Here is a 72,089-nt window from a genome sequence, read left to right as displayed (position 1 = left end):
ATATAGATAGATAGATAGATAGATAGATAGATAGATAGATAGATAGATAGATAGATAGATAGATAGATAGATAGCAAATATCTACTTTTAAATCCAGCAATTGAAATCCTAAATCTGTAAGCACCGCAAAATCGGAGGCCAGGCATTTACCTTACCTATTGTGTGGGAACAGAAGTTACCAATTCCACGAATCAGACCAACTTTCACTGAAAAAAAGAAGGTTCTGGAACTGCACAAAAACAGCTTTAGCATTAAAACAACAGAAGAGAAGAAAGGATGTACTGTATTTTATAATTTAATAATTCAAGCATCTCAAGCCCAGATATTTAAATATTTAGAAGCATAGCAGAATACAAGCCCTTTTTGTTCTTGTTACATTTTAGAATAATAATAGATAGAACATAAAAATGATGAATAACAATGCAGATAGATCTTTTGATTTGTTTATTATTATTAGTATTATTTTTTTTATTTATTTTTTTTTAAAATTTTTAATTTTTTGTATTTTATTTGGACGCAAGCGGGCTGTTTAATATCAGCTTCAAAGCATTGAATGAATGTGTTTTTACGTTACAATGACACGAGGGCTTATTTCTACGACCCTGTGGTAGTGAATCTGCAAAATCCCCTTTGTGAGTGGCCCTGAATTTTTGTTCTAGTGCCAACATTTTAGTGCCAACATTTACCGCACAATTTAGATCTACCCCCAAGTTAGAATAAAGGTATTGGCCATTGTGGCATGGCAGAGGAAAAGCCCTGCACATATGAGAGGGTGCAGGGCAAAACCCTGCTGATTTAAATGTGTTGTGTTTTATTGTTTATGATTTAAAATGTATCGTTTGTTTATTTTAGAACGGGGTACTCCCCAGCCCTGTGCATATTTTGTATTTGTTTTGTTTTTTTGTTATGAGTTATTTATTTATAAATGTGATGGATGTGATCAATGCGAAAAAGCTGTGTGTTGTAAACACTATGAAAATGCATTCCTATCTTCGTTGTTCATGAACGTCATATTCATCCCGTGCAAAGCAGACTTTCACTTAGAAAACTAACATTGAGAAAATCTCCTGTTGTAATTAGAGTTCGTAATCCGACCTCCAGCTGCAACCGAATTTCCTGTCAGATCAGATACTCGTGGATAAAACCTTACTTTTTGACGTGGCCACAGAATCAGCTTTATTTCAGCAGTTTACGTTAAGACTCACAAGGCTTTCGGAGATGATGAAGCCTTTAATATGCATATGGTCGAGTCATTTGGATTGCATCAGATAACTTTGAAGAAACTCAACAAAAAACACAGGTGTAACAAAATTCAAAATGCATTTTTTAGCATATTTGTGACTATTAAAATAAACAATTGTGACCTTGGCCTTCAATGCTGCTCCCATTCAGCCTTTTAGACTCTAAATCAGTTAGAGGATATCTTGATACTCATCAGATAGGATTATCCTGGATTAAACTAATCAGTAAATGTTTCTCTGCTCATTATTTTGCAGAGAAGATTTTCAGGCAATTCTCCACCGCCAAGATTATTAATCCCTTAAAGAGCGTAACATCATAAAATCACTTTGTGCTCTAATTTCCTATCCCCTGTCACATGCAGTTTGCTTTGCTAATAGATGGACCACGTGCCCTGATTATGTACTACATTCTGGCAGTGGCGAATCAGAGCAACACACATCTTGTGATCTGAAGCACATTTAGATAAATAAAGTTGACCTAAAGTTTTGTTTAACATTGTAGGGTCATATACTATATCTGATATATAAATGCTCAAATCGCAAAATGGTTATTTTTGTCGTTCATTGACTGAATCCTGACTATGAGTGTAACATACATATTAAATAGACTCAGTTTTCTTTTTTAATAATGTGTGAAGGGTTGGCAATACATTATACAACTGTGATTAAATAAATCATATCTTGAGAGCTACTCATCCATCCTTGGTATGGACATTTCTTATGAAGAAGGGTATCAGAGCAGCACTGCAATTGACAATAGTAATGTGTTGTACAAATTGTTGTATACTATAGTAATGCAGTTTTTCACTGTAAGTACTATAATGCAGTTATAGTATTTAGCAGCATTTACTATGGTTACTATATTTAATAATTATCCAGCAGCATTGCATTTTTTTAAAAAATTTTGCAATAAAATAGTGACTAGTTAAGGCTGGGATTTTGTCACAGACATTTGTACTAAAAATCACAGAAGAAGTGGGAAATGCTGTGTGAAGTCAGAGGGATGAAAATTCAACTATGTTTTTTTTTTTTTTAATACAATATACCTTCATAAAAATAAAAATAGTCTGACTATATAGGTAGGAAAAAAGGAATCAAAATATTTCTCTCTCAGCTATGCTGAGATACTTCGCTTGATTTTGGTCGAAGACGACCGACAGACATTGAAAAATGCAGCAGCAGGTCGACAAAATCGGGCAGTAGAGTTGCACTGCATGTATGTTTCAATTTTTTCAGCGCTGTCAATTGATTTAAAGTGTGAGCAGCTACATTGCAAAGTAAGGCAACCGAGCTAGATCATCATCATCAGTTAAACAGTTATTTTTTGGTTAAAGTGGAATTTCAAGTAGTGTTGGTAAAGTTCAATGTTCTCTACAAAAATCACGCACGCCAACAAAAATCACGGAATCCACGACACCCGTAATCAGCGTGACTTAATCCCAGTCTTAACTACAGTAAATAATGACAACTAATATAACCTCATTGAAATTAATTATTGTACTTACAGCTACTACAACAAGTAATATTCTGAAGTATTTACTGCTAAATAACTTATAAATGAACATGTTTCATCTCAGTGGATCTATACCGTACATCTTCAGAAAATGTCATTTGTATTGTTTTAAAATGTATTGCATTATTTCTCTAAAAATGTTTTTCGTCTCCTTGCTCTGCAATGTAAGTTGTATAACTTCCAGCTACAGTTGTATAACTTTCAGCTACAGTTAACACAGGCAGCTCTCCAGATAAGGTTTAGGGTCTGGGAGTAACTTACCCTCTATTTTTAACACTGAGAGTGTAAAATGTATTTTCCAATTTAGAACTACTGTACAACCACACGTTCTACAAGGTTCTTTATCGGCTCAGTGCATTTTTTTTCGAGGTATCACACTGATTCTTCAAATTAATTACATTACTTATGTTTTAACATTAAATTCTTAAACTCTGTGAACATGTTAAAACTTCAATATTAAGCCAAATAAGGGAATGCATTAAGAAGTGCCTAAATACAATTCTACGTTTTAAATAACTCGTGCTACACACACCCATTTATATCCCGTGCAGCCATCTCTACACACCAGCATTAACACAGAAATGCACACGGGGGCGGGGCACATTGCCACAGGCCTATAAATAGAAAAAAAACAGTTTAAACTAAAACAATTGTCTTGCATCTTCCTCTTCATTGAAATACTGTTGAAAAAGAAAGGCGCAGGATCCACAGAGGCTTCCTCCCTTAGCACCTGTCTCTGGATCCGTACCCCCATTATGAGGGCTAAGAAGAGATTGTAGTTGTGCAGAAGACTGTTGTCATTAAAGGTGTCTTGCCTGCATTTTACAAAAGGATTCAAATCCTTGCTCGGTCATTTTTTCCCAGAGCTTCTGCAATACAGATACCACAATCTCTTTGACTACATGAGTAAAAAAGTCTCACCTTTTGACACACTATTTTGGTAAAAGTTGACTAAAATGCAGTTTCATTCTCAATAGGTTTATAATGCAGTGGGGGTCATTATTGGCAGACAGAAAAAAAAAAAAGATTCTCAAGAAGGTGTAAAAACTTACATGGAATGCAGTTAAAGCTTAACATGTTTTATCTGTAACTACCAAAAACAGAAAGGATTCCAGATTTGTACTTTTATTTGCCTTTAGAAAGACCTAGATAATATAATATTGACCCAGTTCTTTACTAGTGAAGTATGTATTGTCTCATGAAAATCAGCAAAAGTAATTTTCTAGCAACTTTTAAGTGGTTTATGTCAATTTCCATTTTGATCCTCATATAATCCTAATGAAACAGTATTACATGACTGTCATGTCAGTTCACAGGGGAAACACTGTGACATATTTTTTTCTAATAATAAAAAATGGTAAGCACAGCATATGTCTTTTCTGTAAAAAAAAAAAAAAGTAGAAATCTCATCTAATTTTATATTGCCATTTGTAACAGAAAACTAAAGCCTCTGAAAACACACATAATTTATGTTTTAATTCTGATGATGGATTATAATTATACCAAGAAAGTATTAATCAATTACTGAAGATAAACAATGCACTTTCAGATTACGTTTAGGGCTCCTAGCTTGCCTGGCATATATCCTGGTCCAAGATTACATGGCGCCCGTTGGTTATTATTATTTTTATTATTATACATATTTTTCCTCTGCGCATGGATTAAATTAATTAGTGTAGTTAGCAGGGGTGGAAAGTACCGAAGTAGAAATACTTTGTTACACTACTTAAGTATTTGTTTTTCGGGATCTGTACTTTTACTCAAATACATTTGTTTAGAAAATATTGTACTTTTTACTCCGCTACATTTCCAAGAAGCATCTCGTTACTCGTTCTTTCAGCACACTGACGCTTGCACTGGCCAGGATTCTGATTGGGTAAAGCATAGTCACATGCGCAGTGTCTGCTCGCTTTGATGATGACATAGTATGTTGATGCCCAACCAGAAACCGTTTTGATTTTTAAAATGACCAATCAACAAACACAACGTTTAGCTGCGGAGGATGCATTAGTAAGAGTAACAGGAATCTACACGCAGTTTCAAAACAGGATTTCACATTTTTAAACATTTGATCCTTGAATTGTTTCATGAGTTGTGTTTTATTTATGGATAAAGGTTGTGACTAAAACTGAAATTCCTGATTTGAGATTTTAATTAAGCATTTGAGCCTGGAGGAGCGGGCTTAATAATGTGGTAATGCCCGCTTCGTGCTTACATGCCGAGCCGAAGGCGAGAAGGCGCCTGAGTGCTCAAATACTATTAGAATATGGATACGTTAAACAAAATTTTTAAAAAAAGTTTTATCCTGATTTTATGAAGAACTAGTTTTTGTTGATCGGTTTACCTCAGTATTCCATGAGTAATGTGGTTTTCTCAAAAAACATCCATGGTCTGTTCAGGCTCTTTGGTTTAAATCAAGCGGTGGACCCTGTAGGCTACTTCCAGTTGCGGCGTAAATAACAATTTAATACAGTACCGTATTTCATTAAAATGTTCTACTTACATGCAGCTGTTCGTACCCTGTTTTGTGAAGTGTTTGTTATAGATAACTTTTTTTTTTTTTTTTTAATAGGATTTGAGTGCATATTTGTACAGCAGGCTAAATATCAGTATTTACTGTTAGGCTACTTTTTTAATGTGTTATTGGTAATCGTGCAGTTGTGTTCATAAAGTTTATTCAAAGTGCTGTCAGAGAATAGGTACCGTGTCTGTGCTTATACACATACACATACACTGCTTGAATAATTAGGATATAATTTACAATAATAATAATAATAATAACAGGGTTTGCGCCCGTCCTCCGCCTGTGTGTGGATTACCTCGCCGTGTGATGCGCCTGCCTGCGGGAACCAAGATCGCTACATTGGTGTCAGAGTGGACGCAGGTACCCCGGTACGCACTCGTTGGACTGTAGCCTGGTTCCCAAGTCTGGGGCGGACTTGAGGCTGGCAGGGAAGAGTGTAGTGTGCACGGGGGGATGGCAGCAGTAGGGCTGGTAGGTGACGTAGTCACACACAAAGACATAAGCCCGATATACGCTCCTTGCAAAGGAGCCGGCTCTTTTGTACAGCGGTATCAGCGCTATGCTACAGTGCGAGAGGTCCCGGGTGTTCGCGCCCGCCCTCCGCCCGTGTGTGGATTGCCTCGCCTTGTGTGATGCGCCTGCCTGCGGGAACCAAGATTGCTACAATATGAACTTAGACTTGTCAAGAGACTCCAGAGATTGGTTATGCCACCATGATACAAGTCGCTTGCACAGTTTGCATTCAACTTTTTTTTTTTTTTTGGTCGACTGGGCATTGAACAAAAAAATCCCAAACAGCAGAGGGGTTTCGAAACAATTATTTCAATACAGCTTACGCTATACACTTTGCTGTCGAGATAGCGAATGAAGAAATTAAAGGGTTGCTTCTGGATAACACGAGCTGGAGGGGGAAGGGACGGACGGTGCTCAGTTTTCAAAATGTAAATTATTAGTGTTATCGTATATTTTGTATGTTTCAAACATATTCTACCATAGCACTTATCTTACACTGTCTTGAGATATTCAGTACATATTTTACTGAAGCACTACAACCATACCGCCCCAGTGCTTTGGATACTATACCCTGCTCCATACATGGCAGAGGCGCCATATAGAGTTGCTACGTATAACGATTTGGTAGTGGATTTTAATACAACAACTTTTGTTTACGTAATATGCATTACACAAATCAAAAGATCGAATTTTGCATGTGAGTGACATTTGATGTGTGATTTATAGTATTCATATATTGTCAAACAGTTTCTGTTAACAGGAAAAAAAGAAAACAAGAAAACACAGTGTGTCAATGGAGTCTGACAAACCTTCAAAGGTTTAAAACAACCTTCGAATCCCTGGCTAGCGAACGAACCGTCGAACACAACCCTAATAATAATAATAATAATGATAATAATATGTTAGCTAACTTGAAATTATTGTACAAAAACTACTGATTGCCAGTAATGAAGCTATTCTATTAAAAACACTTTATATAGATGGTGTACAGAGACTAATAATAACCAGTGATTAAATTACTGTATAAACATACTGTACATGTATGCACACACATATGTTGTACCTATATGCATACACATACACAGAAACATAATGAATCCCAGTGATATATATATATATATATATATATATATATATATATATATATATATATATATATACTATAAGTTATATTCTTTTATTGTGATTGGTATGTGATTCCATCATGAGTTTTATTGAAATGGAGCTACAGTAATGGATATTTGTCTCCTTGGGCGCAATACTTTGTTTACAAAGGGAGGCCTGCTGGGAGACAATAGGCTCAACCACGTGACATCCTTGACAATCAAACAGTACATACATGTCATCTACTGTAGACAGTAATTATTTAAAAAGCCTATGCATCAAAAACATCAAAGCTGATTAACCTAATTTACTTAATGCTTCTCACACTGCAAATAAAAACGCATTTCCTGATGAACATTTCAGCCCATATTTGGTCCATAGACATACCAATATATGTATGAGACTTGTTGGGTTATCTCCAAATGTTTTTCATACAAACCTTAAGAAAAAAATGAAAGTCCTAAACTCAGAATGGAGTGTGTGTGTGGAGGTGTTAGTAAAGTATATTACATACAGAGCTTTGTTCAACAATAAAAGTGATTGATTATACAGTTTCAGTGAACGGTAATCACACAGTTTCAACGTGTGTTGATTTAGCTAGTCTCGTAAGGGTATAACTACAAAAACTTTTATAGAGAAGCTGTCAAGAAGCTATAAATCCTATTAAAATGAAAGGTAACCAAATTCAAAATCTTCAACACCCCAAATAAACATGCCCTTCCATTAAATATGCCATCACTGGGGGAGGGGGTGTAGGGGTATTCTAATAGGCAAGATACAAGTGCTATCATTAACAGAAAAGGAATTGGGAACCTTTGGGAAAGTATAGTTATGCATGTGTCATCGTCATTCTTGTTAGGCAACAGTGTTTGGCTTTTCACCCCTGCACTCCTGCTGTTGTATCAGAATAAAAACTAGCATGAGTTAAGACTGTGGTATTGTTGTTTGCCTTGCTCAGTGGCTCACTAGGGCTGACCGGCTGGCTCAGCTAGAGGATATCCGGAAAGTCTCGAACACAAGGCCCAGTTGGCTTGGATATATCCTGCAGTGAACAACTACAAACCTGCTGTAAGATTGTCCACTTCAATTAGCGCCACAATGCCACTATTATTTTTCTGCAGCATGCTTGTCTGAATGACTTAGGTTATTATATTGTGATTGCTCGTCCAAAGTGTGCTAATTAAAAATAAATCATCAAGTCAATTTGGGAAACTCTCATTAAGGAGTATGAAGTATCACAAGGAAAGTTGTGCGAGCCAGACTCTCAAACCGTCTTGAACAAAAGTTTAAAGCCACAAACTAGTCAGAACATGCCCTTTGTATGGGAAGTGGAGCTGTTTACTCAGTCGCTCACTAGTGTGAAGAGCGTTTACTGCAATCCAGACACTTATCTTTAGAAACTCTTCATCCAGTGCTTTATGCCTACAATACAATACCAATTGTAATAAGAAAAGCTCTATCTGAATGAAGTCTAATACTACTAAAGCTAAAAACTGCAATTCATTAAATCAGAGTGCTGGATCAAAAAGTTTGGGGGTTTTTATACTGTACATGGTACATGTAGAATACATTCACAAAGCTTTAACTCACTGAATATCAAAATTTAATTTCATTTATAAAACAGACGTTGACAGAAGCTTCTTTAAATGATTCATGAGTTAAATCCTTGTAAATAGAACCCAGCTTGAATTCTGCATTTCTATTACACAAAGGTAGATTTTGTTGAATGCTTGATGTACTGTGCTACAGTTACACCGATGGCTTTGTGAGTATATAGGGCCCTATTTAGCAAATATGTGCGCAGATGGTTCCACTCAGGCAAAAATGACAGCACTGGCGAACCACTGCGATAGCGCACAAAAACATGATTTAGAAGTTGGGTCTCATGCGTGAGCTAACACATATCAAATAGAAAATCATGCGCCCAGATATTAAAAGCACAGTGGGTGGAGTAAGGTTACAACCAATAAGGATTTAACATTCCCTTTAAGAGCACCTGTGTGTCTGTGATAGAGAACAGAGGGTATTTTGAAACCAAAAAAAAGAAGAAAGTGCAAAAAAATTGTCCAGCAGCCCAAGGGAGGAGGATGACTAAGCTCCTCAAGTAAGGCTACGAAACAAACAAAGTAATCTATATGGCTTTGTCTCACCTGCCTCGGACGTGCAACCTCCACCACTGGGGCTTCAAGTTCAGCATCTGCTTCCCTCAAACCCTGTAATAGTTCCTCTGTCAGTTTACATTATATCCATTACGGAGAGCTATGTTATGTAAAACACAACCAGCCAGGATGATATTACTAACCTTCTGAGGAGTGTACTGTACTGTCCCCCAGAGACATCCAAACATCGGAATCGCATTTTGAGGATTCCAAATGTTCACTCAATTACAGTACGAGCACATTTAAAGGTACGATTATACCTCTGTTCTGCAGGGGTCGTGGGGTTGAGCAGCAGTGTCAGTAGCCACCGCTTCAGTGGATACCTGTTGTCCCCTATCAACCAGCCTCTCAGATTGTCATCCCGCTGAAACGCAGCTGCAACCTGCAAATTAGCGAGGATAAACAAGTCATGAGCGGAGCCAGTATAGTTTGCATACACATTTGTGATGTAGTTGTTGGCATCACACATTTCTTGCATCTTGACAGAATAGGTCCCCTTACGATTTATGTAGAGGTGCCTGTTCTGTGTTGGTACGTGTAGCTGCACATGTGTGCAATCAATGGCTCCCAGGACACCAGGAAACCCATAACTCCCAAAAAAACCCTGCTTTGTATTTTGTTGCAGCCTGTGATAGACATGGAAAAGGATGAACTCTCCTGCCCGCTTTACTAAAGCTGCAGTTACATCTCACTGCACATGATACAGCCGACTGGCTCATGCCTGCAGTATTACCCACAATATGTTGGAACGAGCCAGTGGCATAAAATGCACAAAATGGGCATGATTTTGGTGCACTAACTGTCCACAAAAGTGTTTTGCGATTGCCTTAGGGGTTTGCGAACGTTGCTAAATAGGGCCCATTGTTCCTTAAAAAAAAAAAACTAAAATTCCTGACATTCTGGAAAAACTTAGAAATGTCTTATTCAAGAATCCCTGGATGCCAACAGTAAGGATTCTAATTTAAATTAATTAGGGAAGGGCTGATGACAAAGGGACATGAATTTGTTGAATTAGAGTGTGCAGTCACAGCAACAGACAAGTTGTTTACACGACTGTCTTGCAACCTCTTGCTCCTGCTGTTGATATCTAGCATGTCTTGAGGAGGGTGGCCATCTTTAATACTGAAGATATTGAAGATATTTAAAGAGTAGCCTTTCTGAGTGGTTCTTATTGCAATGACTGTTTTTGATAAATCTGTGAGAATATGCGTATTCATGAAATGTCATTTGAAACAACTTACTCTTTAAGAATGATATAAGAGCTAACATACAACATGCTGTCCTGCTCCATTGACAGGAGTCAACATTGAGGACTACTATTTTTTTTAAATAGTGTTCTTGGATCTAAACATGATCTTGGTTTTTAAGGGATTCATTACAGTCATCACCCATTTATCTGCCTGTCATTAATCAGCCTGGGAAACCTGTGAAGGGAGGAGTAGGATAAACAAGTGCAGACTTTATATCACCTACTGTACATTTTCCTTATATTTAATTTATTTTCATTTTCTTGTTTTTTTTTCAACTTAGTGTTTATTTGTTTTGTTTTAAAGACAAGACATGAATACAAGATCCTTGTGTAGGCCTATTGCTGTATATTGTGCTACTTTTACAAGTTCAAGAGACTAACTGAGCTTTCTAAGGCCTCACGTTAAAATCTAAAAAATGCCTAAAATGCAGGATCATATAGGGTAACAACAATCAATAAAATAAAAATAGTAGTAAAAGTACAAAATAAGATCTTGTGCACAGCCTCAATATTATTATAGCCTAAACATTGATACTATCTTACTGGATTGAGTCACTGTGATACTTGCAGTCGCACGTATCTTTCTTTCCCAGCAAGGTCTGCATGTCACGAACCACACTGCTTGTTAGGCTGCTTTCGTTGCGGCGAGTTTTCCCGGTTGCCTGCCATCCTATCCGGTACAGTTCTCTCTCTAACCGTTCAGGTTCAGAAAGTTTTGCTGATATGCCCAGATGTTGTAGACCTTCACGTGCTTCCCAGGCAGAGTGGAATATTTTCATGGCGCCGTCCAGGAACTTCAATCTGGCAGGGTAGTAAGACTGGAACTTGATGTTACGCTGTCTGAGTTGTTTCTTGATATCTGCATACTCTTTCCTTCTGCGTTGCAATCCTGTAGAGTAGTCCTGGTCCACTGAGATTCGTTTCCCTTCGTACCTTTTCGCCCCATGCCTTGAAAAGTATTTGTTGTTTTGTTTGAAAATTTTAAAATTTCAAAACAATTGCCCTTGGCGGTGCATTTGGGTCGGCTGGCCATGACAATAGTGATCTGTGCGCTCTCTCGATGTTTAATTCAAGATCAGGTGGCAGTTTTAGGAGCTCTTTAAGAAAGGTTTCAGTAAATTGAATCATGTTCTCCCTTTCTGTTCCTGGGGTTCTTTACTTAAGGATGAGGGCGGATTGACTTTAGCTACAACGGGAGCTACGCTAGCAAGCAGCGATTAAGATGGCGACGACACCGGAAGACCACCATTTTCTTGTTTTAGTTATCATATCCTAGTGTCTTTTTAAAACTCAGAAGTTTAAAGCACTCCTGTGGCCTCAGATAGAGCTCTCTGAAATAAAATCCCATTTTAATTTATGTAATGATATTACAGTGATATAGTGATATTATTTGGATTAATATGAAGTAGTAATATATAGAGGATTTATTTGTTATTTATGATAAATATTCAGACCTTTAAGTGTAATTCTGGTTGGAGCCAAGCCTAAGCTCTGCTAAAAAACTTTATGACTAATAATGTTTTTTCACTTTTTTTTTTTTTTTTGGTATGGAGATTTATTTTCACTTCAGATTGTGTTCATCGTTAAAATGTTGAATAATACCTGTCTCTACACAAGGATTTACATGATATTGAAGGGGGGGGGGGGGGGGGGGATATTGAGATTAATGCTGATCGCCGAGATATCTCTGGAAACAAATATTTCTTCATGTGATTATGGGACCTGAAACATGTTGCGGCCCTCCTAGCTGCAATGTAGCCTCCTCATCACGGAGTCCTGTGACAGATGTCTTGGGTTAGCATTGGATAATTAAATGTCATCTCCGAAGCCACTCCCCATCTCTGTGACACTGGCCACGCTCCTTGGTACAATCTGTCTTCAATCTGTTCTTTTTGCTGAAAGCCTCCACTGTCACTTGTTGTACAAAATGCTCAGTTGAGGAGCCAAGCTGTACCCCATTTCCCAAGGCCAGCCCTCATGCTACCAGGGCAGCATGTCTACAGAAGGACTAGGAATATTTTTCTCTTGAACCCATTACATCAATGTATACAAAGCTAATATTTGTCACACTGGGGTTTAGTTCTGTTAATCTGTCTCTTTTTCCTGTCCAATGTACAAGTTAAAAATGGCATGTTATTATGTCCCACCCAGCTGAAAGTGTACTCCGCAAGCTGACTAAACAGCATTGGAGGTAATGCCTCAGAGCATCATCTTATGTACTTGTGCTTGCATGCTCCACCAACTGGGTGGCAGGATTAGCACAAATGGGGCTAAGAACAGATTGGAAAGAGGGAAAAAGGAAAAATAAGAAGAAAATCGGTTTAAAAAATGTGAACATTAATTCTCATTTTGCCAATGAATCCACCCCCCCCCCCTCCTTTCCATTCAGAACGGTACTGTAATAGTCAAGAGTGAGATTATCCACATGTATTAGGCTATAACTGTAGCATTACCTCATTAATAAAATCACTTAAAACCGTTAATGGAAGAGGGATCCAAACAGAAAGAGAAACAATTAGCGTAACAGTGATCCAGCCTCTAAGCTCACAAAAATACCAAGTAAATTATACAACAGTAGTAACATTTTCCATTAACATCTTATTGTCTGTTTTCTACTGATGCAACGTTTAGAACATATGAATAACACAAATATATGTATTTATTTGCAAGCCCAAACAAAGCATGTGAGTCTTGATAGAGCCAGACCCATTGGAACACTCAAACACAGTGCATTGGATAGTTATATATACATACAGTAGTCTCCACGTATAGGAACACTTCCTAAGAGAACACTTTGCCTAAGGAAACACCCTTGTGGTATAATGGATTTTCCCATTGTAAATGCTCTGGCTAAAGGAACAGGAACTTCACTTAAAAGAACACCTTCTTGGCACCGATAGGGATTCGTTCACAACAGATACAGTACTGTTTGGTAAAAATGTGACTTGTCATCACGAGTGTGTCTTGAGGGACACTGATTGGTTTATTAAATCTTTCCAGAGCCACCATCATATCATTGAATTGTTTTTACATTCTGATTTCCACAAGTGGAAACAAACAACAAAATGTGCCGCTGTTTCTCTTGCTACACAAGGTTGGACATTGTTCCAGCTCTTGAAAAAAACCTGAATCAGATACAAGTCGCTGAGCAATTTGATGTTTCCTGTCATAAACTAAACAGCTAAGAAAAACATTATATCAATTTCAAATGGTTATTTCTTGATTGCATAAATTGACTAATTATTAAAATGCAATTGAACTTCGATAAATTGATAATTGCCTATCATTTAAATACTTACTTATTCCATATAAATAAAAGGATTCTGGAACTAAATCAAGCAGACCCATGTTTTGCAGCTTCATCAGTGTTTTTAAAACCCTTATGGTGGACAGATCCACTTTGAGGTTCCTCAAACTACAAAATATACAGCAATAATAAAATAACAAATGGCTCCTGCTTTTACTGTTAACAAGTCTAAGATAAACCTAAATCATGGTTTCAGTGTGATTTTTGTGTCCTCCTTAGCAGACGACAAAAGCTACATTTGCAAGGATTCAATGGCATCTGATTGCTTTTGCCATCACTTAGTTTTGCTGCTTATCTGTAGACTTAAGTCCAAGTTAACTCGGATTTATCTCTCATGGAAAAGCATTAGGAACCAGGATAGCCGCTGTTTTGAATGAGTTAATCTAGTGGCATGTTAATAATAAGTCTTGTACTAGATTGCTTTATTTAAAAGCAGCATAAACAGTCATTTGGCTTAGGGACGAGTGCTCTTTGTCAATAAATCAGCTAAGTTTATTTGTGTAATACATTAAGTGATTTGCTTTTTCATTACAGATTTTTTTTTTTGTTAGCTCATTTATATTAAGGGAAAACACTAAAATTAACAATCTATCACTGATTAAAGAGACGCCAATGGGACATTACAAGATTAATAATTCTGAGTCACAGTCACGAAACCTTGACTAGAGTCAGGTCACTCAATGGGTAGTATGACCCGAATTCTGTCTTTAACTGGTTTTCCAATCCCATGCTCCACAGTGATTTCATACCAAAATCCAGACTAATAAAACACTCCACAATTATCAACACATTACCTGGAACCTAATGCAGAGCTGACACAAATGATATTTTTCCATGAAGCACACAAGTTCAAACACTGTGTTTACTGTGTTTTGAATCAGCTTTGCCTTCACTTCTGCCCTAATCTGATTGAAACAGATTTACAAACAAAATCTTTTTTGTTATTATGTTGATATTAAAAGGTCACATAACTATGACTGGCTTTATAAAACTTAATCTAAGTTGGCAAGATTGATTGTTTGTGCGAAACAAAAATACAAAATATATATACCAATAATATGTTTCTGTAATAACTTGACATTTTGACTGCCGTAATTTGACATTTATTGATAGCCCTGTGCTGTAGTTTGACCGGTAGAAATGACTTTGCGAGTCAACAGGATTCACGACTCCTGAGCATCTCTTGCCCTGTCAATCAATTCAAATCCTGAGAAATGTTAATCCTAGTAAATGTATTGCTTCTACCAGTATTGTGATTGGTTTTCGTACAGTATATTATGAGTTCACTCATTGAAGTAAATCCCAGCTTTCACATCAACAGAAACACTAAATAATCCATACAATTGTAAACAAAACAAATAACTAAGCTAAATCAATGTAACAAATAAATAACCACTTTAAAACAAAATATGCAGAGAGCTATATTTTTCTGTGCTTGCCTGCAGGTTAGTGATGCGCACTATGTTGGTACAGGTATTTTTATGGTAGGGAAAACTCCAGATGAATGTATTACATTGTTGGCATTTAGACACTACTGTTTATATCATTAAAGTAGATCAAAAGTTTCACCAAGTTAGTGTTTATTTATTTTATTTAAAATAGCATCATCATGCAGATTGGTACTATGATGACTTCTGTTACTTTCTCTGACCTTCCTGTATTCAGTGGTCCAAGTATTAACAACACTAACTCACTAAAGACCGGTCATCTGTTGTTTTTTTTCAGGAACATCCTGTAAAGAAGGGAATTCTGTCTGTGATCTTGATGGATTTTCCTGGTTCATGACTGATACTTGTCCAAAGGAGTAGTGTGCTTTTAGTCCGGTCCTACATTAATTCTGATACTTTCTGTGTGTGTTTTTGGATTCATTGCTATTCATCTCGCAAAGATATTAATCTCGACTGTGTTTAGAATTGGAACAAGATATTTACGCTGAAAATTAGGACTAGCAGTTGTTGTTCCGCCTGTGTAGCCCTCTTCACTCGTCTAAAAGTAATTTAAAGACATAAAATATAAATACTAAATACTTTTAGTCGAAACATTTGTGTGACAGAGAGAAAATTAACCTTGGTTATAAATTTCCCTCCCGACCTTTTGAGGGCGCTGTGGAAAAGAAACAGCGTGCCCCGGACTGAAAGGTCTGACCATTTATTCCAAGGAAAGTTGGAAGTCGGCCATCTGGAAAGGGGGGCGGAGCCACGGTACACTAAGTCATTTTACCAGACGGGAAGTGATGTGGCAATCGTGGATTGGAGAAAGCGATTGCACTCATTAACCAAGGGGGCGTGACTGACGGTACTTAAGGGGAAGTGGACGAGCGTTCTGTTCCTTTGTTATGGTTACAGACGTACCCAAAGGACCGTGAATTTTACCGTGAGTGTTTGTTTTTGTCGTATCTAATTATTGCTTGTTTGTTATTCTTAGACAGTTAAACCTGTACCAGGAGCTGTCGCTAAAGACCAACACAGACCTGGACAACACTGCACTATTGTTCACCTAATAAATTGTATTTCACCACTTGCGCATTAGTACTCACTTTGGACTTGTGACCATGTTGTGTTTTGTGTGTGTTTATACTGTGTTTATTATTTCTGGACTGAACCCCCTGGGTTATAATATGTAGTACACATTATTGTGTACTACCATTCATTATTATTTACAGTTGTCAAGTGACTTTGGATTATAAATAAACACCACTGCACCTGGATTATCGTTGTCTGTCTTTCATTGATCACCGCATCACTCCTGCACCTGCGCACTGCAAACCACTTTGCCACAGTTTGTCATTGAATTTCAGTATATTTTAGTACTTTTAAATTCAGCATTAGTTATGCATGATAGTCTAAAAGCTACTATGCTTCATAGATATTGGACAGAAATAATGTTGTATAGGTATTGGGAGCAGTGTTTGTGCTACATAGAGCACAAACTTTTTACCTCTTATCACAGCACATAAGAATAAACTTTGGGCACTTTTTTAGTTTATTAACTGTTAGCAAACAGTCACTGTTTAACCCATGAGGATGTTTATAAAACTTTTCAAAAAAGTCCTTTAAAAACAGTTCTTAAATAGATTTACTAAGCATTCCTACAGATTAGCCAGAGTAATCAGTACACATTAAATTAAGTTAAATTACCCCATTAATAATATTATTTTGCCCTCTTTCAAACATTATATAATGAATCCTATAGGTATTACCATATCCTTTTTATAAAAAAAAGGTAAATGGAAATTGGATTGAAGCTAGACAATACCATAGATGTTAAATGAAATTTTGTGACACGATGGCTGAATTGTTTTTTAGGAAGAATTTAAAGTCACCTACAAAAGGTGGACAGGTTGAATTATAGGCTAGGCTTTCCACTTGCCTTATTGTTAAAAACACCCCTTTATTTATATATAGTTATATATCCTAGTTTAAGGGACATGCAACATTAAAATAAATGTAATTTAACAGTAAAAAGAAAATATTTAATTGCTGCAAGAGTGATGATAGCATAATTGTTTGACATTACAAAATTAAATAAGCCTTGCCTTATCATTACTGCACAGGGCTCTACTTTCCTTAATCAGGCTCTACATTTGCTTAGCAAAGTGATGTACTGTAGTTTGGAAGAGTACAATTTACTCAGTCATTCTGTCGTTAGATTTGAATCAATGCAAGATAGTGCTTGAACAGTGTACTGAATCCGTCTGAGTTTGTGATTGATACTCCTTGGTGTCTGCTTCAAACTGACTTTTGCAAACCAATATGCAAATGTGATAATAGCTGTCCTGAAGTGGCCTAAAGGCAGTTATCGTCGGATCTGTAGTGGACAAAATATTAAAACTAATCCACTGGCATGCCCTGCTGCAAAGATAAGCTACATTAATGAAGGTACCCTATAAGATGTTGCTCTGTACATTGTGTTTAGTTTCAGGTGTTGTTCATTTTGATTTCTAGCCACTTAAATGATCCCTGTCAAATCTGACATATTCAATGCTCAAAGATTTTGGGTGATTTGATGTAATAAAAGAAAGCAGGACTGAATCTGCATCATGTGATCTGGGGAGAAAAATGATCATGGTCATGTTATTTCAGAAGGATTATTAGGAAATAATTTGCAGGACTTAAAGGGATAAACTAGATATAAGTATATTACAATAATTAATAAAAGACTCCACTTTCATCAGCTAAAATGGAACTGTTCTGTAGATTAATACAACAATGTACATGTGGAACTACGGTGCTATACAGTACTGTACTTGGTTGATAAAATTACATTAGATCACAGAACAAAACAGAAAACTACAGTTTATTTTCACTTGTATGTTAGCTAGCTACTGTGGTCAAGGTTGGATCAAAGACACTTATATATGGTAAGGTTATTAAAGGTGAATTAGAGGGCAATCCGTGTTGGGCAAATAAAAATGGAAATTTGTGTTCAATAAGATTTTCATGGAATTTGACTTGCTTTCAGTGAAAAGCTATTGCGGTAATAATGAACAATAACTAATTGATCTTAAGAAGGTTTCATGTCTTTTTTTTATCCCAGGAAAGCAAGCTTCTATTAATAATAATTGGTTCTGGTGTTCATGTGGTTAGGTGTATTTACTATAACCTGTAGAAGATTAAAGAGTTACAGCTCAGAGCTTAGTCTGATCACTCATAAAAGCAGCCTTTAAAGGCAAATTAAATATAAAATAAACAACTCTGAGTATAAAAATAAACCAGAACTTTAATCTGATACAGCACGCCATACCTGCCTATGGCTACCGTATGCATGGGCTGTACAGAGGCTGGACAGCTGTGCCAGTGTAGTATACATTGATTCTCCAAATACAGCTCTAAATGGCAGGTGTCTTTCGTTTCCTGTTCGAACCATGTTTCAGATGATGTTTTGGAGGTTTGTACACCACCCAGTTTAATGAAACATTTGACAACCATCAATTAGAAGTAGCTCAATAGTCAACATCCCTTGATAGACCATCAGAAATCTCATAAAGAGGCTGGACAGCGCATAAAAAGTACTGAAAGTTATTTAAAGTGATCCAGGAAGATAGGAAACAGCACATAACTTATATGGATGTGGTACTGGCTCTTTAATGTGAAGAAGCACTTAAGGTTCACAAAGCACTAGCCAGAAGAGTGTTGGAAAGCTATTTGTAGAAAGCAGGTTGGAACTCATCCCTGCAACAAATCTTCACTTAGTTAAGATTACCTGGTTAGAGTCCTATTTCCCAGCACACTACCATGGTGTAAGTGACATCAAACTAGGTCCTGTGGATGTTACAGACCCTACTGCAAAAAACAAGGTTATTAACCCTAAATCGACATTTTTTTTTATTATTTTACTGTAACATATTTAATAAATTGGCTACTCTGGTAAGGTGTAGCTTGGAGTCTTGGGGTGTATTATAGTAAAAAAACTGCAATGACGATAGACTTACATTTAAGCCATGCCTAACAACTTAGTTGGATTAGTGTTCCTTATATTAAAAGTGCTCATTAATGACCTGCCGTAATTGTTTATAAATGTTATTTGTATGTAAATCTCCTGGCCGCTTAGAATCCACTCAGTGTGCTTTTATTGTTATTATCATTGTTATTAAAAAAAAAATTGCTTGTGGAGAAAAAGATTACCAAGGCATTAACTATGTTGTCTGACCCATTAACTGATAAAAACTTATTAAGTGCTTAGATGAAATTACAGATATTGGGAAAAGCATTAAGCTACATGCAAATATCTCATATTGCCCAGGTATATAAGAATCATAAGATTGGTGTAATTTTCCTTTCTCATTATAAAGATGATTTTTGGTCACTATAGCGTGGCATTGAATGGATCACATCTCAGTCAAGCAATGAAAACAGCTATTATCTTGGCTCATCTTTTTTTTTTCGTCCAGGAACCAAGAGCTATAGTTTAAAAAATGGTACTGTAACGCAGAATGATTTAAAAATAAAATAACTCCAAAACATTTTGTCATTAGCTCTTTCATTGTAACTAAAGTGACTTTCACTGCTTTTTTAGAGAAACGTGAATTAAATTCAAGTAAATTCCTTCCTCAGTCGCGTCGCTTTTGGATTGCTTTTTCTTTTTTTTATTGACATCACTAAGTCAAGCGAGATGTAATCTTCAAACTGCCACTTAACAAATTAATTGCTCCAGACAATATGCACTGCAGGTTGCCAATACATGAGGCTGCAGCCTTTTGTGTGGCGGCTGTTAATGGGCATCTGTAATGACTGGTAGTTATACAATAGGCCTACTCATCTGTGCTACTATTTGGGAAGCTGTACCGCCCACTGAAAAAGGCTGCCACAGTTTGGGCCGCCTGCTCCCAGCTGCTGGGTCCTGTCATTGATAACAGATAGACCTTATGTATAAGACAAAATAGTTTGGCCTTCTTGGTCCTCATGGCCTAGTTAGAGACACATACTAACAGCATATGGTCCTTTCAGGCATCTATTGTGTTTGGCAACATGTTGCTTTTCTGTTGAATATAAATTATAATTCAATATCCTGAGCCTCACCAGTTCCCTATGTTCAAATTCCCTAGACACCTCGATCTGGGTCACTGATTCGCTAATATATATTTTTTGAATGCATGTGAGAGCGTGTGTGTGAGGCAGACCAAGAAAACAGACTGGCCTATATTTCAAGCCTAATGATTGTTAATTGAGGTAATGAATAGGAAGCTTGAGGGGCTGAATGCCGTAGCCTGGTAAAATATAACAAAACTATTAATTACTGGAAGGAGAGGTGAAGTGCTTCTGACACGAGTCAGCAAGAGACAGACCAGCTGGTGCCATATTGTCAAAAGGGACAATGAAAATGTAATTGGCTCCTGTCTTTCTTTAAGAAAAAAAAAATTAAAAAATAAAAGGTTACGCTTTTGAATCACCAAAGGGCCTTGTGGAAGAAAGCCGTCCCTTTAGTGTTTTGACCACTTTGTAAACTGTTTGGTAAACATAGATTGTGCTGTGCTTCCAAATATGAGGTGTCTTAAGCAACTGTTGTTTATTTCTTTGGCCTTTTTTCCAATTTAAGTATTGTTTTACATGATATAACAGAACTAATGGAAAGCAATATAAAACAATATGAAATGTACATCGACTCAGTGACCCATATTGAAAGAATGAAATTAAGTGACGGGAGTATAGATTCTTGGGCTACAGAGGCAGAAGTTATGGCAGCTGTAGTCCTCCTAAACAGGCCCATACACGTATACATAGACTTAAAGAATAAGGACTGTTTTAAATACGAAGGCACAATGGAATATATAAAAAATAAGAACGAAAATCTGGATACTGTGGCATAATTAAGAAAGATAATCAAAATAAATCTAAAACAGTAAAAATAAACCAGGTTAAAGTAAATAATAAAATGCAAAATAGAGAATTAAACATGACTAAGACAGAGAATTCAAAACAGAAAGATAGGAGACCCAAAAATAAACATGGTACCAAATACACAAAAGAGAAGACAGAAGACATAGTATTTAATTTATCAAGTAAAACTTTAACCACATCCCAAAAAGCGGTACTGAGTAAAGGACTTAAGTTTATACCGACTAAAAGATACATCGATAAAGATAAACTGGCCACTGAATTAAAGGAGTGGGAGAGACGCATGAGATTAGCAGAATATTTTTTCAATGAAAATATCTCAGATTCAGAGGGTAATTATGAGCATGGGATTAAGGTTAATAGTACAAGCACATGGACTCCTCCGGATGGAAGAGATAAATGGTTAGATATGTATATTAAACAAGAAATAATAGTAGGACTAAAGTAGTTAAACAAGAAATAATAGTAGGACTAAAGAAAAGATGTAAACTTAATTTAACCAATATTGAAAAACAAGCTATGACTGAGTTGTTAAATGATGATGATATAATGATAAGACCAGCAGATAAAGGCTCAGGAATAGTGATAATGAACACAGATGACTATATGAAATCTGTAGAATGTGAATTAAATAATACAGATACATATGAAGAAGTTAAAAGCAATAAGATCAATAAATCGGTAAAAGAGGTTAAGGAAATTGCGGAGAGACTATACAATAAAGGAATTATATCAAAAGAATTAAAAAAATACATGCAGCCACATAATGCAAGAACAGGCCTAGCAAGAGGAAATCCTAAAATGCACAAAGAAAATCACCCTATGCGAATGATAGTCAGTACAATTGATAATCCAACACATATAATAGCTGAAATAGCAGAAAAACAACTTAGGTCGCACGTTGAGAAATTACCAAGCTATGTTAAGGATACAACACAATTTTTAAAAAGACTTCAATCAATAAAACACAACCTTCCAGAGAATACAATTTTATTTTGCATGGATGTAAAATCCTTGTACCCAAGTGTCCCTCGTAGAGAAACTTTAGAAGCTTGTCAAAAAGCACTAGATAATAGACTAGATAAATCAATACCAACAGCAGAGGTACTGAACATGATCTACATAGTTTTAGAAAACAGTTATTTTACATTTGTTGATAAGAATTACAAACAAAACGATGGTACAGCAATAGGATCTAAATTAGGAATGCATTTTGCCAGTACATACATGGGGAAATGGGAAGAACAATTACTTAGAAAATTGGAAAGAGAACCTTTAGAATACATTCGGTTTGTAGATGATATTTTTGGGGTTTGGACACATGGAGAAGAGTCGCTTTTCCAGTTTCATAAAATGGCAAATGAAATACACAGTAATATTAAGGTGGACCTTCGATGGACAAGGAAAGAAATAGAATTTTTAGATACCATAGTAAAACTTGAAGAAGGTTCAATTGAGACTGACCTCTTCTGTAAACCTACTGACATGCACCAGTATTTACACATGTCCTCTGCACATCCGATACACACTAAAAGGGCAATCCCAAGGGGTCTAGGAATAAGAATACGAAGAATATGCTCTAAAGAAAGTGACTATGTAAAACAAAGAAATGTATTAAAAACAAATCTTAAAAAAAGAGGATACAAAGAAAGAATTATAGAGATGGAGTTAAGAAAAGTGGATAAACTAAAAAGAGATGATTGACTAGATTATAAAAATAGAGATAAAAAGGTCAAAAGAGTCCCATTAGTAATGACTTACTCTAAACTTTTGCCCAATATTTCTAAGATAGTTTGGAAACACTTGCGGATTCTACATAATTCAGAAAAATTAAAAAAAGTATTTCTTAAGGTCCCATTTGTAGCATTCAAAAGAGAAGCAAATTTAGGTGATATTTTAGTTCACAGTAAACATAAAAGAATAATTGACAAAATAGGTTCTACGAACATGTGCACCACTAAATGTAAAGTGTGTAAATACATAGACAAAAGTAAAAATATAATTAAACATAAGAACACCACATATCCACTAAAAACTAATACCTACTGTAAAAATAGCAATGTCGTTTATGGAATAGCCTGTGAAAAATGTGATGAAATCAAATATGTTGGAGAGACTGGAACTACTTTATATAAAAGAATTCAGAACCACCTTTCATTAATTAGAAATAAAAAAATGAGTGAACCAATAGTACAGCACTTCACCAGTCAGGGACATGACATAAATGACGTAAAGTTTGTAGTATTAGAACAGCTCAAATTAGACAATGCGACATATAGAAGAATAAAAGAAAGTAAATGGATAAATAGACTGAACACGATTATGCCAGTGGGACTCAACAGAAAAGAATGAACTAATTAACTTCAATAAATATATAACATTTAAATAAATAAACAAAATTCATTCAAAAGTTGTGCATGCTGATGCGCTGGGGAGGCCAAATCTAGACTGATCCTCAGAGCCAGCATTGCATGATATAATAAAAATATAAGTTTATATAAAGTAGTGTTAATTAGAATAAAGATAGAAGTAAAAATGATGTCACAATATATAGAACACCATTACATCATGTAAGAATAAATCATGGATTTGAATGTAAACAATAACAAATAGTTGTCATGCTGTCAAAAACCTATAAATACCTCCAATGTTTTGATTCAAACACAGGCTCCCTTGAGAAAGATATGTACAACATATCGAAACGTTGGGCAGCTGGCTCTTTGAGCTAAATATATATATATATATATATATATATATATATATATATATATATATATATATATATATATATATATATATATATATATCTTGCGTAAGTATTCACCCCCCTTGCACTTTTCCACATTTTATAGTGTTACAACCTGGAATTAAAATGGATTTAATTGGGATTTTTACCATTTGATTTACACAACATACTTAACACTTTGAAGGTGCAAAATATTTTTTATTGTGACACAAAAGTTAATTAAACAAAAAAAGACATTTGTTGGTTGCATAAGTATTCACCCCCCTGAGTCAATACTTGGTAGAAGCACCTTTGGCAGCAATTACAGCTGTGAGTCTTTTTGGGTAAGTCTCTACCAGCTTTGCACATCTGGATCCTGCAATTTTTGCCCATTCTTTTTGGCAAAATTGCTCAAGCTCTGTCAAGTTGGATGGGGACCGTTGGTGAACAGCAATTTTCAAGTCTTGGCACAGATTCTCAATCGGCTTGAGGTCTGGGCTTTGACTGGGCCATTCTAAGACATTCAGGTTCTTGTTTTTAAACCACTCCAGTGTAGCTTTGGCTGTGTGTTTAGGGTCATTGTCCTGCTGGAAGGTGAACCTCCACCCCAGTCCCAGGTCTCTTGCAGACTGAAACATGTTTTCCTCTAGAATGTCCCTGTATTTGGCTCCATCCATCTTGCCATACCGTGGGGATGGTGTTCTCAGGGTGATGAGCAGTGTTGGCTTTGCGCCACACATAGCGTTTAGCGTTTCAGCTGTGCACTAGGTGTGGCTCTTACAAATATAAAGACATCTATCTTATGTAACAGACATATATGATTGAGCAGTGGTTTTCAAACTTTTTAGGCCCCATACCCCCTTCCAAATAATGTAGTCAAACACTTAATCCCATCTGATTTAGGGTCATAATTAGGATTATACGTAATTCGGGATTTCACGAAAATCGGGAAATTGAGGGGTCACCGCGAAATTCAACATCTTTTAGGGGCCAATGCATACCAGAGTAGCAGGCAAAGAAAAATAAAAGAAACCTAATTAATGAACTACTGCACACCGCAAGCGAAGCAAACTACATATCTTAATTCTGTAGATAGGGGGGTGAACCGTCCATAGACAAATAACACACACATATATATGTACAGTACTGTACAAAAGTTTTAGGCAGGTGTGAAAAAATGCTGTAAAGTAAGAATGCTTTCAAAAATAGACATGTTAATAGATTATATTTATCAATTAACTAAATGCAAAGTGAGTGAACAGAAGAAAAATCTAAATCAAATCCATATTTGGTGTGACCACCCTTTGCCTTCAAAACAGCATCAATTCTTCTAGGTACACTTGCACACAGTCAGGGATTTTGTAGGCATATAGTCAGGTGTATGATTAAATAATTATACCAAACAGGTGCTAATGATCATCAATTCAATATGTAGGTTGAAACACAATCATTAACTGAAACAGAAACAGCTGTGTAGGAGGAATAAAACTGGGTGAGGAACAGCCAAACTCAGCTAACAAGGTGAGTTGCTGAAGACAGTTTACTGTCAAAAGTCATACACCATGGCAAGACTGAGCACAGCAACAAGACACAAGGTATTTATACTGCATCAGCAAGGTCTCTCCCAGGCAGAAATTTCAAGGCAGACAGGGGTTTCCAGATGTGCTGTCCAAGCTCTTTTGAAGAAGCACAAAGAAACGGGCAACGTTGAGGACCGTAGACGCAGTGGTCGGCCAAGGAAACTTACTGCAGCAGATGAGAGACACATCATGCTTACTTCCCTTCGCAATCGGAAGATGTCCAGCAGTGCCATCAGCTCAGAATTGGCAGAAAACAGTGGGACCCTGGTACACCCATCTACTGTCCGGAGAAGTCTGGTCAGAAGTGGCCTTCATGGAAGACTTGCGGCCAAAAAGCCATACCTCCGACGTGGAAACAAGGCCAAGCAACTCAACTATGCACGAAAACACAGGAACTGGGGTGCAGAAAAATGGCAGCAGGTGCTCTGGACTGATGAGTCAAAATGTGAAATATTTGGCTGTAGCAAAAGGCAGTTTGTTCGCCGAAGGGCTGGACAGCGGTACACGAATGAGTGTCTGCAGGCAACAGTGAAGCATGGTGGAGGTTCCTTGCAAGTTTGGGGCTGCATTTCTGCAAATGGAGTTGGGGATTTGGTCGGAATTAATGGTCTCCTCAATGCTGAGAAGTACAGGCAGATACTTATCCATCATGCAATACCATCAGGGAGGCATCTGATTGGCCCCAAATTTATTCTGCAGCATGACAACGACCCCAAACATACAGCGAAAGTCATTAAGAACTATCTTCAGCGTAAAGAAGAACAAGGAGTCCTGGAAGTGATGGTATGGCCCCCACAGAGCCCTGATCTCAACATCATCGAGTCTGTCTGGGATTACATGAAGAGAGAGAGAAGCAACTGAGGCTGCCTAAATCCACAGAACAACTGTGGTTATTTCTCCAAGATGTTTGGGCCAACCTACCTGCCGAGTTCCTTCAAAAACTGTGTGCAAGTGTACCTAGAAGAATTGATGCTGTTTTAAAGGCAAAGGGTGGTCACACCAAATATTGATTTGATGTAGATTTTTCTTCTGTTCACTCACTTTGCATTTTGTTAATCGATAAATATAAACTATTAACATGTCTATTTTTGAAAGCATTCTTACTTTACAGCATTTTTTCACACCTGCCTAAAACTTTTGCACAGTACTGTGTATATATATAGATAGATAGATAGATAGATAGATAGATATATATATATATATATATATATATATATATATATATATATATATATATATATATATATATATACTCCAAAGTGTTAAATTTCTTGTTTTCTGACAATGTTTTAATCAGCCTATCTATCAGCGCGTCTGTACTGGCTTTTCTGTGACCCATACTGTAGGAGGTGGTAGTACAATCAGTGTCGCATTGTTATTTTGGTCAATTAGGTTGTTAAAATCTAGTTTTCAGCATTGGAGGTAAAATACCAAAAATGGACAACAAAGCCAAAAAAGCAAAGTATATTTCGGCTGAGGATCGTGTCAAGACATTTCCCAAAAGAAACTTTACATGCAGATGGAGGTAAATTGTTTTGCATATCTTGTAATGTGACTTTAGAGAAAATACGATTGATCGCTGTTTAGCTTCAGAATCACACATCAAACGAGAGGCTGCTAAACTGAACATAAAACAAATAGCTTTCAGAAAACAAACCTTTACGTCAGAGCAGACAAAAAGTATTCCTGTCGGTTATAGCCAAGTTAAATCAGTACTGCGGGTACGATCCAGCAGAGCCACCTCGCTTCAAACAGCCTGCTGCTTACTTTTTTTTTTTTTTTTTTTTTTTTAACAAATTTATAATTTTAGGCACGTTTTCTTTCTTTTGACTCTGTACAATGTATGGGCAAGTCTTCACACCACAGACAGAATGTCGGCAGCAACAGCACGCTTGCCTTCAACAGATGACTCTGTTTTAGTAAGGAAGGAAGTATCACTATTTTTAGGCTTTCATATGCTCTGAAATATTATCTACTTAGGTTTATTTAATGTTTAAACGGGTCAGCGAAATCCTCACTGCATTCCATAACCTACCCGGGAAAAAATATATAAATTATTAACGATTTAAGTAGACCCGTAGTCATAATATACATTTGAAAACAGGAAAAAAAAATTTAAAAAAATAACTAGATTACCTATTTACTAAGTTACCTTATTAACAACGGTGCAAATGCAACAACTAAAAATATTATGTCCAAAAACAGGTTATGCTTTTGAACAACAAAACTAAGGTTCCAAACAAAATAATAAAAAAGCAATTGTCAACAAAAGTCATGAACTGAACTCGAATTTTACTGTTGAACACTTGAGCAGGGACAATGGAAGATGGTGTATCTTGTGCGGTGTCAAATCTAGCCAGAATAAGCACATTGTTTTGAAGTGAAAATGACTTTTAGTAAAATGCTTAGTTTGTTCGTGTTAATCAGCTGCAAGACAATTAAAGCCTGTGTTCACATCACTTGCTGTATGATGTGAACACACTTTTACCGATCCTAGGATTTTGGGATTGATTTTTTTTTTAATCTCAGTATTCAATTTTTCTAATAACAATATAATGGCTTTTGATTTTATTAATTGCCGGTCTGGAGGCGTAGGGTAATGCACTCACATGACAAAGGAGTTCTTCAACGATAATGAAAGAACACACAAGGATTGCAACTATGATAACAGTCGTGTCGCTCCAGCGTCAGTGCAGAACAAGCGAGTGATTTCACTGAGTAGTGCGGACCAGCTGCCTGCTCAACTCAATAATATGGTTACTTAAAAACGTAAAGGTAGACAAAACACTAAACTGATTAAACGACTAACTGAACATTTAAACTCCAGAACATAAGAAAGTTTACAAACGAGAGGAGGCCATTCAGCCCATCTTGCTCGTTTGGTTGTTAGTAGCTTATTGATCCCAGAATCTCATCAAAGCAGCTTCTTGAAGGATCCCAGGGTGTCAGCTTCAACAACATTACTGGGGAGTTGGTTCCAGTCACCACTGCCAGCTGTATTCATAGAGTTAACCTTTCCCAACAGAAAGTAAACGTACAAAAGTACGGCTGTGGTTTTATTTTAAAAGAGATTCAACATTGTTGATTTGTTTTCTAAGTCATAAAGTACTACAACATGGTAAAAAAAACAAAAACAAAAAAACGTGTTGTCCGCCATTACAGGATTTTTCTCACATACCCCTTGACGAGAGCTCGCGTAACCAGTTTGAAAACCACTGTGATAGAGAACTTGATCAGCTCATGAACTCATAGTCAAAACATGTTAACACAGACTTTTTTTTTATTTATTTAGTCGTCGCCAATTATTTTTACCCCGGTTTTCACCCCAATTTAGCATGCCCAATTATTATCTGTATCCCCGGCTCACCGCCCGCAACCCCCCCGCTGACTCAGGAAACGGAGGCTGGAACACGCGTCCTCCGAAACGTGCTCCTTCCAAGCCGTCATTTTTCGCACTGCAGATCCACAGCAATGCTACCAGACCTATAGTGCCGGAGGACAACACAGATCTGGCGGCTCCGCTGCAGAGCCACAGGCGCCCTATCGGCCACAGGGGTCGCTGATGCGCAGTGAGCCGTGGATTCCCCTGCCAACCTAAGCCCTCCCTACCCGGGCAGCGCTCAGCCAATTGTGCGCCGCCCCCTAGGAACTCTCGGTCACGGTCAGCTGTGACATAGCCTGGATTCGAACCTGCGATCTCCAGGCTATAGGGCACATCCTGCGCGGATCGCCTTTACTGGATGCGCCACTCGGGAGCCCCGTTGTTAACACAGACTTTAAAAAAAAAGTTTGAGAAGCTGGGTCATGTTGGCTTGAGTGGTAACGTCACACCCGGAAGAAACGCACTGTACTGAGGTTGAAATGTGAATGCGCATGCTTGCACCGGTTTATTTAAACAGAAAATAAAAGGTTCAACAAAGAAAACACGGCACTTCGGGCCAAAATAAATAGACAAACAAAACGAAAAGACACTAACATGGAATGAACCACAGATAATGTTAAGAGTTTAAAATAATACTGCATGCAGTATGCAAGAGATTGTTAGATTTAACATCTCCATCAAGGCAATCTTTGTAAAGCGCCCCTAATGTGGCTTGTTTTCTGTGACAGTACTGACCCCTGCCATCATAAAATGCATAATGCAACTCTTTTACAGATGAGCTAAAATACTAGATGGTTGTTTTCTGGAATCTGTGAAAATATTATTATTATTTATTTATTTAGCAGACGCCTTTATCCAAGGCGATTTACAGAGACTAGGGTGTGTGAACTACGCATCAGCTGCAGAGTCACTTACAACAACGTCTCACCCGAAAGACTGAGCACAAGGAGGTTAAGTGACTTGCTCAGGGTCACACAACGAGTCAATGAGTGAGCCGGGATTTCAACTTTAACCACCGAACCACACAGCCTCCTATATTCAACTTAAATACCAAATTCAAACCCCCTTTCTTTTTGTTATTATACATCTGTAAATGATGTATGGTGGAGACTGTTTATATTTAGTTAACTGTAAATGCTGTTGGTTTATTTTGTTTTAGTACCAGTATAATGTTATTTTCATTCAAAATCTGGTACGTCTTTTACATCGTTTTTAATATGAAATCCATTTGGTCTTGTAATTTTTTTTGTACTTGTGCAACTTTGCACAGACTTCTCATTTTGTTTTGTTCGTCGTGAATTATTTTTTCTTTTAAAAGATAAATTGGTTGTCTGTTTCCAGTTTAACTGCAAAAAAAATGATGTATAATTAATGGTTAATATACCTCTTTTTACCAATAAAAACACCCATCAGATCGCAATTGATTGCACATAACCCCAAATCTGACAGCGTACCTCTTTCAATCTGATAGCGTATCACTTTCTGACATCAAGTTTTGGTACACGTACCACATTTTGACAAGGTAGCACTTTCTAACACTACACCGGTATGTGAGCCCCTTAACGTGGTTATGCTTGTATTGTATACCTTTACATTGGTCATATACATCGGATGATTAAATAATAAAGTTTTGTATTGGGCGCATAGCTAGAGAATGCTCTTTTTGATCACAATTCTATTTAGTGATGTTCACTGTATTTGGCTTCTCTCTAATTTCCAATACATGGTTACCTATCAATTACTGCATTTTTATTGCAGTAGTTCATTTATGCAAGTATTGAGATGAGTATTGCATTGGTAATATACTTCGAAGGCAGTAACTAGTAATGTAATATCCATTATAAAAATGCAGCCACCTACATACTACAGTTTTATAGCACAACAGTAAAAAAAATAAATAAATAAATAAATACTGGGCTTACTAATGCTGCAGTATGTTCTTTTTATTGTTTTGTTTTTAAATCTTTGCTTATAGGTTTTTCAAAAATACCCCAAATAATTGGTTTAGGGGTATACTACATTTGAACTACATTAAATACTTTTTAGTGACATTAAAAAAAAGAAAAAAAAAACGTTTCACGTTCTAAGTTTACAGTACTGTCTAATATGAAAGGAAAGTAGCGTGTTTTAAATATAAACAATCCTTTACAGCAGTTAGAGCAGAAACGCTGAAGTTATGCTAGCATTGAAGTGTGTGAGTGCTGCTCTTGGTCATTGTTGCCAAGTCTCGCGAAAGAAAAAAGCGGCACTGCCTTTCAAAACAAGCCTAAAACAAGCACACCACGTGTTAGGTGTTTATGCAAATTCCAACCGCGACTCTAAAAAAAAAACAGCCCAATTCCGCTTATTATAAGCGGACTTGGCAACTGTGCTCTTGGTGGACAGCGTATTGAGTGTGTTCACGTTTTACCAACGTCATACACAGAGGTGACGCAATCACTCAGAGACAACACAGACTGGCTGTGCTCAGGTTAAGTGTCCAAAGAAAAAGCCCTTAATTTTAAACAGACGATACATTGAAGATAAATAGAATTCGCCGAAACTGATAAACATGTATTTGTAAAAGTGAGTACCAAAATGTTATATTTATTCATGTATACTCAGAAACATGGTTTCGTCTTAACTTTTAGTATCCGAGTAAGTTTCTTGAGTTTCGTATGTATTAATATATCTATTTTAGGAGGATATTTTTTGTATTGCGGCATATGCATGTATCTGGAAGTGTTTTTGGAAGAATGACAATATATTACCTATCGGCTCTTTTTTTTGTAAAGTTATGTGACTGTAATAGGAGATACCGGTGTCCTGTGAAATAGTTTACTGTCCGATGCGCATGCTCAATGGAGAGCGGACGCTATTTCATCTCTTCATGGTTAAGCCACATAAAATACTTCTTGTAGTGAAATAGTTTTCGGAGGAAACAGGCACTTAACTTTATTCCGCGCAATTAAGATTGTTTTATACATTCTGACACATCTCACAGTATTATCGTTTGTTTTATTTGTCTGAAGGAAAATAATATTATTAAAAAATAAATAAACAGACTTTTTAGTGGAGTTTTTCCTTTCTTGATTATATTTAGAAAAACACACCCGATTTAACCCAATATTTCAACAAAAAATTATACCCGATTTAAAAAAAAAAAAAAAAAAAAAATCAACCGAATTTGGAAACAATTTACCCCCAAAATCTGAACCCCTAGCCATAATTAGAATGTATTCGTGAAACACCATTCCGAATCCAGGATAATTTCAACACAAGACAAATAATGCACAAACCCAGTAGTTCGCAAACTGGGGGGCGCAGACTGTATCCAGGGGGAGGCCTTAGAAGGTTCAGGATTTTTATTTTATTTTATCACAGCGCACATCTTAAAGTATACCGTATAACAGGTGGATAACTTATTTTGGCTTTATTGGCGGTTTTGATTGGATCGCCAATAATACTTCCACCAATCAGAGGGTTGCATACAGTGCTTGTAGCGATCCCGCCCTCTGCCACACTGGTATACAGAACAGGTTAAAGAAGCGAATGGCAGTGATGTAGCCAATTTGCTTGAAAACATTAAAAGTAGACCGGACATCTCCATCATTATTCAACAACTCAAAGGACGAAATGGTTAATGTAGCCTTTGGAAAAGAAGGTACAATAAAATTAGTTAAAATTTTAAAGTTTAAACCCGGGGGAATTTTATAAAGTGGTACATCGTTACAAGGTGGTACACGAACCAAAACTTGACCCGTGTAATGTTAGAAAGTGGTACACTGAGATTTTGGTACAGGTGCAATCAATTGCGATGTGATGTGTCTTCCTATTGACAAACATTTACCATTAATTATACTTTTCTTTTTTTTGTGCAAACCATTAATTATACTTTTTTTTGCGAAAAACTGGGAACAGACAATCCATTTCTCTAAAAAGAAATTCACGACGAATAAGACAAAATGAGAAGTCCATCGCAAAGTTGCAGGAGTAAAAAAAAAAAAGACCCAATGTATTGCATATGATAAATATTTTCATAATATTTTCTTAATGCTGGAAAAATATGATAAATTCAATTGTATGAAAAAAAGATGAAAAAGGCCAAAAACAGCATTAAGTACCAGATTTGAATGAGCACTTACGTGCTTTCTATGCGGAAGTTGTTTAGAAGTTTTTTAGGCATGCGCGAGCAAGCGCAGTGCCTGCGTACCACTTTTTATCCACGTACCTGAAAATAACTCTACACTGGTTCACTGTTTACAAATCATGCACAAAACGTGCCTTCTCTGACCAAATATCCCATTTCATTTTGAATTTACAGACTTTCCTTGATGAAAACTAATCCACATCTGGGAGGTTACTAGATGTCCTCTGCTTTTGACCAACTCTGAGGACACCTGATTTTTAGTCCCGTGCGAATCATGCTTTAAATATGGCACACTTTTTGTACACAGTTTTATGACATTAAAAGAACAAGTGTGTATCTGCTATCCCTTTTCAGTTCTGGGGAGCTAAACTGCTGCCCTTTGTGGCCTGACGTCCACTTTGAGGACTCATAACTCAGTAATCATTTACCCTGTGAAACTGATATTGCATATACAGTCTTTGTTGTTGTTAGATAATCTGGAGAAACTACAGAGAATGTGATCATTACAGTGGTTCAGGAGTTCTCGCTAACACAATACAGTGGTTCCGTGTGTGTAACGAGTATCAAAAAGAGATCATGAATACATTGAAAGATCAGACCGCTCAAACTTGGCCCCTTTTAGGTGCTCATTTTCATCTGTCATGGGCACCCCCAACAAAGGCTCATAACTTAAAAAATAATGAAAGTTGAGAGCTTCTGTAATATTTTGGGATTTTTCCTATAACACTTCCGGGTACTTCCATATGCGATATCAAAAGGTGAGGTAGTGAAGATCTCAGTATTTTATCATAAATTCAGTAGACATCATTAGGGTCAACTGTGGAAGTACATGTGTTGGGGAAAATTTAGATAACATTATAAATAGTTAAAAATGTGACTAAAGTGTGTGTGTATGTGTGTGAGCTGGCTCTTTGAGTTAAATATATATATATACACACCTATATAATAATTATTATTTTTTTTCCCCAGGTGAAGCTATAACTAGAATGGCTTCTGCTTAAATTCAGGAGATAAAAAAAAAATATGCACTTCACACTCAGGAATCATGAGGATACCAAAATTAGCCAGTGTTTTTCTACTGCTGGTATGTCTCGTTGTTTATTTGACATATGTCAAGAAGCACATTGACAGTATGACTCCTTCAGACTCTAAAGACCCAAATCAGTCTAGAAATGGAAAGGATGAGTTGTGCCATTCAGAGGAAAGTAATTTCCTATATGGGATCATGTTTGATGCTGGAAGCACTGGAACAAGGGTGCATATCTTCAAGTTCAAGAAAACACCCAATGGTATGTCTAAATCTAACAGAAAGCCATGTAGGTTTTAGAATTAATGTAAAATGTAATGTAATGTAGGCCGAAGTATAAACAGATAAGTCTAAAGCATTGTTCTGGTACATATTTCAATTTTTAAAAGCAGGTTCTCTGTCAGAGCATATTGTTTACATATTGTCTTAATTTTGATATAACAAACTGAAATATTTGTATTTGTTGTGGTATTTTATAGAGAATGGGAATCTGTATTATTGCTTGCGCTATTTAATACTGTGATACTTGAAATGTATTTGCCTACGATTGTAAGTCGCCCTGGATAAGGGCATCTGCTAAGAAATAAATAAATAAAATAAATAAATATTTACAGTCGATATAGCTGTAACAGCCCTGGCGAGCACAAAGTGAAGAAACTAAAAGCTATTTCTGAAATGGTAGGATAAGTCTGATGGTTTTTAACTGGCTTTCGCACATTCTTTTTTCTTTAAAAAATAAATCCTGGTACTGAAGTACAATGCACATAGAACAAATCTTATTGCCAGCATACAACCCTATTAAGAAATGGGAACATTAGAATATGTATTATTTCATTCATGACTTAACTTTGTAAAACATTCCAAATACATTAAAACATTTTTTTGTCTTATCTTTCATTATTGTTTTTTTCTTCCAGGGGCTCCTAAATTAGCACATGAAACATTTAAAGCTATAAAACCAGGACTGTCACCTTATGCTGATGATCCTGAAAAGGTAATACTGTACTACACAAAGTGTGCATGTTAAATGTTAGTAGACTTTTAATATTCTCTCCTGAGGATGCACATACCCAGTTATTTAGTGCATATACCACACAGCAACGGAGAATATTGGTATTGTAGTTGTCTGTTTGTCTTCACATGTGCCACACTTACATTTTTTATTTCATTTGATTGTATTTCAGAATACATCACCTAATCTGGAACTCTTTTCCACATCACATAAATTAACCACAAATGAAGGAAACACCTCCCCAGAATTTGGTCATTTCGACCTACATTAAAAATAATACTCTGCAATGTGGATCAATTCTTAAAATTTGATGTCCATTTTCTCAATTTGATCTTTTTTGTATGTTATCAGTTTAATGATTGGGGCGATATAATTGGCCTTCTCATCATCATCATCATCATCATCATATTGTGCCTGTTTTTTTTTCATAATCCCTGCCAATAGTGCACTGCCGGAATCCAAGAGCTTCTTAATGTTGCTAAAGAGAATGTTCCTTGTGACCTTTGGAAGAGCACTCCCCTTGTACTGAAGGCGACAGCTGGACTGCGTCTGTTACCTGGTCAAAAGGCTAAGCAGCTGCTGGATAAGGTGGGTTATCACATCTTGTTTGCATAACTGTTTTGTATCTTGGTACTAAAAAAAGAAAAACAAACACAGACTAACACTTGTCGTCTATCGTAATCATCATAGAAGTTTGAATAAACATATAATGGAATTAAACTGGATTATGACTTTGTTTTAACATTCTCAAAGGTGAAAGATATATTCCAGTCATCACCCTTTCTCTCCAGAGAAGACTGTGTCAGTATAATGGATGGCTCAGATGAAGGTGAGATTTCAGGGTTGTACTGTATTTAACATTAGCAATTATCTAGGATGTATTGCAATTGAAGCACAGGAAAGTTTCCCAGAATCGTACAGCTGGTCAAAGAGTGTGGAGTAATGGTTAGGGCTCTGGACTCTTGACCGGAGGGTCGTGGGTTCAATACCCGGTGGGGGCACTGCTGTTGTACCCTTGAGCAAGGTACTTTACCTAGATTGCTCCAGTAAAAACCCAACTGTATAAATGGGTAATTGTATGTAAAATAATGTGATATATGTATAATGTGATATCTTGTAACAATTGTAAGTCGCTCTGGATACGGGCGTCTGCTAAGAAATAAATAATAATAATAATAATACTGTAGTCCAAAGCTGTTACAGGTGCAGTATGTAGAATGACATTTGCTTCTGCTACTAAAGTAAACACATGGATTTGGGTCTGACAAGGACACGGAAATCTTTTTTTTTTCCCCAGCAACATGCTCTTATCTTTCTACGTGATAGACTTATCTGCTCAATAAGAGCCATATGAAATGTTTACTTTCAAATCCCTTATTTTCTTAACTTAAATGCAGTCTTTTTTTAATACTGGTTTATATTGTATCCCCATTTAACTAGAGACTGGGAAGGTTCACATGTGGATCTGTAAGATTTAACATTATAATTAATTTTAAAGATTCATAAAAGCTGTAAACCATCATTATAGAACTCAAGCCCATAACATTAGAAGGATCAGTGGGAAATACACTTAGGTCTTAGCCTGTTATGTTTGTGTGTTTTCCAAGTCAAGTGTTTTGAGCATATGACACATTTTATTGAAATGAATATTTGAGGCTTGCTTTTACATCATTATCTTATATATCTTCTTACATCATTATTTTGTTTTTGTTTTATTTTGTAAAAATAACACACACAAGAACATGTGACATTTAAGATTGACAGTGCTCTGGGTTCATAGAAAGGACAGCATATAGTATGTGTTTTCATACAATTATTATTTTCATTAAATCTGTCAGGCAGAATCAGGACTCAGATTTTATCCTCTTGCTCAGATTTCCAGATAGAGATCCCAAGCCTACGAAATTCCTCAAAGACTTTTACCACAGACATAAATTAGTATAGAGATTTTCTCCAGCCATTGTATTGCACATTATCTTGAGCAGAGATAATAGCCCATATTCACTAAAGCTTTCCTAATACAAAAATCAGTCTTTACCCATAAAAAGCCTAAAAACTAGAAACTTAAGAGAAAATGAGTAGCAAGAGCTTAGTTCATTGGCATTTTGGTGACCGGACATTCCAAGTAATCTAGAGTTGACTATACATATACTCTATATTTATTATTCAGCACTCTTGACTGACAGGAGGAATTGAGTCTCCAGATTATGCCTTTAAGTTTTTGATGATGTACAACAGATTTATTCTCCTTTGTCTATTGACAATTGCATTTCCATTACAGGCATTTCAGCATGGATCACAGTCAACGTTTTAATAGGTGAGATTGAATGTTGTCATTATACCTGAAATGTTTCCCGCAATTAGCAATCAGTTTAGTAATTGTAAGTCATATTATGTAATGAGAATGATAGATTCTTAGGCAAGGTCTACCAAATATAAATAAGGTTTTACAGAAACTTTACAGAACACCTCTAATGCGTTCCCCTGTTCTTGTTCTACAGGCAACCTGCATGGTCAGGAGCAAAACACTGTAGGAATACTGGATTTGGGAGGGGGCTCAACACAGATAACATTTGCTCCACGAGATGATGTAAGACAGATTTTCTTTAATGCATAAATTAAAGCATCAATCTTTGCATTAATCCTCAGGTCCTCAAAATAAATGTGCATTTTATTTGGATACAAATGCCAGATGTTTTCATGGTGTCTTTTTGTCTTTTGCTGAGTCACATAAAAAATGTGATAAATAATTTGTTCAGTTTCATTCTTCAGTATGGTCCTTGATTTATACATTTACCAGCACTATTTTTTTTTCTTCTGTATTCTGTTTTCACAGAAAACAATCCAAACCTCACCAATAGACTTCATCACATCGTTTCAAATGTTCAATAACACCTTCTCGCTCTATTCACACAGGTAAGTATGTGACACATGAGAAACAACACACCACATTTTACTAGGGTGCTAAAAGTTATCTCTTACTATGTGTAAATGCTTTCTGAAATTCCCATAAGGTGTACAGGTCAAGTGACTATGTAAGTAACTCATGTGAAACGAGCACCTCAGCCAACAGGTGTCAATGATGAATTGGTCCCCATCGTTGGGGCATGTCTATTTGGTTTAAGTGTTGCCAAAACAGTCCTCACAGAAGTGTAGAAACCTAATTTCTGACATGAACAGGAAAGGTTATATCCTGTGGTTTTCTGACCACAAAACATGGTCCTGTGATCCAGGGTAAAGGCTGTTAGACAAATCACTCTATACACTGTTTAGAAGTGATGGGCATATGCACTTGTGGCAATCAAACAACTAATTCTGCACCCCTCAATATGTTGTTTGACCTGTCAAGTGAGAGGTGTCTGATTGAGCCCCTTTATGGTTTTGGTTTCCCATATGATGGAATGACATCAACCCTCTTATTCCTCTGTAAGACATAGACAAGCTGTGTTACAAACTTGGTCCATACAAAAAAGAAAAAATACTGATTGAAACAAAAATACATTTGGGTTGCTCAAGTATAAATATACAGACTGCACATAACAATATTTTAATCAAAATACAAACCCCTAAAATAAGTGGAGGTTCAATTCCATACTGTATTTCTGTGATTTATCTAAATAAATATAGCATGTTCAGGGCCGATAAGATACCCATACACTGTACAAGTGTTGGAGTGGTTTGCAGAACTTGCTATCTTGATCACCCAGCAGTTATCAGATCTCAGCCCCATTGAGGATTTATGGGACATCACAGATATAAGTAAATCACAGAAGCACACATTACTGTGTAAGAAATCATTTTATTCAGATGATAATAATTACAATTAAATAAATAATTCCAGTATAATGTAACTTATTGATGAAATGCATGTGGTTATACTGGAGTTCTTTATTTTACCACACAATTTATTTTCTTGCAGCTACCTGGGACTTGGTTTAATGTCAGCAAGACTTGCCATTTTGGGGGGGTTAGAGGGGATGCCCTGTAAGTATTTTGTTTCTATGTCTATTATTTACACTTCTCTTCCTTTGAGGCAGCAGTTGATTTCCGTCAGGAATGTGATGGTTTGGAGGGAGTGGATGTTTAAAGGGGTCAAATATGTTCCCCTGTACATTGCAGGAATTGTGTTTTCTGGAAAAATCTGAGTGTACCCTTGTTAATGAGGGATCACTCATACAGCCTGTATATTCAGACCAATCCACTGTAATTGTTACTGTAATAACCCTCATTGAGGGCCATATTAACAAAGAAAATTGCCAAAGAAAAACACTGCTGTAAAACAGAACTTCAAATAAGTAACTTTTTTTTCTTGGCTAGTTCTGTAACATAAGCAGTTAGTTTTTTTGTTTTACACAAACATGCTGCAAACTTAGCTAGGTGGTCAGTGTTTTAAAATATGTCTCCTAGTATCCTAACTTGGTATAAAACATGCAAGGTTTACAAAATCTTTTCCTTGAATATTTTGTTATATATAATATATAAATATAATATATAAAGTGTTATATATATTATATAATTGGAAGTAAGTAACAAAATGAGGTAGTCAGACATTTCGGCCAGTGCCTTCCTGAGTGTGCTGTTAGAGCAGTGGTTCTCAAAATGTTTTTGGTGCGCCCCCTTTGGAGAACTTTTATTGCTGCGCCCCACTTCCGAGATGCATGCCCCATGTGCACTTCCCCCTTCTAGTAAACAGTACAGTATTTAGAAAAGGATGATTTTCCCAACATATAATAACATATTGTTCTGAAGACAGAAAGCAAGATAGTACAGTACCACTATTCAAATACTTAATAAACTTGAATATAAAAGAACACCTAATGAGTCATATTTACCTCAGTGAGTAGGATGAGCCTGCTTGCTAGTGCACAGTTTGTGGTATCTCGGCTTGATTACGGAGTTTCAACCTCAGATCTGTCGCTACATTCAAGCGTTTTCTGTACTTGTTCTTGACGTAAATAAGCAAATAAAACCCTGTTTCGCAGATATGTTGAAGCAAAGTGAACAAATATTTCGACGGCTGTTTGTGACAATTCAGCTAACTCTTTGAATTGAGAGTCAGAACTGATCAACAGGCATAATTTGAAAATTATCTCTCAAAACAGAATCACGAGCAACGTCAATCAAATTCTCTTTTAGACTTGCAGCAAGACTTAACTGATCAGCAACTTTCATTCCACATACTATCGATGCCATTTCAATCGCTGCTGGCAGCACAAGATCTTCACCAATCGTATGAGGTTTTCCACTTCTTAATATTTAGTTTGGTAGGAGACAGCTTAGTGCTTTGTGCTTTGGCAGGTGTAGCGCTGCTTTCTCCTATGAATTGAAAGAGCTTTCGTTAGAAAAAATCTTGTGGCATATACCCCCCCCCCCCCCCCCAGTTTGAAAACCTCTGTTAGAGGATTCTGTGGACTGCTGTAATTGTAGTTGTGTGCCTGTAGATGTCAGTATAATGAAGTACAAAAATATTTAACCAGAACTGAGATCTCAGCTGTACTGATATGTTTGCAAATGAACCACTAAAAGGCAGACTTTCTCTAGGGCCTCGAATAAAAAAAAAAAAAAAAATCACAGAATATTATAGTATTTTTTTTTTTTTTTTTTTTTTTGATTGCTTCATCGGTCTAAAGCTGCAGTACCCCCTTTGCACTTACTCTAATTGTTGGGGACACGAAAGAAAAAAATATTTAACTGTAAAAAAAAAAAAGAAATAAGTTCTGTAACATTTTGACGTTTATATCACAAAACATGTTCAATTTGTTCAAATTTCTATCTTGTATTCAGTAACTTTTCTATTTTAACACCATATTATTTGCCACAACAGGGAATGCTTTTTTTGGTTCACAGAGACTATTTTGATACTTAATGTAATGTTTTAACAGTGGAGGAAGGAAACACATTGGTGAGCCCATGCTTAGCACCGGACTATGAAGAACAGTGGGAGCATGCTGAAGTAGTTTATACAATCAAAGGGCAGAAAGCAGGTAGGGTGGATGTTTTCGTATGTTTTATTTTTTTGATAAATAAAAAATAAAAATATTGTCGTGCTACTATTCATTTCAATATTTTTCCCTGGTGTAGCATGAAATAATAATTTGGGGTGGAAACAGGGTAGATGGGGTTAGCCTTAAATAATTGGTACTGTCAAAATGTCATATTTACCTGGAAGGATTTGTAAATTAATATTGCAACCCCAATTATTTTGTTATTTGAATATTACATATACTTTCCCTACCCAGTCTTGTTGCAGCTTTTTACATGATTGTTTAAGAAGCTTCCTCTTTTAATGCACTAGTTTTTATTTTATTTTATGGAACTCATTGTGTGCTGTATTCTATGATATCATGGTGCATCTATAGTTGATGGTGGTTTGCCTACAATAAAACCATTAACCAAGCATATCTAATTATTTTGTATGTGTTTTTATTCAGGAGAGCCCCTCTATGAGTCCTGCTACAGCAAAGTGGAGAAAATGCTCTATAGAAAAGTTAAAAAGGCAGAAGAGGCAAAAGATATGGATTTTTACGCGTTTTCATATTATTACGACAGGGCTGTGGATATTGGTATAATTGGTAGGTGTTTTGATTTTTCTCTTTCTAAAAAATGAACACTACATTGAATTATGTTTATAGTAATCTATTAGATTTGTATTGTACTCTTTTCATAGATTAGAAAGGATTACTATTAGAGTAAAATAGGGCAGCAGTGTGGAGTAGTGGTTAGGGCTCTGGACTCTTGACCGGAGGGTTGTGGGTTCAATCCCAGGTGGAGGACACTGCTGCTGTACCCTTGAACAAGGTACTTTACCTAGATTGCTCCAGTAAAAACCCAACTGTATAAATGGGTAATTGTATGTAAAAATAATGTGTAAAAAATAATGTAAATATATGTAAAAAATAATGTGATATCTAAATTGTAAGTCGCCCTGGATAAGGACGTCTGCTAAAAATTAAATAAAAAATAATAATAATAATAATAATGTTCTAGAATTTGTGACTATAAATGCTAGAGCGTAATACATTTCAGATGATATCTGAGTACTGCCAAGTGATTTGTTGTCAGAAACTATATAATAAATTAATTTATCAATATTTTAATAAGTCATTGTGTCTAGTATTCAATTGTAGTTTGAGAATAACATGTTATGTATTCCTTCTCCAGATGAAAAGACAGATGGTAATATAAAAGTTGAAGATTATGAAGCAGCAGCCAAAAAAGGTAAGACAGCAGTAGAACATAATCTATTTAGGTTGTGCATGTTAAATATAGGGTGATACACTTAGTTTTCTGATGCAAACTACAAATGTCCTGATTTTGTTATTCTTGATAGTGTGCAAAAGTATGGAAACTGATCAAGGGAAGAACCCATTCCTTTGTCTTGATCTAACATATATCGCGGCCTTGCTACAAGAACTGGGTTTTCCAAAGGACAAAGTCTTTAAGGTAATACAGTATTTTATGGAGCACTAAAAGTTTTTCATGTAAAACATTATTTACTGTTAATGTATGTGTGTTTGTTTGTTTTTACAGCTTGCAAGGAAGATAGACAATGTAGAAACCAGCTGGGCACTGGGAGCCACCTTCCATTACATTGAATCCCTTCACAAACACTGATGAAGGACTAGTTTGTGCAATAATGTAGAAGCATCTTATTAAGAACCGTTTTTACATTTATGAAACATTTTGTTAATGTTTTGTTTTTGTAACAATTTATATTACTATTTTTCTCATTTAGAAAATACAGCAGATTGCTTTATTGTTATATATGTGTAATATATAACAATTTTGTATAAACACACACACACACACACACAGGGTTAGAAACTAACAGCATTGTGGTACTCCTACCTTTTGAAACTTGCAAGTCCTGATGTGAAGTGCCTAAGTTGGAATCAACAACAACAGTTGGGGTCCCTAAAACTAGGCTTACATTTTATTTTCCTAAAAAATAAACACCGTTATAAATTTTAATTTATTGTTTATTTTTTGTTATTTTTTTTTAACAAAAGGCACCTTGGTAAATGCTCCTACGGATCGATCAATAATCTGTTTGCACCTTGTTACTGAGCGATTACTGTACTGTGTGCTGAAAAACTGACACTGACGGCACAAAACGGGATGATAGAGTGATGAAATAATTGAATTACTAACTACAATAATTAATGTACACACGCAGTCTTCACTAAAGTCACAATTTAAAGACAGTATGCTTCACTGTAGCCCTCGAGATGAAATTGTTAGCTAGGTGGCTACATTTAATTAATTTTTTTTTTTTAATTAGCAGTGGGAGAAAACCACTTCAGCAAGTACAGTAGAATCTGCCAGAACTGGTGGACGCTGAATCTACTAGGTTGGATATTAAGGACAGCATAACAAATACAAAAGAAAAACAAGGGAAAACGCAGATCTTTTCAAGAAAGCTGGGAGACTTTGTATAAATTGTATGGGAGATGAAGGGAGGTTTCATTTCTGAGTGTCTGTTTTGTAAGCATTATGAATGCTTATTCACCACTGCTACAACCCATTAGAAAATTGACTTTCCTGCATTTTTTTAACGCAACACTGTGAATGTGAGAGCATATGTGTACATTTGTTTTAAAAAACAGACATCAACTAGTCCTCAGATTTAATTAGCCTCGGACGAACATGATTTTCTAACCCTGTGAATGTACTATATACTCCTAATACCATGGTGCTAAACATAATCAACATCTCTTTGTTTAAGAAGAGTGTTAATTTTATGTTTAGTGTGTTGTGTGTAATTGTATAACAATTATTTTAGTTTTGAATTTGAAAGTTATCAGATAAATTTTGTAATCTGGCAAAAGCTATTATTTTATTTTAGTAATGCATTTATTTCTACCAATTATTTGTACCAATTATATGAAGGATATTCTGCCAAAACATCTATCATGTATTGTGTGAATTTTCTATAATTATTCTATACTTAAAAGCACAAACATTATTGCATAATAAATAGAAGACCTTGATCCATTAATTCTAACAATGTGTTGCAAAAGCAAATGTAGAGAAAAATTGAATGTGTTCCATAGGTTATGGAATTGCAATACTTGTGTTTGTTTTGTATCTTGTATTACCAACAGCTGCAGAAAACTGTTTCTCAAACAGCAAGCTCAGGGATACGGCTGGTTTACCTATCATCATTTTTTACAGTTACCGTAAAAATCGGTGTATAGGTCGCACAGGCGTAAAAGTCGCTCCCCCCTTTTTGAGACTTCAAGTTTAGGAAGACACCATTTTGTATTAAAATAGCTTTTTTACAATAGATTTTTTCCCTACATGCTCAACACCGATATATAAAGATACACGGGTTTAGTTTCGAAATCTTGTTTGCAACATGTTATTGCATTAATAATGTTAGTGTTTTTCGTTTTTAGTTAAACTGTTAGAAACTATTCAGTTTTTCATGTAAATTTAAGTGCACTGTCAAAATATATCAAATATAGATATTGTATTAATCCGTGCATTTGTGTTTATGTACTGTATTCCCTGTTTGTTTGTGTTTGCATGCTGCGTGTTATTCCCTCCCCACTGTATTCAATTAAATAAAAAAGCAAAAAAAAACAAACTAAACAGTGCACCCTCTAATAACCAGTAAACAAAAAATCTTAGTGCTGCATACGTTGCAATACAATCGCATTACATTTCCAGCTGTAAAAATACATTAATTGTGTTAATCAGAACCACACACATTTTACAAGTGTACCACTGCCACATACTTTACAAGTGTACAGACCAAGTTACGGTATGTTATGAATTAAAGTCATTCAAAGTACTCCATTCAAACAATGTTTTCTAGATTGGGCCATAAACGCGTTCCTGCTCTATCAGCTCATTTTTCTTTGGCCATATTAAAGTTCAACAACATGCAATTTCAAACCTGTTGTGTAGCATTTTCGTTTTTTCTGACGGTCCTACTTTATCCCGTGTAACCGAGCCTTTGGCGCTGTGGTTCATTGTGCAGTACATGCACACTTTATTCACACAATAAAATAAACAAACAAAACAAAACAAAACAAAAACCTACCTCCAACCAGGAGTGCAAAACTTTTTCTTTCTGATTAATCCTAACCTAACACTACTTGACGGCTAAGCCGTTTCCCAGTCACACACAATCCAATACAGGTCTCCACAGTACCTGCTGTTGCTGTTTCCGACCAGACAGGTCTCCTCGCGGATGAGAGGTCTTCACGGGTCCAAATTAATCAACCCGACCCTTATCTGCCCAGGCCTGAAAAAATGCTTTTCCTTTCCCCAGCTTAGTATATGCACTGACTAGGTACAGTATTAAAGGAGTGTTTTTTTTCCAGTCAACCTGGAAATCTGGCTGAACTACAGACTACAGTGTTTATTCCATCGTGAACCTACGCAGAGGACTGTAAAATGAAATATATAATATGCTTGTGTAAAAGATCGAAAGATAAATACATTATGTGAAAATCAAATGAACTGAAGTACGATCTCGTAAATGCGTGATTTTATTACAAACACAAGAGCAAATGGAATGAATTGAGATGTAAAATTTGTGTTTTGCAAAACTTGTTTTCCTTCTTTGTCCACAATAACAGCAAATGATTCACGCATTTTTCTGTGAGCTTTTGTTCATGGAATTTGTTTTTCTTTCACGTCCTTCATAAACAAACCCATTACTCTGACTTTTAAGAATGATCTAAAAGAAACACCTTCGATATGGGTCACGTGTCTGCTGCTGCGCTCTGCAAGCCATGTCATGTGCTACTGGGGGAAGCCAATCCACGCAACAGGAATTATAAACAATGATTTTTAGTACCAAAGAGAGCCTCTTTAAGAGTAATCGATTTTGTTTACTGAGTAAACAAAATCGTACCCGACCCGAGTGTTGTGTGACAATTTTGCACCCGAAAACCCGTTCTGTATGGAACCGGGTCTCGGGTCCGGGTAGACAAGTGAAGACCTCTAACATGGATGCCTTCAAAACAGCAGCCCTCACTACGGGGTTTCCCCTGCCTTTATGCAGGGCCCAATTAAAACAAATTGGAGCCAGGTGCTTCACCTGACTCCTCCCCCTATTCTGCCACACCAGTCTCAAAAAGCATTGCAGTTACAACAAACTCAAACTTGATAAGTTTACTTGGCTTTCTAACCAATAGTTGTTTGCTACGGATCCCAGGGGCGGGTTTAGTCTGAATGTTGACAAATCAATGGCTCGGAACAGTGGGAATAAGGAAATTCATAGACATTGACAGCTAGTGTTAACGGCGAAGCAGTATAGTTGTGACGTTTTCAGTCTGAACGCTTATGTTTAACATTCAAAGTGACTTAGGGTATTGAGAGTAACAAATTAAAACTTTTAATTAGAACAGTGGTTTTGTGTTAGATCCTGAAAAAATAATTGGGATGCTGACAGTTAAGTTTGTGTTAACCATAATAACCGTGGCTGCAGTAATCCCATTGTGGCACTGGTACAGTAATTTTTAATATTAGACACACCAGCAAATACATCGCACCGGAGTATTAGTCGCTCCCCCCTTTTAATGGCCCCTCAAAAATGCCTAGAAAATCGACTTATACCACAGTTTTTACAGTACTACTATGTGTGATTTCTGTGCCTTTTCTTTAAAGTTGTCTAACTTTATGATTGTGATGGTCCACGTCCCATTCCTTATAAAAAAAAAATAAACTTTTAACTTGCAACCGTGTTTAACTGATACATTGAATATAACGGGACTGTTTATTATTAAGAACGCAAAGACAACTACTGCTTTACTACTTTATAGTGTATGTTTAAATGACATGTCTGGTTTTAAACGAGCAATAACAGAGTCTAACTGTCCTTACCTGTGGTGCTGGGTAATGCCGTGGGTTTAAGCCAGGATGGAAGAAAAAGGGGGAAAAAAAAGAACAGAAACAAAAAGTTAGTTTAAAGCGGTGCTGAATGCTCTGTGCGTATTTCCCTGTGAGGGTGCACATTCGCAGAGGAATGCATGGTTTGTTATTCAGTAACCTAAATTATCTATAAAAGTAAAACTAAAAGAAATATTCAAAGAAAATAATTACTGTTTGTTTGTTATTGGCGTTTACTAATTCCATGTGGTGCCTGGGCGGTGCCATGTTTGTGCGTGCCTGGTATTACCTGGAGGCACCATGATTGTGCGCGGCTGTGGCAAAGTGGTGAGTGAATACAGGTGCGTGTAGTGCAGAGTGGATACAAAACAGACAGACAATGATTTCCAGGTGAAATGCAGGGATGAAAGTGATGTCCGGGTTTATGCTGGCTTTCGCTACAGCTCCGGATCGTGCTACTGATAGTCTATTAAAAAACAGACGACAGTTAACAAACACAAGACAAAACTCACGGTTCACGATACTGCAACACAGACTCCTTGTAGGTTTAAAGCACTAACCATTTACCAAGGAACAGATCACTTACACTATGTCCCCTATTTATACCCTCGCTCATGACCCCTAGGTTAACGAGCGCACCCACTCCTCCAATCTTCAGATGCCACGCCGTTTACCATCTGGGTCATTGAGTTTGGGTACCGTAGCTCCGTCCCTTTCTTAAATGACCGACTTCCACCTACCCTAAGGAATAGATTGTTGTGCCATTTAGTTAAGGGTACTCTGTTCCTTTTATACAGTGCCCTCACAGGTCGAGAGGGAGATCTAACACCAAGAATCATTTGAGCTCTGTCACATAAGCATATAATACCCCGGTTGTACCGTAAAGCCTGATTCCAAGGCGCAAGTAAATTTTACTGTTACCCTGGTGACCATGCCATGACTAAGGGGTGTTGTAATTTATAAAAAGTAAATTTGCACATTTATTTAAATAATTCTAGGTTGAATTTTAATATAAAACCTAGTGATTTTATATAACTATTTTGTTATATGTATATACTAGTTTGCTGACTGTATAGAAATGGTTTCTAAAGTTTATTGTTCGGGTTAACGGTTTCTCCCCTGGGGGAGGAGTGACCTCCGCCCAGTATAAAAGGAGGCTGTGGCAGAACAGTAGAGAATGGTTGAAATAATCAGAGATGAAGATAAGGTTTAGAGAGATGGGTGCTGTTGTTGCATCCGGAAAATGTCTCTCGTCTGGTCCTGCTAAAAACAGGTGAATCATCCTGCACTTAGGATATTTTTATTTTAATTTGTAAAAAGTTATTTATTCTTTTTTTGAGCAACAGTTTCAATAAATGGCAAATGAAAGTGTCTGTGTGATATGCAAGATTAATACATATAAAAAAAAAAAACAACACAGAATCAACACAGCAAGCGCTTGAGCCTCTATTTTAAAGTTTTAGACAGCAAAAAGTAAACAAACCAGATTATGCGTGTGCATGTGATCACTATGGAAAAATGCGTTGTGCTGCTTTAGAGCAAGCCAGAATCTCATGGGACTGAAATGCCTCGCTTAAACAGTACCGAACTTCCTGAAAATGTTGTGTAGTGATTTTTATATAGACTGTATATATTATATATATTTTGTTGTGACTTTCTGCTATGTGGAATGTAATAAACGAGAACCAAAATGGTGAGCCACGGCCCTCTGCCCCATGCTGTCTCTTGCCTGCGTTCAGAGCAATATAACGGCTTTTATTACTTTTTGAAAAACGAACAGATATCCGAACGAATATTTATATTATGAGCGAATAGCCAAACATGAAAATCCTGTGTTCGTCCCAGCACTATGTGAAAGTGGCAACAGTTTTTTGGTCACATTCTAGATTTCTAACCACTCCACTTTATTCAAAGAAAAAGGTATCCAATCCTGACTCACTCAGGCTGAATGAGAAAAAGTCTGGGGTGGTAGTGCTGCTCATAGCAAAATCTTTAAACTGATGTATGATTTCATCACATTTACTGTCCTTAACCTGTCTAGCATCACTCAAAAGCTGAAGTGATCTTTTTAACTCACAGATGTCAGCCTCCTGAGCAATTCTTTGTGGGTCTAGCCAAGCCAAGTTTTGGACAAGTCCATAAGAAATAGGGGATTTCTGTAACAACTCAAAATATCACATTTGAAAAAGCGATCCATCAAACCTTTTATAGTTTTGTAAAGATCACTGGACAGAAATGGCAACATTGGATTACCACTTTAATCGATATATTAATGATATATTTTTCAAGAAATCGTGGACATGACTGGATGTGAAAATGTTGGCTTTACCAAGAAAAAATTATCTTTACAGGTTTCTTCATCAATACTGAACGATTTGTTTTTAGGATTAGGGTCTTTGCATGACTTAAACTGGCAACATATTCCTGAACATGTGGCCACACCTCTATGGCTCTCTCTACAACTTGTATGTTCTCCAACCATCCTGTGCTTACAAAACTGCTTGGGTAAAACATTCAATCCGGTTACCTTGGTAAAGTCCTCACACCTGGCTGGAGAGTCTTTGAACAGCCAATACAATGAGCTCAATCAGTGCGTTTACATGGGGATAAGAATTCCGATATATTTCCGAAAACTAATTCCGATATCAAAAGTCATGTAAACACAGTTTTCAGAAAATGTATTAGGATATTCCGAAAGTCAGTTTTCGGAAAACAGCACCTAGAAATTTCCGATTAAATTCCGAAAACTAACAAAATGTATGTCATGTAAACGCACTTTTCGGAAAACGTATTCCGATAGCGTACTGCACATGTGCAAACTTTTACCTTCATTCCTGCACGTGGTTTTAGAAAACAGAGAAAATGATAATAATCTGTAGTCAGTCTGCAGCCATCCATTTGTCTAGTTAGGGATAAAGTAATACATTTGTTAAAGTCTGTTTTAAAAATAATGTCTGCAAAAGAAACTGGTAATATAGAACAGGAAAAGCTGTTGGAAAGGCTGATTGCACATTGTGGGGAATCTGAATAGAGGTATAGGATAGTAATCTTTGAATTTAAGACCTGACACTTTGATAAAGCACTATATTGGATTCCGTTCTGTCACAGAAATGTCCATTCTGCATCGTACTTAGGCTACTACAGTACTTGGCATGCGAAAATATCCTGCGTTTTCCGAAAACTTCAATCCATGTATACAGTTGAATTCTAATTAGATTTTCTATCATGTAAACACAGAAAAGTGACGTTTTAAGAAAAGCAGTTTTCTGATTCAGTTTTCCGAAAACTAATGTTTTCGGAAAACGCTTTGTCATGTAAACATACTTATTGTCTCCTCTATGCCCCATTCTGTCTCAGCACTACCTGATCTAAATGCATTGTGCACAATATGCAGTCCACAACTACCTATATAAAGATTTTGAAATATTATCCTTTATGTATATGGAACTACAAACCTTAGCCGTAAGAAAACAACAACAACAAAAAAAAAACATTTACATATAAAACCAAGATTACACAAGCGTAACTGTGAGTATACTGTTTTGCTATTATTTTTAAACCATGCTCCAGTTAAGGTACTTTTGTACTCCATGGTAAAACATTCTCTGTAATCAGTGTTGAAATGAAAAATTGACTTTGTATATCGTGGTATATCTTGACAGTGGTGTACCGGGACATCCCTAAAACATTATTCAGCAGGTTTCATTAGACTTTATGAAGCAACATTAAATACAATTCTATAAGGTGATGATACTAATCTTTTGGCCATAGCTGTAGTGTCTGGTTTTGAGAAACTGGAAAATTGGCAACCCTATAAAAATGCCAAAAATAACCCTTTCATAGCCACATTACATTATACACCAGATATACAGTACTGTGCAAAAGTTTTAGGCAGGTGTGAAAAAATGCTGTAAAGTAAGGATGCTTTCAAAAATAGACATGTTAATAGATTATATTTATCAATTAACAAAATGCAAAGTGAGTGAACAGAAGAAAAATCTACATCAAATCAATATTTGGTGTGACCACCCTTTGCCTTCAAAACAGCATCAATTCTTCTAGGTACACTTGCACGCAGTTTTTGAAGGAACTCGGCAGGTAGGTTGGCCCAAACATCTTGAAGAACTAACCACAGTTCTTCTGTGGATTTAGGCAGCCTCAGTTGCTTCTCTCTCTTCATGTAATCCCAGACAGACTCGATGATGTTGAGATCAGGGCTCTGTGGGGGCCATACCATCACTTCCAGGACTCCTTGTTGTTCTTTACGCTGAAGATAGTTCTTAATGACTTTCGCTGTATGTTTGGGGTCGTTGTCATGCTGCAGAATAAACTTGGGGCCAATCAGATGCCTCCCTGATGGTATTGCATGATGGATAAGTATCTGCCTGTACTTCTCAGCATTGAGGAGACCATTAATTCTGACCAAATCCCCAACTCCATTTGCAGAAATGCAGCCCCAAACTTGCAAGGAACCTCCACCATGCTTCACTGTTGCCTGCAGACACTCATTTGTATACCGCTCTCCAGCCCTTCGGCGACAAACTGCCTTCTGCTACAGCCAAATATTTCAAATTTTGACTCATCAGTCCAGAGCACCTGCTGCCATTTTTCTGCACCCCAGTTCCTGTGTTTTCGTGCATAGTTGAGTTGCTTGGCCTTGTTTCCACGTCGGAGGTATGGCTTTTTGGCCGCAAGTCTTCCATGAAGGCCACTTCTGACCAGACTTCTCCGGACAGTAGATGGGTGTACCAGGGTCCAACTGTTTTCTGCCAATTCTGAGCTGATGGCACTGCTGGACATCTTCCGATTGCGAAGGGAACTAAGCATGATGTGTCTTTCATCTGCTGCAGTAAGTTTCCTTGGCCGACCACTGCGTCTACGGTCCTCAACGTTGCCCGTTTCTTTGTGCTTCTTCAAAAGAGCTTGGACAACACATCTGGAAACCCCTGTCTGCCTTGAAATTTCTGCCTGGGAGAGACCTTGCTGATGCAGTATAACTACCTTGTGTCTTGTTGCTGTGCTCAGTCTTGCCATGGTGTATGACTTTTGACAGTAAACTGTCTTCAGCAACCTCACCTTGTTAGCTGAGTTTGGCTGTTCCTCACCCAGTTTTATTCCTCCTACACAGCTGTTTCTGTTTCAGTTAATGATTGTGTTTCAACCTACATATTGAATTGATGATCATTAGCACCTGTTTGGTATAATTGTTTAATCATACACCTGACTATATGCCTACAAAATCCCTGACTTTGTGCAAGTGTACCTAGAAGAATTGATGCTGTTTTGAAGGCAAAGGGTGGTCGCACCAAATATGGATTTGATTTAGATTTTTCTTCTGTTCACTCACTTTGCATTTAGTTAATTGATAAATATAAATATAATCTATTAACATGTCTATTTTTGAAAGCATTCTTACTTTACAGCATTTTTTCACACCTGCCTAAAACCTTTGCACAGTACTGTACATTGTCAATATCCAAGAGATTAAAACCTGATGCACTGTTTAACCACACAGCAACAAACCTGAAGTCACACTGTATGTTGCTGATTTTCAAAGTATCAATGTCCATACTTTTTCCAGACTCTTTAGCAATATGGTATATTTTCCATGCTTTTTCAAGACCTGAAAAAAAGGGTTCTCAAAATTCCATACTTTTTCCAGACTTTCAAAATTGCATAGAACCCTTTTGGCAGCAGGCATCTTGCATACTAGTCACACAATCAATTCCTCACATGCAGACAGCTTGAAAACTCTATTTAGTCACTTCTGAAGTGTGACTATTGAATTGGATGCTGTTAATCCTCTCCCCCACCACACACTAGACCCATACATATGTTATATACACTACATTTTAAAACATATGGCAAAAGCATTTCATTACCTTATATAGCATGTACTGTACTGCAATATCAGATACCATAAGCCTCTAGTGTAATACAGTATCTGGCCTTGCCTACAGTATATATTTTACTGTGGCAGAATGGTATAGATTGAAATACCACTACATAGCTACTCTTCATCCAGGTTTACTTTGGAACCCCCATTCAAGCGACTAAAAAAAATCTACGCTGTGAATGAATTTTCAAACAGTTTAGCATGTACCTCTAATATTATATACCTTTTTTTGTTTTTACTTTTAATAAAGTGTTATTTATTAGTGTAAACAGTATAATTTTGTTTAATGTTGCAGCTGGCTCATGTTATTTAAAACTTACATGTGAGCATTGAAAAGAAAGAAAGTGCACAAAACACAGACCCAAGAGCAAGTTTTACATATTACCCCCCAAAAATTTACAAAAATCAGTTTTTTTTTTCTTTACATATAGAGCATAAATCAAAATGCATTTGTAGACAGGAAGGAATTTGTGTGCTTTGCAGATTCATAACATTTGAGTTTTGATATTAGAGGGGAATTTACATAATACAAAGTATGATGCTTTACATTGACAATATATAACCTGGCAAGCTAAACAAACAAACGCCAAGTTGGGTACATGGTGCCTTTTACAATATGCTTTATTTACTTAAAAAAAAAATACAAGTATAAAGTTAAGAATCCATCATAAAAAAAATCTGAAGTCATGTTTTAATCACAACAAACCAAACTTTTAACAGCATTCCAGTATTATTCAGGACCATAGAACTGACAGAGTTGTGATGGAATTGGTGGAGGTTTTCAACGAGTTCCGGTTATCCCAGCCACAGAAAATGTACTTGGGTGGCAGGGGTACAGTACAGTTCTTACAGGAAGGAATCACACCACTCTTTTAAACATGTGTAACACGAGAAGGCTTGTTTGGAATTGGCTCCACAAGTATCTTTCAACCATTCTATAAAGAGTTCATCATCTTTTCTCAGAACAAGAAACTGACCCAAGACAACATATGCCTACAAGAAAAGGGGAACATGTTTGAGTTTGACACTTAAACACAAATCTGATAATATAGTACATAATGCAACTACACTTAGTCTTATCTCAGAGATGCTTCTTTCTAGTTTTACAATTTTATTACATACCCCATATAGTCCTGAATTAATCAAATATATGGCAGCCATAGCCATTATAAAGTACAGCAATTGTGGTGCCATTAACTTTGATTGAATGCAGGTCATATATAGAAATTGCCGAGGAACACGCTCATATGTTAAAGCAGCTGTCCATTTCATCTAGCCTGTTAAATTGAAAAGCTTTAGGCTTTGCACAGGTAGCAAAGCAAAATACATATTTATAACACTCATCTAGCAATGGATTTCAAAACCCCCTTACAGCATACACACAGACCATCACTTTAAAATGACACAGACTTATTTTGACAGTCTACCAAACATGATTTGCCTTACTTTATCAAATCCTTGCTCTTCTAGTTTCTTCCCAAGCACCCCTCCAATTCCAGAGAGTGCTGTGACATGCTTGTCTCCCATGGGCTCTGCTACAAAGTCCCTGTGCTTCTGAGAGGTAGTGGACATGCCTGCGGGTTCTGATCTAGAGATGAAGGAAAGTAACTTTGCAGTCATGTCAACTGCGTCTTGCTGTAGAACATGCAGCTTTAGGTGCCAATATAATTAGTCATTATGCTAGCCAGATTCTCCGTCCATTTAAAAATAGCATTTGGGGGACAATTTTAACTAAAATAAAAACATACATAGTATGGTTTTGGGAAAAGTGCACGCCTGTCATTTTAAATAAATGTAAGAAAGATGACAAAATTTACCGTTTCTTCCAACCCCATTTTTTTTCTTTAAAAATCAAATTAATTGCGATAATTAGGTTGGATATGGAAAATAAAATATCCAAATAAATTCTACAAAAGATATAGACAGCACTGAATCCGAAAACGCTCTCAATTGCACCAATTCCCACTACAATATTAGCGACATTTTCTGCAAATAAACTATAGTTAATTTCGAGCTTCAATTGGCATACTTTTCCAACGAGGTCTCGACTAAAAACACTGAGTTAGAAATCAAGATGATTAGTTAACAACAACCATACACACTTTGTAAGTAATTTGAATCATCCATAACAAATATGAAAACAAAATAACCCTTACCGTCTTATATTGATGAACGTTTACCGCCAGAAAGAACTACCCAACGAGCCCCAACTTTCTTATTTTAGCTAGAAAGATCACGTGATCAGCGAATCACGTGAGAGGGAAGACATTCAGAGTGCCATTGTGATAACTGAGTATAAATTACAGGTGGTCTAAGGGTCGATCGCATTTAAAGAAATACTGTTTCTCTATTTGTTTGAATAAATGAAATAATTTCATATCAGTATTATGAATGACAACAATTTACTGTAAATGTACATTTTGTCTGTTTGAGACAGAGAAAACAATGTGGAAGAGAACTATAGGTTAGAAAACAAAATTAAATAGAACGGGGGGGCAGCAAACAGACAAACTTCCCTGCAATTAGCTTTCTAAAAATCACTTCAGCCTTAATTGCCTGCTCCCCAATATGAAGACAACTGGTGTTAAACAGTGAAGCAGATTGGAATTCAACTAAAGATGAAATTACTGACTGCAATTTAAAGAGAAATTGATATGGGTATGAAATATCTGAGTTATCTTTACAATGTTTTCAGTCATCCATCCTGGCATATCTTTAAAACTCAAAGCATGTCCAATTATCAAGTAAATCAGGTACCCCAGAGTGTAACCATTAGCCTGTTCCCCTGCAGCACTCTGCCTCCAGTGGATGTAAGAAATATAGCATTAAAAAATACCAAATGTTTTCAAGGTGTATTCTGAGAGTAGACATTTTTCTGAAGTTTATTAGTAAATTATACATACCTGTACCCATTTGCTCTTTAAATTAATTTAGTTCTAGAATAGTCAGGATATACTGTATTTGAACTGTATTTTAATGTGATATCTTGTAACAATTGTAAGTCGCCCTGGATAAGGGCGTCTGCTAAGAAATAAATAATAATAATAACCCTTCCAGAATGGATCAGAACCATTCGGTAATGTGTTGGATTCACAATCTACAACACTGACAGATACAGTATAGGGCCCATTCTAATCTATTGCAGTTCCCCATGCTTTCTTTACTGATGGTTAACTGGTGGCTAACATAAGTGACTAACAAGAGCTGGTGGCTAAATAGTTGTTTAAAGTAATTACTTTCAAGAGGGTAGTTGGTGGATAACAACTGACCTGGCAGACCAGCAATGGCTGAAAATAGGTGTCACACAACGACTTATGGAAAGAAATGAAGGAGAAGATAATAATAATAATAATAATAATAATAATAATAATAATAATAATAATAATAATAATAATAATAATAATTTTTATGTAGCGCCTTTCATAGTGGACCCGCAATAAGATCCCCTATTGCAGTGAAAAAAAAACAAAAAAAACTGTCGCTTTAAATGTTCCGGTAAGTCTACGTCAAGGGTGTTTTGCAGTTCCACATTCGTGTCCTCATTCCCCCAGTCAATGCAGAAAATACAGGAGGAGGAGTGACTTGCTCCTGCTTGCTATATTATATCCGCGCAAAGACATCTGCTACATTTCTTTGAATTTGTTCTTAAAAGCAGGGGAGGGGGAAACATCTATATCTCTGTATTTTACAACAATGGCTACTCCACTGACAGACAGCGAGAGAAGAAAGCAGATCAGTGTGAGAGGTATCGCAGGGTTAGGAGATGTAGCCGAGATCAAAAAAAGCTTCAACAGGCATCTCCATTTCACTCTTGTAAAAGACAGGAATGTCGCAACACCCAGGGATTACTACTTCGCTCTGGCGCATACCGTCAGGGACCACCTTGTTGGACGATGGATCCGGACCCAACAATATTATTATGAAAAAGATCCAAAGGTAAAGATCAAAGACCGCTAAATCAGGAAGTTTCGACAACCAGCAAATAGTGTTGCGCTGCCCGTTTTGCAAAACCAAACGAGTTATTTCTTTAGAACTAGAAGAAGTAACAAAAAACAGAGTAGGTACTGTAGTTGTACAATTTAATTAATAAAATCATAATGTAATGAAAAAAATGTTGGCAAACACTGATAAATTAAAAGATATACAAAATGCACTGTAATTTGCAACAATGAAAAGTTGGTGAAAACATTAATATGTTTGAAATATTACTGTAGATACAGTTGGTGGTGTTTACTGTAATTATGAACTTCATTTGTTGAGACCGTAAAAACGATGTATTCACAGTTTTATTAAATAAAATGTAAACATATGGTTAGATACATACTTCTTTTTTACGGGCTCCTAATAAAAATAAATAAATAAAAATCGGTATGCATTGGTCATATATAATATGTTGTAAAGTTATTTCAAATCTAACATTCTGATCTGCAAAAATAACATTTACAGCTGGAAATTAAATATATAATTAAATAAATGAAACCGTATTAATAGGTCAGCATGCTGCCTTTTATTTTAAGTATTTTAACACATTTGAAAAAGTGTATTGTATTTTATTAATTCTTTCATTTATAAATGTGGCAAACATTGTGTCTAGATTTTAGTGTGATACATGACATTAGTGATACATGACACTAATGCTGTCTGATTGATGGTGGCTATCAACTATTTTAACACTGAGCAGGTAAATATAAGTGTGTGACAATTGCTTTCTATAGCACCTGCTACTTCACCCTCAGGTTCCACAACTAATGGTGCAATTGAATCAGTATGTGTTGCTACTTTCCCAATTAAAAGAGAAAAATGGAAAAGTTGCATATTTAGAGCTGTGTGTACTTGTAGTACATCCACAGGCCAGCAAGTACAAAGTGAAACCTCATTTAAAAAAAAACAAAAAACTAACGTTAGAGTTTTGTGAATTGGGACGCTATATGAACTCTTTGGGTGAAATTTGAAAGTGACTTTGACCTCCAATCTAAAATGGCTTCTATATTTTATTCATTTGGCATTTTGGCTTATGATGGAGCCAAATGACTGGAAATACTGACTTCACGTTTAGCTTAGAAATAACTGAATGAATATATATATATATATATATATATATATATATATATATATATTCACAGTATAGGACATTTAATACCAATATCCCCATTGACATTGTTATTCTTATTGGCTGATCAATTTGGAAGCACTTGCCTGAATTTGGTATGGGCATTACAGTTATTCCATGGTTACTCAATCTTTCACATGATTCTTTCAAGGCTTTTACAGGCCTTGACAAAAGTTAAGAACAAAGAATTACAATATAGCCATGACAACTACAAAACCAACACAATGTTTCATTTTGTACAGCCACTGTATGCCTAGAGTCTAGACCTTGGCTACTGGCCAGTGGAGAGCCAACAAATGGCAAAGTATTTTCTGCTTCACAGTGGTTTCTGCTAACCTTTCCTTTTCTGTTTGATATTAACATTACTTATTAGGTACTACCCAGGGGTTTTATTTATGTATTGCTGAATCATGGGATAGAGAACAAAGGCCTGTGTTAAGCTGTGTTGAAAATGCTCTTTCCAATGTAATTTAAGACTAAAACCAAAAATATGAAACCGGTCTAATCACAGGAAGTGAGATTGTTTAACCATTTTATGAACTTACTAAATGAAAAATGCCAGGCCTTGTTACAGTACATGCAGCAAAATATTCCTAATGCTAGTTCAACATACATATCAATGTACTGTAACTGCAATTTGAAATCACCACAGTGTAGCATGACTACAATTCTCTGTTGCAGGTTTACACTTCAGTACATTTAATGTTGAAGAGCATCTAACACTTAGTTTATTAATTCAAGTTGTTACACTTCTATCTTTCACTACAATTAAAGCTATAATCTGTACACTCTGAATTCGAGTACTATTTTTTGTTCTAAAGTACCATAAAGTAATTGCAATTAACTTCAGCATTAAATGTTTTAAAAGCCAACTGGAAGCCAATTTCTCATCCAGGGCGCTGAAAATTTAAAACAATCAATGCAGAACTTAATTACCATTGATTGATACTCAATTGTTGAGGCGAGGGAATGACAGCTTTTCTTGTTATGAAATCAACACATTAATGAATGGATTTATTTAATACATGCTGATAAATACTTCTTATAAGGCAATTATAAGCTTATGCTTTTGAACACCTGAGTCAATGGTAACCTCATTAAAGAAACTAGCAAAACAGGGATTTAATACTAATTTACTGCTATTGCAAGGGTTATGCTGCTATTGGTAATTGGTGTCCAGATCAAGCTGATTTGACTACACTGTGTTACAGTAAGTGTCCACGGTTAAAGGAAACTTGGTTATGTATTTTAAACCTTTACCATTCCCGCTAATGGTTATAACTTCGGGGGTTGTATTTTGGTATGTGCAAGATGCCTGATTGGACAAAACTTCCATAGCACTGCCAGCTTTATCACTGATATCCTTTTCATTTGAACGCATTTTTTGGTTCTTGGAAGTTAATACCAGGAAGTAACAGTTCAATCTTTTCATCTGTATTGTTGAACTTGAAACTTTCTACAAAATATAGTCCTCCCATTATAACAATGTTCCCTGTGAGCTTCTCTAAAATTCTCTAACATCTGTGTACAAAACATCATTTTTTTATCAATTTAAATGTTTTCCTAATGCCTGCATGTATACCAGATATTCTCTTTATCAATCACATTTGATCTACTCCAGTTTGTGAATAAAGATAGAAATCTCTCTCTCTCTCTCTCATATTTATATATATATATATATATACACTACCGGTCAAAAGTTTTAGAACACCCCCATTTTTCCATTTTTTATTGAAATTTAAGCAGTTCAAGTCCAGTGAATAACCTGAAATGGTACAAAGGTAAGCGGTAAACTGCCAGAGGTTAAAAAAAAAAGTTTAGGTTACCAAAAACTGAAAAATAATGTACATTTCAGAGTTATACAAAAAGGCCTTTTTCAGGGAACAAGTAATGGGTTAACAACTTACAGCTGTTCTGCAGCAATGGAAGTAAATTAAGCCTTGAAAGTTGATGCTAACAATTCCTACAGGTGTCCCAACTTTTGTTGATTACTTACAAACCCTCTGTCTGTATAAAAGCAGTGTTGGAACAGACTGTGTTACTACACCCTCTTAAGCATTATTTGGACAGTATTGTACTGCAGGAAGTAGTATATTGCTCTCATAATGGCGAGGAAAAGGCAATTAACAAAGGAAGACAGACAGACCATTATAACCCTTAAAAGTGTAGGTCTTTCCTTTAGAGAAATTGCAAAGAAAGCCAAGGTGTCAGTGAGTACAGTTTCCTACACCATCAAAAGGCACTTGGAAACTGGAGGAAACTCTGACAGGAAGAGGTCTGGCAGACCCAAAGCCACAACAGAATCAGAAGACAAGTTTCTGAGAGTCAACAGCTTGCGTGATAGGCGGCTCACAGGACAACAGCTTCAAGCACAGCTTAACACTGGTCGAAGTAAGCAAGTCTCAGTTTCAACTGTGAAGAGAAGACTTCGAGCTGCAGGTTTGACAGGTCGAGTGGCAGTAAGAAAGCCATTGCTAAGATGGCAAAATAAGAAAAAGAGGCTTGCCTGGGCCATGAAGCACCGCCAGTGGACTACTGAAGACTAGAAGAAGGTCTTATGGACCGATGAATCAAAATTTGAAATCTTTGGTTCATCATGCAGGGTTTTTGTACGCCGTCGAGTAGGCGAAAGGATGGTTCCTCAGTGTGTGAAACCAACTGTCAAACATGGAGGAGGAAGCGTGATGGTCTGGGGCTCTTTTGCTGGATCCAGAGTCGGCGACTTGCACAGAGTGAGTGACACCCTGAACCAAAACTGCTACCACAGCATTTTGCAGCGCCATGCAATACCCTCTGGTATATGCCTAGTTGGTCAGGGGTTCATCCTACAGCAAGATAATGACCCAAAACATACCTCCAGGCTATGTCAGAACTACCTTAGAAGAAAAGAACAAGACGGTAGGCATCAAATCATGGAATGGCCAGCACAGTCTCCAGACTTAAACCCCATCGAGCTGGTTTGGGATGAACTGGACAGAAGGGTGAAAGCAAAGCAACCTACAAGTGCAACACATTTGTGGGAACTTCTGCAACAGTGTTGGGAAGAACTTTCCGAACAATATTTGATTTCCATTGTAGAAAGAATGCCACGAGTGTGTTCGGCTGTTATATCTGCAAAAGGTGGATACTTTGATGAGTCAAAAATTTAGATTAAATTTTGTTAAACAAAACAATTTCATGATTTCTTTTTTATCTCCAATTGTTTATTTGTTCTATGCTTTAATTTCAGAGTACATTGAGACATTAAACTGCATAAATTTCAATAAAAACTGGAAAAATTTAGGTGTTCTAAAACTTTTGACCGGTAGTGTGTGTATATATATATATATATATATATATATATATATATATATATGCTCACCCTTTATAACGCTATAGTGGGGAGCCATAGTTACGAGACCGTGCTATTTGTGTTCCACCTTATAACGAGTATAAAAGGGCTACTGTAATGGCATTATGGAGCAAATGGGAGCCACGACCCTACGTGTTATAACCGATTCCGCACTATAATGGGGTGCATTATAACGGGTGAGCACTATATATATATATATATATATATATATATATATATATATATATATATATATATATATATATTACTATCCCAAACAAATTAGATAGTATGTGTTGTTGTTCTCAAGAGGAATTTCCAACATGATTGATGTATAAATAATTGTTATAAGTTTCCATTACCAAGCTCCCTGACCCCGATCTCAGAAACATCAATACGACGGTCTTTCAAGCTGAGTGCACACTGTAGCTCTTCATCTACAGTGGGTCTGAAAAACCTCAGTAATATACTGTATCTTTTTATTTATGTACTGTACTCCTAGATTTAATACAATAATTGGTTTGATTGATTTTAGTCTGTGGGAGGTGATAATGGAAACACGCACACTGGGCCTAACATTATTACATGAACCTGTCAGACCCCCAGGAGTGAAAGCAGTGCTGCAGTGATCGTAAATAAAGATGGACGAGCAGCACAGCCACTCGGAGGGAACATCAGATGACTGCAGAGGGATGCTATTGCTTTAGGCTTCAGTGTTCCACAGTAATTGTTTACCCATCATCACCCTTCCAAAAAAAAAAGAAGCCCCTTGTAATGCAGTTTTTTCCCCAAATGATACTTTGCTATACAGATGTACATCTTTTCTAATACAGTATTAACGCTATTTTTTTAATCCTACGAGGCACAGCACATTTAATTAAAACCATAAATCCAAGTCAGCTGCTGTTCATGTTCCGCAGGGTGTATTAAATATGCCCCTTTCAGGTGAATTGCTGTACCTTGGAGGTAAAACAAAAACAAACAAAAAAAAACATTTCCAAATTATATTACGAGACAGAATGTCTCAGTATTTTAGGTTTGCAATTTAATTTTATGTTTCTACATTTTGGAATACAAATGATAATGCCATGAAAACACTACAATACAAACAGGTTTGTGTTTTTAGGTCTGTTATTACAGGTTGTTGTTTGTTTTCCTTTTTTATTCTTTTGTGCTTGTTGCTTCACAGTCACAGCGTGGTAAACTAGGGTAATTGAGTTCCACAGAACGTCATTGTATTTTATTACACTATATCTATATATAATATATTGTGGTTAGGGTTCAGGGTTCAGGGTTAGGGTTGGGGTTAGGCTTAGGCTTAGGGTTAGTGGAATGGCTTTACAGGACTGAATTGGGAATCCCTGCATAAACCTATTAAAGTCTTGGCTCTGTGTGGCCTCCTACTGGCTTAGGTCTACATGAAGTCCCTGTTAATTGGCAACAGCATACCCAGAAAATAAAAACATATTGGATTCTCCTTTATTTTCTAAGTTCCTTAAGACAATCCTCTTTTGCCTCTTCAGTAACTGTTGCTAATGGAGAGTCTGAAATATGTTGCCACCAATGACTGTTAACAGTATTTTTTTTCTCTAACCAATAACTACTTCTGTCAAAAGGAAACTCATCGAATTTATTTCTTTTGCAGCGGATTCACTACCTATCGCTGGAGTTCTACATGGGGCGAACCCTGCAGAACACAATGATAAACCTGGGACTGCAAAACGCCTGTGACGAGGCCATATATCAGGTAGATATGGCATTTCAGAAGGAGTTTTCACCAATACATATATATGCCTGTTTTCTAGTACAAAATTGTCAGGGTCTAGTCTCCAGATTTTATTAAAATGTTTTTTTTTTGTTTTGTTTTGTTTTTATCTGTTTTGAGTTTACATCACCAATGAATATACTGTATGTGTATCTCATGCCCCATAAACCTTAAAGTAATATTGTGGAGGCCTTCATTTAACACACATATTAGTCTGTAGCTTTGGATACCGTACGTTATTTCTTTCCTCACTTCCTTTTTAATTTCTGTAAGCTTTATTTCACGTTTATTTTGAAAGAGTCCAGGCCTTGTTACCAGAGAGGGGAAGTTAAGCTTCATAGGAGGAAGATGTTTGGGGGAATCACTGGGTCACTACCCCCGGTGTTAAATAAGGCATCCTTAATAAACGTTGCATATTTGACATGATTTTGCATCTTTTCTAAAAGACGATACCTCTGTCAGCACAGTCCCCTCACACATTTGTCTGGTTGCTGATATACAGCCTATATAATGGATCTCCTCTTAGTGGCTGATACATTAATAAAACTGACATTGCGTATTTTCCTCTCGACTACAGAACTTGCGCTTTAGTTGAATGGTAAGACGTTTGTCTTTAAACTGTATGTTTTCTGATTCACGTACGGCCATGGCCTTTCCATACAACTCACTGGGCTGAGATGCCAATTCATTACAATAGACAGCATTCATTAATTTATAGCATGCTGTGATGGGGTACGCCCTGCCCCGTCACAGCATGCTATAACAGTGCTGGTGTTGCCTTACATTCTGTTCATAAATATTTTAGAAGACCTATTATGCACTCCCTGTATACAAGACTTCTAAGGTACCAGTAATATATTTTGAATTATTTACATTGACTAACATGGCCTTTTGCAAGTATCCATAGAACTTGGGTTCATTCTTGGTTCAAAGGCACAAATTAGAAATCTCCTGCAGTATGTAGCACACACTTTGTTTAAATGCCAGGACAAATTAGTTTGTTCTGCAAATCAAATTCAAAACACTGCTTCTTCCTGTCTGAAATAAGTTTTGATCAAAGTGAAGATAGTAGGAGTCATTTCGCAGAGTGCTGTCCCACATCCTGTTGACAGTCTCTGTATTTTTGGTTTCCCAATATTAAATGGTTAGGAGAATAGTGTAGGAACTTGTTCAGGGAATGAGGAATATAAGCCATTTTGGTTCAATGCTGTCTCTGGCACTGTCTTAGAGATTGGTGCTGGCTGAATGAATTCCTTTGAGGCACAGTTAAATTGGTATTTCAACAACACTGGCTGAGAAATCAATATAAATAAACCCCAGCAAAACAAGAAAATCAATTGTGCCCCTCCTCAGATTCAAGCAGTGTTTTATCAGTTGCTGGGGAACCAGACCTTTCATGCAAATCCTTGGGAGGAAGTTACAGAACTCTGGGGCCTGTTGACAAAAAAGTGTTGCCAATAGCAACCATGAGCTTTTGAAATTCTAAGTTGCAACAAAATTCCAAAGCAGGCCCAGAACTGATTTTGACCAACCACAGCCACACAGTTTATAGTTCCAGTGGACCAGGAGTCTGTGGGTTACACTTCAGCCACCTATTTTGCATTCTAATATATATATATATATTAGCTCAAAGGCCCATCTGCCCAACGTTTAAATATGTTGTACATATATTTCTCAAGGAAGCATGTTATATATTATTATATATTATATATTATATGTTATTCATTAGCAATAATATATAATATATATGTTGCCACCAATGTCTGTTAACAGTATATTTTTTCTTTAACTACTTCTATCAAAAGGAAACTAATGCCTGATAAGGAAATAAAAGTGTATGGATTGGTGTCCTTGCAGTATATCAGAAGTACAGTATAAGCAAAAAATAATGCTAATGCGTTCAGTGAGTGCTGTTTGGTTCAGTGGGTGCTGTTGTCCCCCATTTTCCCATTTGGATCCAGTCCAGTCACATACCACTGAGTTTATTTAATGTACATTAAATAAAAGGGTGTCAATGCAGTGCTTAACTGAAGGCTTCAGTAGGTCAGTGAAAATGGTTGGCAAATCAGTGAATATCATTTTGTAACCATAACACACAGTTACCAAGTTAGATTACATTTCTCAAAATACCTATGAATGACACAGTGAGCGTAGCATACTGGAATTGGAAATGAAGGTAAAGTCCTCGTACATTTCCATATCTTTTCATGCTTCTGTGACTAAGCACAGATGAAAAGGGTTAAAACACATCTGTCTATAATAGTGAAGATCTTCTCATCCTCTCAACCACTGAACTGATCTCTCTCTTTCTCATTTGCAGCTGGGTCTGGACCTGGAGGAGCTGGAGGACATTGAAGAAGATGCGGGGCTCGGGAATGGAGGACTCGGCCGGCTGGCAGGTAAAGTACATGGGCTTAGTTTGGACAGCCAGCCAGCTATTACAAATCTTACAAATGTGCATACGTTTACAATGCTTCCTGTGTATCTACAATTCTTTACTATGTTTTTTTTAAGTCTTAACCATTATTTTGTTGTGATTTACTGCTTATGGTTAACTTTTAAAAGGGAATTGAAAGAAGATATTGAACAGATGTCACCTAAAGAGCTTACGTTTCATAGAAAATGGCAAGCCGTCTGTGCACTTGTTTTTGTTGTATGTACAGCATTTACTGTAATTAAATAAAATACAGTAATTCTGTTTGTATCTCATGTTCTTAACTGTGTTCTGTCACTTTTCCATTTTATTATACTGTATTTGGAACCTGGATTAAGTAAATAAACAAGTTCTTGTACTTTTTCCCGTTTGACTCCCCTTCTCAAGCACAATGACTTTTCGGGTGGGTTGAGCACCTTAAAATAACTTTTCTTTCTTTCTTTCGTTGCAATGCACACTCAGTTTAGCCAAATGTGTAATTTTAGTCAGTAGTTCTCTGGCTATACTTTTCCCTATAATATAGTAACACCTTTTATCACCCTCAGGGGTGCATGTCCCCCTTAATGGATTTTTCTTTGCAAATCCATATCAGGACTGAATAGAGGATAAAGAGTGGTGCCCATACACACTCTCCTGGATTTCCACTGATATATAGATGCTTGTTTTCACATTTGCCTTAACAGAGGATTTGGAAAACTAGACAAAGATTATTTTGTTTTCAGTGAAGTGTTACTAGGGAATAATTGCTAATCCAGTGGCTCGCTCCAGTCTTTTGATTGCATCTTTATGTTCTATTAGTAGCCTCATTATCAGCTGTAAAGGTGCTATGACGCTGCTGTGGAAGCCTGACTCATTATACAGGGTTTATGAGCCTGCAGTCTGAGAACTTTTAGTGTGTATTACTTGGCTGGTTTTATAAAGGAGACAAAGATAATATCAAAAATCATATTAAAAACTCAGTTCTTAAAAGAAAGAGTAATCCCTTCTAAAAGTTTACTGCAGTATACTGTGGTAAAATGAGAACCAAAAAAAATTAAATAAACAGAATGACTACAGGTTTAGAAATCATGGTGAGCATGGTTAACCATTATAAAGCTCATTAAATGTATAGTCTAAGTTTGTTTGTTTGCAAATTTACTGTGGGATATAGAGCAACAAATCTTACTTTCAGGCATTCAGCCAAGGCCACCATGACTTAAGTACACTTCAAATCATGAAACGAGAAGATTGAAAGGTATTTTGTTTTAGAACATGTTATAGTTTTTAAACTTCTGGTTTAAACAGGTCGAGTCTATCCCAGCTATACTCATGTCTTTTGTATATTTGGTTTCACCAGTTGTTTCATTAAAAGAAGTTTTACAGACCGACCTAGAAGATTTGTTACTTTGGTGGCCGGAATATTATGTCAACAACTTTCATATTTTATGATATTTTTTTAATGTGCAGTATGTAATATCAAAAATGTCTTTGTGACCATGTGATAAGATGAGTCTGCATACAATACAGACCACTAAGGGGTCTTTTAATTTGACTTACATTCTCACATTTCTTTAGCCAGTCAGTGTAAATTTAACAGGGTCAATTTTTCTGGCATCTCCAGTTATGAAAGAAGACCTCTTCTGTCAGCGCTTGACCTTCTGAAATATACAAAGAGCTTTTCTTCCTGATAGTAGTGACATTGAAAAGCAACATGTTGAGTTCATTAAGAGGGGTTGAGTATAAATAAATATATAAATAAAGAAAATGTCACATCTTGTGTGTTCTTGTGCTCAATGAAAACAGCAACATTGTACTTCTTGTTCATGTAGGAATACTCTGTGGGATTCCTATTCAGTCATCCACTGTTTTCAATTCCTTTTTTAGCCTGTTTCTTAGACTCCATGGCATCCTTAGGCTTGGCTGCCTACGGATATGGAATCCGATATGAGTTTGGTATTTTCAACCAAAAGATCTCCAGCGGCTGGCAAGTAAGTCAATTTAGAAAAAAAAACAAAAACGATCTGGCAGCACAGGATTCCAGTTCAGGACTCCAGTTCTGTCAGTGTTATTCTTTTTTTGTTTAGTTTTTAATGTGATATGTTAAACAACAAAGATCCTCTTAATATTGAAGAACTAATGTTCTCAGTGTAAAGCAATGAGCATGAAATTGTTAGGTCCTCTATTTTTTGTGTTTATGTTATATATATATATATATATATATATATATATATATATATATATATATATATATATATATATATATATATATATATATTCATAATATACTGTTTGTTGATGGTATTATAGTACACACAATTCCCAAAATAGGCGTTTTCTATCAGTATAATAACCCTGTGTCCTGTTCCTCCAACACTAGTTTCAATATGTGTTTCTGCCATTAAAAATGTCTCAGATGACTCAATTTTTGTTTGTACTCCAGATTATTCAATATCCACATTACTCAGATATTACTTACACTTGATAAAGTGACCTGGGAGTTGTTATGGGTTCCTGTGTTGTGAATGGCTTTGAACTTCCACTGGGATTGCAGATCTATTCTGTGTGAAACTCACATACAAATGTGAGGATCTGTATGGTTCCTGTGTGCAGTTATGCGTAAAACAGAAGCACTGAGGTTATTGTGGGGATAGACTGGGGTCCCACGATTCTGTGGTGTTCGGTGGAACCTTCCTCACTACAGTATCCCCGCCATGTTAGTCATTTTACAGAGCCACCGTTATGATTGCAGGTAGAGGAAGCAGATGACTGGCTACGCTATGGGAACCCCTGGGAAAAGGCTCGTCCTGAGTTCATGCTTCCTGTTCATTTTTATGGAAGAGTTGAGCACACCGCTCAAGGAGCAAAGTGGCTTGACACACAGGTAAGTATCTGACCTTCTGGTGGTCTCTCTAATAAAAGTTTGATGCAGTTTGACCAATATAGTTGCTCAAACAGTTCACCTCCTACATCCAATATTTGTTATCCTGTGGCATGTGTTCCTTGGACGGAGTGGACGTTCCTCTGCCATCCAACTTTGTTATGTGTGTTTGCAAAAGCAAAACTATCTGTGCTGTGCAATACGTGAGGTGCATTTTCAAACCGTTGCCAAGCTTGTTTTGTGTGGGTGACCTATGTCTTACCCTTAGTAGTACGTGCATGTGAAACTGTCCCTCACTCTTGCCATCTTAGATGCCAGTGTCATAGATCTAATTCCCTGGTATTTTATCAGTGTTGCATTTGCCTGTAACATCTATTTTGAGTCTGTCACTTAAGCAAGGAATGTCTGTGAGGCCAGCTGTGACCCTTTTTATCTGTGTTGCAGATTGTGCTTGCCATGCCCTATGATACCCCAGTACCAGGATACAAGAACAACACTGTCAACACCATGAGACTTTGGTCTGCCAAAGCACCCAATGATTTCAACCTTCAAGAGTGTAAGTTATTTTTATCCTCATAACTGGGTCTGTGCCAATTAGTTTCAGTTACAGACCTGAACATGGTGGCCTTACAACTGTAGAATTGGACTCCACAATCTGTTGTTTTCAGAAACTGTAAATTTATATCCATTTGTAATGTAAATGGGATTATACCACACATTATTCTCAGAGAGTAACTAGTTATTCATAAAGCCAGGATGACTTTTTTATTTTTACCAGAACTTTTTTTCTCACAAGGCAAAACAGTTCTAATGTGAACAGCCAGGATTCTCATACAGCAGACTGGCATAGGTCAGACACCACACAGTCACGAGTGCCGGTACCTCTAATTAAACAGAAGTAGAACACAGGCATTAAACATATCTAAAAACAAGCTGCTTTTCTCCACTAAAATTAAGACTGGTTTGGTAGTTTGATCGCAGTGGCAGTGTTGTAAATGGTCCCTCCGATTTACATCTAATCTGTAGTGATAACCCATGCTGTCACACTAGCCCAGTAATGGTGGTCGGTTCCCATAGAAACCCATAAGTAGCTGACTGCTTAAAAAATAAGTGTTAACTTCCCCTTTAACCTTTATAGAGAAACAGTGGTAGACCATAGTGTATATAGATGATGGCAGCAGTTTGTTCTCACAGCAAAAGATTTGTTTGCAGTGTCTTTAAATATCAACATTAGCCAATAAGGCAGCAAAAGACACAAAAGGTTACATGTTTTTTGTTACTGCCCTCTTTACCACTTTATTCTTGTGTAAAGTTGGCTCCAATTAAACTTCACACTAGTGATAACCCCTGGTTGACCCAGCAAGGTGCCCTTTTGTACATTGGCAGGCCTGTAGATGAACCAAGACCTTTGTATTTTTGGTTCCACTGTCTCAATGGCAGTTGGAGTCATTATTTCCAAACTAGCAACTGAGCATGGAACATGCAATAAGGATATTAAACACGATGAAGGTGTAAAGGTTAGCTGAAGTGATTATTTTGCTTTATGTTTTTTTATTTATTTTTTTAAATATTTTGGTCTGTTTTTCAGTTTAGAGCTCATGCTATGTATGTAACAGCAAATACCAAGGCCAGCCATTACGCTAATGTCGGCTTCATTGTTTCTTTTCCAAGACTAATGGCTTTATTTGTGTTAGGCAGAATGTTTTACTGGGAAGGAATCTGACTGGAATATCAAGTAGATTTTGACTGATACCATGTGATGGAGATGGTGCAGATTGGTTTGCAAGTTGCCTGTGTATCAAATGGACTTGCATTCCTATTAATACAATTCACTACAGCTGTGTATTTCTGAGCTTTAGATCTGTCTGGTTTAGCAAAAGTGCATTATATTGGTGAAGTGTGCAAGACAAATTATTCTGATTTATTTCCAACAATATTTTTAATTGTAAGAAATTATGCACACTGAAAAGACGTGGTATGGAAATAAACATGATGGCTCAAGACATGGCTGGGAACCAAATCCCAGATTCAGTTTGGCACAGCGATTTATAAGAAAGCATCTTTCAATTAAGCCCAAAAAATACATAAAAAAAAAAAAAACATTACAAATCTGCCAACCTCACTTCACAGACATCTTGGTGCAATTTATAAAATTTTGTCTTCAGTACTTTATTCCTTTTGGAGGAATTGAGTTTTTTGAATATCTACACTGTTGACAACTCTGTGGTAAGCTTTGAGAACCTGCTTGTGACACTGATTTTGTTAACCTCATCATTGTATGACCCAGCTTTTTAAAAAGACTAAGCAAACTTCTCTTTTCTTCTGTTTCCAAATATTTAACACTGTGGGACAAGTAGTTAAACTTATCCCACAGTGTTAAATATTTCCTCTGAACGGAATACTATGTCCAGCACGGACAATATTTGTTTCAATATATTATTAGATGTTGTCAATAAAGGGTACTGGAGCTAATTACATTTAACAGCCCACTCTCTGGACTTTTCCTTTTGACCTGCAGTCAACGTGGGTGACTACATCCAGGCTGTGCTGGACAGGAACCTGGCTGAGAACATCTCCAGGGTCCTCTACCCCAACGACAATGTGAGTATAAACCTGCAGACTAATGCAGAAGTCAATGGCTGAAATGTCAGTTCTGTTGCTGTGCTGCTGACCAATAATTTGAATAATAGGTTTGGTTAGGGGTTGACAAAAGTTCAAATGCACTCTGTGTGTGGTGTTAAATAATGAATTTAGTTCTGGGGTACAGGGTATTGAGACTGCTGCTTGTGTTTATGGGCTTTATGACCTCAATGTGTTCAGTTGTACCACAAAAAATGATGCAACATGAATGTTTTGATGAAGTTGTTCAAATTGAAATTGTATTTATATTGTTATTTGAACACTTCTCAGCTACTACTTTTCCCCTACCACTACTGCAGTTGCTTAAAAATTGGTTTCATAAACTCCAGGACAGAGTAATTCCTTCTGTTATGCTCTATACTCATAATGGTCTATACTTTCTATACTTTAAACCGACCAGAATCTAAATAATGAAAAGCCTTTCTGCACTTTTCTTTCCTTTCTGGATATAATACATTGTTTTCTTTTCAATATTACCTCCGATTAAAACTTGCTATGAACAGAACAGATGGGGAGAATAAAACAAGTTCCAACTTGTATTTAGACTCCCACAGATTGTATGCACAAAAAAACGTATTAAAAAATGAGTGGTAATCAGATTATAGCAATGTTGTTAATATACAGTACATTAGTTTTCTGGCCATTTCTGCTTGTACTTACTGAAATACTGTCAATATAATCAAACCCAAAGGTATTATTGAGAGTGACAGATGTATGCCCTAAATAAATCGCTTCAGGCACTTGCAGTGTAGTGTTAAACAATCAGCCCCAAGCTATTTTGAGGTGTATCCATCCAATGAACCCTTCAGGCTTGCCAGTGTGCACATAGCACATCCAGTATTGGACTAAACTTACTTGTCTGGAATGTGTATGAGCTCTCCTGCAGGTTTAATTTGTTCACTTTTTTCACAATATCCTGCCTCCAAGTTAACACTTGGGATAGATATAGTAAGGTCTTGCACCTTTTTTGTTAAAGGAATATAAAACTGTTAAGGTTTTAACTATGTAGCATTTAGCAAGTAAACATTTTCAACATCACGATTACATTGCCACTGAAATGATGTCTGGTAACAAATAAGCCTTTATATTTTAATGAGCAACTGAAATCTCAAAAGCCAACAGTAGGTGAGGATCTGGAACTACTGGTGATTGGAACTACTGTCTTAAAACATGCCTAAATACCAAAACCTGAAGATCACAATATTGTAAAACTGGTATATACAGTATATAAGTGTAATAGCCACACAATGTACTGCAAGTACAAAGACAGAAAATGTTGCATACAATACTGTCTGTATTTGGTTTATTGTGTGACTAGGTGAATGAAACACTGATGGCTTAGTCATCACAGTGTAATTAGCAAGCAACATACTTAAAGGTTCAGAACAGGTGCAAATACTGGAAAGTGTTTTT

At 36.5% G+C, this 72,089-nt stretch overlaps 3 protein-coding genes across 5 annotated transcripts in view; 2 read left to right on the top strand and 1 right to left on the bottom strand.

Annotated features, from left to right (window-relative positions):
* Window positions 1-31,027: 31,027 nt before the first annotated feature.
* On the top strand, window positions 31,028-43,707 carry LOC117403244 (ectonucleoside triphosphate diphosphohydrolase 6-like). The gene is made up of 14 exons (XM_034005247.3): window positions 31,028-31,196; window positions 33,730-34,049; window positions 34,705-34,781; window positions 35,244-35,387; window positions 35,553-35,628; window positions 37,081-37,116; window positions 37,301-37,389; window positions 37,636-37,715; window positions 38,719-38,783; window positions 40,682-40,783; window positions 41,231-41,371; window positions 41,961-42,017; window positions 42,130-42,242; window positions 42,330-43,707. The coding sequence occupies exons 2-14, from the start codon at window positions 33,806-33,808 to the stop codon at window positions 42,411-42,413; spliced, it is 1,308 nt and encodes a 435-aa protein (XP_033861138.3). The 5' UTR covers window positions 31,028-31,196; window positions 33,730-33,805; the 3' UTR covers window positions 42,414-43,707.
* A 9,097-nt stretch (window positions 43,708-52,804) lies between these two features.
* LOC117402284 (barrier-to-autointegration factor-like) lies at window positions 52,805-54,820 on the bottom strand. 3 transcript variants are annotated; one of them, XM_034003279.3, is made up of 3 exons: window positions 54,696-54,820; window positions 53,986-54,122; window positions 52,805-53,532 (listed from the first exon to the last, which is right to left on the bottom strand). In XM_034003279.3, the coding sequence occupies exons 2-3, from the start codon at window positions 54,109-54,111 to the stop codon at window positions 53,386-53,388; spliced, it is 273 nt and encodes a 90-aa protein (XP_033859170.1). In that variant the 5' UTR covers window positions 54,112-54,122; window positions 54,696-54,820; the 3' UTR covers window positions 52,805-53,385. The 3 variants fall into 3 exon arrangements, with proteins under 3 accessions (XP_033859170.1, XP_058880091.1, XP_033859169.1); XM_059024108.1 differs by lacking the exon at window positions 54,696-54,820 and adding an exon at window positions 54,357-54,438 and having other exon boundaries at window positions 53,986-54,127; XM_034003278.3 differs by having other exon boundaries at window positions 52,885-53,532; window positions 53,986-54,127; window positions 54,696-54,818.
* A 1,247-nt stretch (window positions 54,821-56,067) lies between these two features.
* The window catches only part of LOC117402841 (glycogen phosphorylase, brain form), a 35,323-nt gene continuing 19,301 nt past the window's right edge, over window positions 56,068-72,089 (top strand). The window contains exons 1-7 of the mRNA XM_059024106.1: window positions 56,068-56,475; window positions 62,626-62,727; window positions 65,066-65,144; window positions 67,043-67,146; window positions 67,908-68,039; window positions 68,481-68,592; window positions 70,555-70,637. Of these exons, the coding sequence (XP_058880089.1) occupies window positions 56,233-56,475; window positions 62,626-62,727; window positions 65,066-65,144; window positions 67,043-67,146; window positions 67,908-68,039; window positions 68,481-68,592; window positions 70,555-70,637 (855 nt within the window). The 5' untranslated portion in view covers window positions 56,068-56,232. The remainder of the gene's footprint in view (window positions 56,476-62,625; window positions 62,728-65,065; window positions 65,145-67,042; window positions 67,147-67,907; window positions 68,040-68,480; window positions 68,593-70,554; window positions 70,638-72,089) is intronic.

Source organism: Acipenser ruthenus, chromosome 5 (assembly GCF_902713425.1).
Source record: "Acipenser ruthenus chromosome 5, fAciRut3.2 maternal haplotype, whole genome shotgun sequence".
NCBI classification, from domain to species: Eukaryota; Metazoa; Chordata; class Actinopteri; order Acipenseriformes; family Acipenseridae; genus Acipenser; species Acipenser ruthenus.
Note: the sequence above shows the minus strand (reverse complement) of the source record. Positions and strands in the feature narration are given on the sequence as shown.

Coding starts and splice junctions, on each gene's coding strand:
- LOC117403244 (XM_034005247.3), top strand. CDS start 33,806: ATGAGGATACCAAAATTAGCCAGTGTTTTTCTACTGCTGGTATGTCTC. Junction 35,388..35,552: donor CTAAGCAGCTGCTGGATAAG/GTGGGTTATCAC, acceptor ACATTCTCAAAG/GTGAAAGATATATTCCAGTC. Junction 42,018..42,129: donor TGAAGCAGCAGCCAAAAAAG/GTAAGACAGCAG, acceptor TATTCTTGATAG/TGTGCAAAAGTATGGAAACT.
- LOC117402284 (XM_034003279.3), bottom strand. CDS start 54,111: ATGTCCACTACCTCTCAGAAGCACAGGGACTTTGTAGCAGAGCCCATG. Junction 53,533..53,985: donor AAGAGCAAGGATTTGATAAA/GTAAGGCAAATC, acceptor CTTTTCTTGTAG/GCATATGTTGTCTTGGGTCA.